At 42.5% G+C, this 72,089-nt stretch overlaps 1 protein-coding gene and 1 long non-coding RNA gene across 6 annotated transcripts; one reads left to right on the top strand and one right to left on the bottom strand.

Moving 5' to 3' along the window:
- Positions 1 to 24,877: 24,877 nt before the first annotated feature.
- On the bottom strand, positions 24,878 to 29,368 carry LOC111966087 (uncharacterized). The gene is made up of 3 exons (XR_002877616.2): positions 28,940 to 29,368; positions 27,413 to 28,760; positions 24,878 to 27,264 (listed from the first exon to the last, which is right to left on the bottom strand). It is a non-coding gene; the product is annotated as an uncharacterized lncRNA (long non-coding RNA).
- A 13,312-nt stretch (positions 29,369 to 42,680) lies between these two features.
- LOC111966573 (pleckstrin homology domain-containing family G member 4B) lies at positions 42,681 to 70,393 on the top strand. Of its 5 annotated transcripts, none has more exons than XM_023991326.2 (24): positions 42,681 to 43,005; positions 53,177 to 53,374; positions 53,586 to 55,086; positions 55,175 to 55,351; positions 55,455 to 55,578; positions 55,675 to 55,768; positions 57,830 to 57,916; positions 58,048 to 58,164; positions 58,523 to 58,621; positions 58,721 to 58,872; positions 58,977 to 59,115; positions 59,209 to 59,331; positions 59,457 to 59,651; positions 60,576 to 61,486; positions 61,679 to 61,928; positions 62,045 to 62,134; positions 62,245 to 62,463; positions 62,646 to 62,816; positions 63,030 to 63,207; positions 63,852 to 64,004; positions 64,088 to 64,351; positions 64,719 to 64,966; positions 65,126 to 65,183; positions 70,147 to 70,393. In XM_023991326.2, exons 1-23 carry the CDS (start codon positions 43,003 to 43,005, stop codon positions 65,165 to 65,167), a joined length of 5,535 nt encoding a protein of 1,844 aa, XP_023847094.1. In that variant the 5' UTR covers positions 42,681 to 43,002; the 3' UTR covers positions 65,168 to 65,183; positions 70,147 to 70,393. The 5 variants fall into 5 exon arrangements, with proteins under 5 accessions (XP_023847094.1, XP_070300623.1, XP_070300622.1 ...); XM_070444522.1 differs by lacking the exon at positions 70,147 to 70,393 and adding an exon at positions 65,282 to 67,152 and having other exon boundaries at positions 63,852 to 63,968; positions 64,115 to 64,351; XM_070444521.1 differs by lacking the exon at positions 70,147 to 70,393 and adding an exon at positions 65,282 to 67,152 and having other exon boundaries at positions 63,852 to 63,968.
- Positions 70,394 to 72,089: the final 1,696 nt, after the last annotated feature.

Below are 72,089 nucleotides of genomic sequence, written 5' to 3'. Positions count from 1 at the left end.
AGCGGGCCTCTGATTAGCAGTCACAGTTAAGGTTGCAAAGCTACCGGTAATTAACCAAAGTTACCCGGAATCTTCAGTAATTTACGTAATTAACAGAAAATATATGGCAATCTATCATAACTTTGGTCATATATAATTGAATAACTTAAAAAAAAATGTATTAATATATAGTATTCATTTATTATATTTGTGTCCATATTGTCCATGAGTTTCTAGTAGATAAACCATATGGTTCAATAGAATATAGCCTAATTAATGAAAAAAGTATCTTAACAACAATGGCATTCTTTTCTATCAACTCTGCAACTTTTTCACAACTGCCACCAGTTTGACACCAAAATATTGACATCAAATACATACTGACATAGTAAAATAAATACAAAAATATAGAAAGGATATTTCATGATGAAACCCTCACATTAAACACCAATGGTATTCACTACGTTGATGGTTTATATTTAGAATATTGTTCTACAGATTTGTCATTCTATTTTAAAATCATTTTATTTAATTATTTCATACACTGTACTTTATATGTGACAAGGCTACACAGAGGGCCAGACACCTGTGATTATCTGAAGTACCCAAAAGGGCCACTAGATGTCTTGTGATAGATTACTTTAAATAATTGAAAGATTCCAAAATTCTGGTAGTTTATTGGTAAATTCTGGTAGTTTATTGGGAAACTTTGAAAGTTTCCAGTAATATACCCTCTTTTTGTAACCGTTGTCACAGCTCTGAGCTGCCCAGAGCTCATTGAAGGTCTGCCTGCAGCAGCAGCAGCAGTTGGGAGGAGAGTAGAGCACAACCAGGCTGCTACACTATGACATCCCTCAATATGCCTGGCGATGATTTGTTGCCGAATCAAGCTGCGGATGAATTATTAATCACTCCTCCAATGACAAAATAGGCTTTTAATTGCTGGAAGTCCTGTTGGACAACAACAACAACAGCAACGGCCCGGACCCCGACTGATGCAAACTCATTCCATCGACCTGCCCCTGCTCTGACTTCCCCTGGCCTCCTCTGCTCTGACTGAGACAAGTGTGCCAGATTGCATGCTGTAGAGACAGGAATCCATCTGACCAAGGGGAAGGCTGTCCTGCAGTCCTTCTATACTTTATCAATTGGTCTGTGTGTTGCAGTGTTAGATCTCATACAGACTACAGTATTTTTCTCTAATGGTATGTTAATGTTTCACCCACAATTGGGATTTGCACTAAAGCTTTTGTGTTATTACATTTGCAAAAATGGAAGAAAAAGGAAACAAACCTCAGATAATTTAGTTAGACTGCAAGGATTTGCCGTATAAAAACAGAACCACTTTTTCAAATACTCCATCAATTAGAGTAGAGGACAGAGAGGGGTATTAAAAAAAGAGATATTGTGCATTGCATTTAGCATGATGTATTAGGTTACGTTAGGTTACATTATGAACGGAAGACCGGTGGTACAATACCATAGGAATTATAGGACGTGTTGTATCATACGTCTTACCAGGTTGTACAATAGCATATGAATTGGATGACGAAACCTATCATACATGTTGGTGGATGTTTAGTATTATATGTCTTTCTCTGGGACCAGGTTTCTTTTTGTGCCATAACAACAAAAGATAATTATGCGGAAATTTAAATTGGCAGTTAGGGGAAATAACAACAAAGGTTAGGATCATTTACGTAAAAGGTCAGGAGAACTAAAACAAAAGTTTAGGTGAATTTACGTAGCAGGAATAGGTGAATTTGGTTACGTTTAGAATACATGTTAGGGGCAGGATTAGCTAAAATGCTGCAGTTGTCCCCAACGGGACTTGAACACGCAACATTTGGATTGCTACCTAGACAGTCGCGTATTACACACACGCACCAACCAGACCAACCTACCTACTTTCGTTTCTGTTTAAAGTAAGTAGACCATTAGTAGATATCAAATTTATTAGAGGTGCTGATAAATCCTGTACGTAAAGTATGGTTCCTATGTCTTTGAGGTCAGGCTGCATTACTGAATCTATTCACGTTGCTTTGTATGAGTTGGATTACCTGACAGTAATTCAAAGGAAGTTATAGCTATAGTCAATGTTATAGTCTTATTCTGAGAATATGGCCAGCACTTTAGATTTGTTGACATGTTGACCAGCTACAACTGTAAAGTTTCAAACATATCAAACAAACTGGCATCAGGGATAACTTCTGGGTAGACAATATAGGACACATACATTCCCTACTGTATATCCACACAAATTCAGGCTGTATTTGGATTTCCCTTAGTAGGTTATGCTCTTGAGTTTGACAAGATGGTATAGCATATACAAGCACCATACATTGAAATCAAAGATCAATACCTTCACCATCTAAGTCTCCATTGGCTAGAATACCAATGAACTCCACATAGAGATGTGCAAATAGCCATACATACTGTACACACGTAACATACCTTACTAATTTATGCTGCGTAAAGTAGCCTAAGTTATGTGAAATGTAGCCAACTAAACTGAACATGAGAGAACCAGTCTATCCATGTAAACTCGACTGCAACATAGTAACATAATCCGCATATCTCGCAACATTCCTCACACAAAAATAGAGGCAATCATTCAATAGCTTACCTTATTTCATCCTTGACTGTTCAGTGGGTGTCGGTCACACAAGACTTGATATCCTATTACATGTCCCAAAAATATATGTCCTTTTTATCGACAATATGACTGATGAGTAGGTAAACTGCGCTGATCTAAAATATCGCACAGGTTTAGATTGGCAGTCCTTCTCAGTCTAATGGAATGAACATTGTTTTCTGTCCTCCGCTGTTGTGTCCCCCTGCGTGTCGAAGGATAAACGAGGCTAAATTGGACCCCACAGCGGTAGACTACCCATCACAGAGTCTCATTCATGACACGTTTGCAGTGGAGAAGTGTTTCTGTGGCAGCCGGTGATGCTGCGGCGTTTGGTCAATGGAGACATGGTATGAGAGGTGGGGGTGTGGGCAGTGGGCAGCACAGGGCACTGAAACAGAGCATTTCAATAATTACTATAGTGATGAGCTCAATTTATAGCAAACTGTCATTTACAACAAGGGCATCTGCATTTGACATATAATATTGTTCGAAACAAAATACTGCATGTGTGCAGTGCATGCCTAATAATAAACATAGCCTTTAAAGGAATTCAGGTGGATGTCATTTTCTGAGCATTCTCTATTCCTAATGGGAATAGAATGTATGATTAAAATAATCTGCATTGTTATGGTTTATTACAGCAAAAGTGTGTGTGTGTGTGTGTGTGTGTGTGTGTGTGTGTAAAGTGTGTGAGAGAGAGAGAGAGAGAGAGAGAGAGCGAGAGAGAGAGAGAGAGAGAGAGAGAGAGAGAGAGAGAGAGAGAGAGAGAGAGAGAGAGAGAGAGAGAGAGAGAGAGAGAAGAAGAGGGGAGGTATGTGGAAGGAGAAAATATTTGAACAAAAAACATCATAATATGATGATACATTTAGATGGGCTTGGGTATTCCAGGTCCTAAAAAGATAACCATGTTTTCTTTTTATTACTACTAGTTCTTTAATACCATCCTCCAGCCACTTAACCATATAAAAAGGTATCATAAATGGTCTTTGCTCTGGTCTAGCCACTGTCATCTGTTGATTGCAATAAGGTGCACTCGGCTGACTAAGCAATTGGATCTAGAATCCATAGAACATATTACTGTGCATGGTGCGCTGGTCAATTCCCAAAGTTATGACATACTTAAGATACAGTATCTCAGCAAGCATGTCATTTCTCCTGGAAGCACCAGCCAATATAGACTTGCAAGATGCAGGGCTTTCCATTGCTGAAATATTGATTGGATTACGTGGTTATCATTAAGAGGCGGATAAAGCCATGTCCACTGCACAATCTATTGTTATGAGATGGCCATTTCATAGAGCAACAGCAGGCTTGCCTTGGGGTGGGAGACGTATATGTGTTGACTGATTCCATGTTTGAAGTTGTGGTCTTTCATCATCTGCGATAGTCTGTGCTCTTCGGTGCTCTATAACGGTATACTTCATGTTTTCACAGAGTAAACACACATATACTGTATGCTGTTGCATGTAAGGCCTAAAGCATGGTTCACAATAACCCTAACCCTAGCTTAATGTTCAATCCCGGTTCAATCCTAACCCTAGCTTCATGTTCACATCCGGTTCAACTCTAACCCTAGCTTCATGTCCACAATCCTGGTTCAACCCTAACCCTAGCCTCAACCTAACCCTAGCTTCATGTTCACATCCCGGTTCAACCTAACCTAGCTTCATGTCACATCCTGGTTCAACTCTAACCCTAGCCTCAACCCTACCCTAGCTTCATGTCACATCCGGTTCAACCTAACCCTAGCTTCATGTTCACATCCCGGTTCAACCCTAACCTACCTCAACCCTAAACCTAGCTTCATGTCCACATCCTGGTTCAACCCTAACCCTAGCTTCATGTTCACATCCCGGTTCAACCCTAACCCTAGCCTCAACCCTAAACCTAGCTTCATGTCCACATCCTGTTCAACCCTAACCCTAGCTTCATGTTCACATCCTGGTTCAACCCTAACCCTAGCCTCAACCCTAACCCTAGCTTCATGTTCACATCCCGTTCAACCCGAACCCTAGCTTCATGTCTACATCCTGGTCAACCCTAACCCTAGCTTCATGTTCACATCCCGGTTTCAACCCTAACCTAGCTTCATGTCCACATCCTGGTTCAACCCTAACCCTAGCTTCATGTCCACATCCTGGTTCAACCCTAACCCTAGCTCATGTTCACATCCCGGTTCACCCTAACCTAGCTTCATGTTCACATCCCGGTTCAACTCTAACCTAGCTTCATGTCCACATCCTGGTTCAACCCAACCTAGCCTCAACTCTAACCCTAGCTTCATGTTCACATCCTAGTTCAACCCTAACCCTAGCCTCAAAACCTACCCAGCTTCATGTTCACATCCCGGTTCAACTCTAACCCTAGCTTCATGTTCACATCCCGGTTAACCCTAACCCTAGCCTCAAACCTAACCTAGCTTCATGTTCACATCCCGGTTCAACTCTAACCCTAGCCTCAAACCTAACCCTAGCTTCATGTTCACATCCCGGTTCAACCCTAACCCTAGCTTAATGTTCACATCCCGGTTCAACTCTAACCCTAGTTCATTTCACATCCCGGTTCAACTCTAACCCTAGCCTCAAACCTAACCCTAGCTTCAGGTTCACATCCCGGTTCAACTCTAACCCTAGCTTCATGTTCACATCCCGGTTCAACTCTAACCCTAGCTCAAACCTAACCCAGCTTCATGTTCACATCCCGGTTCAACCCTAACTAGCTTCATGTTCACATCCCGGTTCAACTCTAACCCTAGCTTCATGTTCACATCCCGGTTCAACTCTAACCCTAGCCTCAACCTAACCCTAGCTTCAGTTCACATCCCGGTTCAACTCTAACCCTAGCTTCATGTTCACATCCCGGTTCAACTCTAACCCTAGCCTCAAACCTAACCCTAGCTTCATGTTCACATCCCGGTTCAACTCTAACCCTAGCCTCAAACTAACCCTAGCTTCATGTTCACATCCCGGTTCAACCTAACCTAGCTAATGTTCAATCTCCGGTTCAACTCTAACCCTAGCTTCATGTTCACATCCCGGTTCAACTCTAACCCTAGCCTCAAACCTAACCCTAGCTTCAGGTTCACATCCCGGTTCAACTCTAACCCTAGCTTCATGTTCACATCCCGTTCAACTCTAACCCTAGCCTCAAACCTAACCTAGCTTCATGTTCACATCCCGGTTCAACCCTAACCCTAGCTTCATGTTACATCCCGGTTCAACTCTAACCCTAGCTCAAATCAAATCAATCAAATTTTATTAGTCACATACACATGGTTAGCAGAGTGTTAATGCGAGTGTAGCGAAATGCTTGTGCTTCTAGTTCCGACAATGCAGTAATAACCAACAGTAATCTACCTAACAATTCCACACTACTACCTTACACAACACACAAGTGTAAAGGGATAAAGAATATGTACATAAAGATATATGAATGAGTGGTGGTACAGAACGGCATGCAGATGCAGTAGATGGTATAGAGTACGGTATATACGTATGAGATGAGTACTGTAGGGTATGTAAACATAAAGTGGCATAGTTTAAAGTGGCTAGTGGTACATGTATTGCATAAGATGGCAAGATGCAGTAGATGAATAGAGTACAGATATATACATATGAGATGGGTAATGTAGGGTATGTAAACATTGTATTAAGTGGCATTGCTAAAGTGGCTAGTGGTACATTTTACATAATTTCCATCATTCCATTTTTAAAGTGGCTGGAGTTGAGTCAGTATGTTGGCAGCGGCCGCTAAATGTTAGTGGTGGCTGTTTAAACGTCTGATGGCTTGAGATAGAAGCTGTTTTTCAGTCTCTCGGTCCTGCTTTGATGCACCTGTACTGACCTCGCCTTCTGGATGATAGGGGTGAACAGGCAGTGGCTTGGGTGGTTGTTGTCCTTGATGATCTTTATGGCCTTCCTGTGACATCGGGTGGTGTAGGTGTCCTGGAGGGCAGGTAGTTTGCCCCTGGTGATGCGTTCTGCAGACCTCACTACCCTCTGGAGAGCCTTACGGTTGTGGGCGGAGCAGTTGCCGTACCAGGCGGTGATACAGCCCGACAGGATGCTCTCGATTGTGCATCTGTAGAAGTTTGTGAGTGCTTTGGTGACAAGCCGAATTTCTTCAGCCTCCTGAGGTTGAAGAGGCGCTGCTGCGCCTTCTTCACAACGCTGTCTGTGTGGGTGGACCAATTCAGTTTGTCCGTGATGTGTACACCGAGAAACTTAAAACTTTCCACCTTCTCCACTACTGACCCGTCGATGTGGATAGGGGGGTGCTCCCTAGCTTCATGTTCACATCCCGGTTCAACTCTAACCCTAGCCTCAACCCTAACCCTAGCTTCATGTTCACATCCTGGTTCAACTCTAACCCTAGCTTCATGTTCACATCCTGGTTCAACCCTAACCCTAGCCTCAACCCTAACCCTAGCTTCATGTTCACATCCTGGTTCAACCCTAACCCTAGCCTCAACCTCAACCCTAACCCTAGCTTCATGTTCACATCCTGGTTCAACCCTAACCCTAGCCTCAACCCTAACCCTAGCCAGACAAACATTTATATTGTGGTTTCCAACTTAATAACAGTCCCTATGGACCATTGTTTTAACCATAATAATTTTACATTTGCCCTTTATTCTAAGTCTATAACTCTACCTTCCAATGGCCCGTATACAAATAACCCTTCACTTGCCTAAATAGTAGGTATGTTTTCTTTCAGGCATCTTGCTTTTTTATGACCCCGGGGAATGCAATGTAAAAAAAAAAATACTGTGTCGGTGAAATAGTAAACTATGGTCCTTTATTTATGAATTGTCTAAGCTTTGAATGCTATATTTTAATTCTGACACACATAATGGGACAATGCTAGCTTGCACCATACGTCTGCTGTGTGAGTAATCCCCAGTTTGAATTTGAACTGACAAAAACTGATGATCTGTCCTCTCCTGAGAAATGGGAGGAACATAAAGGATACATAAATGGGATAAGATCATGACTAGCATCTCAACATCTAGTAAATATGTAGATTGGCCAAGCAGCAGCCAGTGGGTGAGTAATACACTACCTACCTTTTGTAAAAGATTCTAAGGGATGATCAGACAAAGACTTGTCACGTCCCTTATAAACACAATTCATTGGTCTTTTTTGGTATTTCTTTTTTTTACCCCTTTTTCTCCCCAATTGGTAGTTACAGTCTTGTCTCATCACTGCAACTCCCATACGGACTTGGGAGAGGCGAAGGTTGAGAGCCAAGCATCCTCCGAAGCACAACCCAACCAAGCCGCACTGCTTCTTGACACAATGCCCACTTAACCTGGAAGCCAGCTGCACCAATGTGTCAGAGGAAACACTATACACCTGGTGACCGTGTCAGCATGCACTGCACCCGGCCTGCCACAGGAGTTGCTAGTGTGCGATGGGACAAGGACATCCCTGCCAGCCAAACCTTCCCCTAACCCGGACAACACTGGGCCAATTGTGCGCCACCCCGGTCACCTGCGACAGAGCCTGGACTCAAACCCAGAGTCTCTAGTGGCACAGCTAGCACTGCGATACAGTGCCTTAGACCACTACGCCACTCGGGAGGCCCCACGATTTATTGGTCTGAAGAAGAATTGTTGCAGTTAGTTAGGGAGAGAGGTGGAGAGGTAGACAGACACAGGCACAGCTGTAGCAGGAGGACGTGAGGCCCTGACATGCCTATCAAGAGACAAGCAGACCGTGGCTAATTAGTTTAGCGACAACAGCCTGTTTAAGTCAAAATATGTTGATGCTTCAGTAGACTCAGGTGTTTGCAAAGTACATAAGTAATTATTGCGTTTTTCTTGCCAGGCCTTACTAACGCAACATTTTCTCAGTAATTGTGCATACATCCTTGCAGTTCAGCATAATTATGTTCACGGATGGATAAGGAAGGAAGTATAGTAATTCATTTCAATTCCAGCATTTTTCCACTTCCAGCATTTTGCAAATTGATACCTACTATGATTACCTTCTGTAACTTCCATACTGTACGTGCATTACAATGCTTGTCTGTTGAACACATCTGATGGTGGTGATGGAAAAGGGACAATGAAAAGCTTTCAAGTAAACAACCCACATTTCTGATAGACATATCTGCTGCTCATGGCACTCTATTCTGCACAACCAAACATCTCTTTTCCGACTAGGAACAGGCTATTCTCTCTGCCTTCTTACTGTAAGTCATGCACATACACTTTACACACCAAAGAACAGTACAGGATTTGTTGAGCATTAGTATCTGGGGAGAAGTTGTGTTCCTGTCGACTGCCAGACTCTGCCCTGAGAGGATCAAATTAGCCCGTCTCGTCATTGACAAGCTGTTCCCTATGCGCATCTCCTTACACAGTTACCCAGGACCCAGTCCAGGACTGATAAGCTGTATGTCTGTCAGAGGACTCACAAACAACAGGGAAAAGCATATATTATATGGAACAATTTTGCATTATACTTGATGTCAAATCTGAGCTCACTTAGAATATTATACATACGATGACAAAATCTGAACTAAAACATATTACTTTTCAGCTATGTTGATGCATAGCGGAGTTTAACACCAAATTCTTAATTCTGAGAGAGGGGACATATGCATGTTTTGACAGAAAATATGAGAATAGAATACAGATATGGATATGACTCATATTCATCACTCTATCCTGGAAATATGACATCACTGTGTTTGCTCAGTTTTCTTTTTTATAGCTAACCCAGCACTCAATTATAGTTCTATGGTTTACATGAATGATTCAAAATATACATGAGAGCCTTGATTCAGCTAGATGTGAAGCACTCAGATTTACAACAGAAGAGAGGAGCTCGCCATGCCAGTTTTGAGAGCTGAGAGTGTTTTTATTGTGATGAAATATACATGACTCTATTCTCATGGCTGCATGTTATACTATGTCACCTGGAATATCCTCATGCAGACAGAAATGTGCAGGCAAAGTCGGAATTTATTGAATCATGTTAGCCTTCAAATTTGTAAGAATTCTTCAAGGTTGACGTGCAGTACTGAAACTAGTACAATGTACACTTAAACATTAGATCAGTTTGTAACTTGTAAGTCGCTCTGGATAAGAGCGTCTGCTAAATGACTTAAATGTAAATGTAAATGTTTTGTGTGAAAAAATGTGCAGCCAATTCGTTCCATTTTAGCATTATTCATTATCCACAATACTGTACAGTGTATTCGGAAAGTATTCAGACCACTTGACTTTTTCCACATTTTGTTATGTTGCAGCATTATTCTGAAATCGATTTTTTTTTTAAATCTTTACACACAATACCCAATAATGAGAAAAAAATATATAAAAAAAAAAATATATATATATTTTTTAAATATCACATTTACATAAGTATTTAGACCCTTTACTCAGTGCTTTGTTGAAGCACCTTTGGCAGTGATTACAGCCTTGAGTCTTCTTGGGTATGACGCTACAAGCTTGGCACACTTGTATTTGAGGAGTTTCTCCCATTCTTCTCTGCAGATCCTCTCTAGCTCTGTCAGGTTGGATGGGGAGCGTCACTGCACAGCTATTTTCAGGTCTATCCAGAGATGTTCGATCGAGTTCAAGTCTGGGCTCTGGCTGGCCAACTCAAGGACATTCAGAGACTTGTTCCCAAGCCACTCCTGCGTTGTCTTGGCTGTGTGCTGTTGGAAGGTGAACCTTTGCCCCAGTCTGAGGTCCTGAGCGCTCTGGAGCAGGTTATCATATAGGATCCCTCTGTACAGTACTTTGCTCCGTTCATCTTTCCCTCGATCCTGAGTAGTTTCCCAGTCCCTGCTGCAGAAAAACAACCCCACAGCAGGATGCTGCCACCACCATGCTTCACCGTAGGTATGGTGCCAGGTTTCCTCCAGACGTGACGATTGGCATTCAGGTCAAAGAGTTCAATCTTGGTTTCATCAGACCAGAGAATATTGTTTCTCATGGTCTGAGAGTCTTTAGGTTCCCTTTGGCAAACTCCAAGCGGGCTGTCATGTGCCTTTTACTGAGGAGTGGTTTCCGTCTGGCCACTCTACCATAAATGCCTGATTGATGGAGTTCTGCAGAGATGGTTGTCCTTCTGGAAGGTTCTCCCGTCTCCACTGAGGAACTCTGGAGCTCTGTCAGAGTGACTATTGGGTTCTTGGTCACCTCCATGACCATGGCTCTTCTTCCCCGATTGCTCACTTTGGCCGGACGGCCAGCTCTAGGAAGAGTCTTGGTGTTTCCAAACTTCTTACATCAAATCAAATCAAAGTTTATTTACCACATGCGCCAAATTACAGTGAAATGCTTACTTACAGGCTCTAACCAACAGTGCAAAAAAGGTATTAGGTGAACGATATGTAAGTAAAGAAATAAAAACAACAGTAAAAAGACAGTGAAAAATAACAGTAGCGAGGCTATATACAGTAGCGAGGCTATAACAGTACCGAGGCTATATACAGGCACTGTTTAGTTGGGCTGATTGAGGTAGTATGTACATGTAGATATGGTTAAAGTGACTTTGCATATATGATAAACAGAGAGTAGCAGTAGCGTAAAAGAGGGGTTGGCGGGTGGTGGGTGGCGGGTGGCGGGACACAATTCAGATAGCCCGGTTAGCCAATGTGCGGGGGCACTGGTTGGTCGGGCCAACTGAGGTAGTATGTACATGTAGATATGGTTAAAGTGACTTTGCATATATGATAAACAGAGAGTAGCAGCAGCGTAAAAGAGGGGTTGGGGTGGGGCACACAACGCAAATAGTCCGGGTAGCCATTTGATTACCTGTTCAGGAGTCTTATGGCTTAGAGGTAAAACTGTTGAGAAGCCTTTTTGTCCTAGACTTGGCACTACGGTACCGCTTGCCATGCGGTAGTAGAGAGAACAGTCTATGACTGGGGTGGCTGGGGTCTTTGACAATTTTTAGGTCCTTCCTCTGACACCGCCTGGTATAGAGGTCCTGGATGGCAGGCAGCTTAGCCCCAGGTAGACAGACACCCTCTGTAGTGCCTTGCGGTCGGAGGCCAAGCAATTGCCGTACCAGGCAGTGATGCAACACAGTCAGGATGCTCTCGATGTTGCAGCTGTAGAACCTTTTGAGGATCTGAGGACCCATGCCAAATCTTTTTAGTTTCCTGAGGGGGAATAGGCTTTGTCGTGCCCTCTTCATGACTGTCTTGGTGTGTTTTGACCATTCTAGGTTGTTGGTGATGAGGACACCAAGGAACTTGAAGCTCTCAAACTGCTCCACTACAGCCCTGTCAATGAGAATGGGGGTGTGCTCGCTCCTCCTTTTCCTGTAGTCCACAATCATCTCCTTAGTCTTGGTTACGTTGAGGGATAGGTTGTTATTCTGGCACCACCCGGCCAGGTCTCTGACCTCCTCCCTATAGGCTGTCTCGTCGTACATTTAAGAATGATGGAGGCCACTGTGATCTTAGAGACCTTGAATGCAGCAGACATTTTTTGGTAGCCTTCCCCAGATCTTTGCCTCAACACAATCCTGTCTCTGAGCTCTACGGACAATTCCTTCAACCTCATGGCTTGGTTTTTGCTCTGACATGCACTGTCAACTGTGGGACCTTATATAGACAGGTGTGTGCCTTTCCAAATCATGTTCAATCAATTGAATGTACCACAGGTGGACTCCATTCAAGTTGTAGAAACATCAAGGATGATCAATGGAAACAGGATGCACCTGAGCTTAATTTCGAGTCTCATAGCAAAGGGTCTGAATACTTATGTAAATTGTTGTTTTTTAAACATTTACAAAAATTTATAAAACCCCGTTTTCGCTTCGTCATTATGGGATATTTTGTGTAGATTGATGAGGAAAATGTTTTATTTAATCCATTTTAAAATAAGGCTGTAACGTAACAAAATGTGGGAAAAGTAAAGGTGTCTTTCCCGAATGCACTGTATATGCCTGTGACATTTAGTCAACCCTACTACCCCTTCTTCTGAGATCAGTCCTGACAAGAGTCAGTGTTTCTCTAAACACAGTCCTGAGAGTTTGCCCATTGGTGTGTATAACTAGTTTTTCCTGTGGAGGGTTGGTATTAAATTGCAGACTGCTCTTCATGCTAGTGCCCCCAAGATGTCACGCCAATTATTTGTCTCTGTGGGAGCAGCCTATTTGTGGAGGCTTTTCTTAAAATAAGAACAGGAAGTCACAGCCTCTCTGTATCCTCTCCTGTTCCTGAGTGGACCGATAGGCAGACCATGCTTCATCTCTTGCTGTGGGCCCTGTATAGTCAGCCTACCAGAGCAATGGCATGGTTATGACATCACAGCCCACGTGAACCACAACCTATTTCTTCCATTCTCACCCACTGAAGAGTCATACTTCAGTCACTGAGCTTCTCTGCTGCTCAATTTTGGCCATTTTCAGACAGATCTTTTACCACATAACCTACTCAAGGCTCTGTCAAATATCAAGCCTCCCACTCCTCTGCCAGTAGGTAGATTTGATTTGAAACAAATTTGACGTGTCCTCAGTTGACTGTTCCTGTACTGGAGCTTAGCATGTAGTTGCAAGGATTCTGCAGCCTCTCACAGTGTCATCCCTTTACCTGAGACCTGTAGTAGCTGATGGCCTCCATATTATAAAATCTGTAGTTTATAGTACTGTAGTTTATGCGACACTCGCCACAATATACAGGCATGATCCCCTATATTCGTCTATACTCGTCGCAATTGTAAATGAGAACGTGTTCTCAATTTGCCTACCTGGTTAAATAAAGGTTAAATAAATAAAATAAAATAAAAATATTTAACTTTAACTTCTCATGGCTGGGGGCAGTATTGAGTAGCTTGGATGAATAAGGTGCCCAGAGTAAACTGCCTGCTACTCAGGCCCAATTGCTAATATATGCATAGTATTAGAAGATTTGGATAGAACAGACTGAAGTTTCTTAAACTGTTTGAATGATGTCTGTGAGTATAACAGAACTCATATGGCAGGCAAAAACCTGAGAAAAATCCAACCAGGAGGTGGGAAATCTGAGGTTTGTAGGTTTGCCTATCCAATATACAGTGTCTATGGGGTCATATTGCACTTCCTAAGGCTTCCACTAGATGTCATCAGTCTTTAGAACCTTGTTTGATGCTTCTACTGTGAAGGAGGGGGGAATGAGAGCTGAATGAGTCATAGGTCTGCCAGAGTGGCATGAGCTGATCACGCGCGTTCACGTGAGAGTTAGCACTGTTCCATTGCATTTCTACAGACAAAGGAATTCTCCGCTTGAAACATTATTGAAGATTTATGATAAAAACATCCTAAAGATTGATTCTATACTTCGTTTGACATGTTTCTACGAACTGTAATATGACTTTCGTCTGAACTTTCGCCTGGACTTGCCCGCGCGTCGTGAGTTTGGATTGTGTACTAAACGCGCAAACATAAAGGAGGTATTTGGACATAAATTATGGACTTTATCGAACAAATCAAACATTTATTGTGGAACTGGGATTCCTGGGAGTGCATTCTGATGAAGATCATCAAAGGTAAGTGAATATTTATAATGCTATTTCTGACTTTGTTGACTCCACAACATGGCGGATATCTGTATGGCTTGGTTTGTTGTCTGAGCGCTGTACTCAGATTATTGCATGGTGTGCTTTTTCCATACAGTTTTTTTTAAATCTGACACAGCGGTTGCATTAAGGAGAAGTGGACCTAAAAGTCCATGCATAACAGTTGTATCTTTTATCAATGTTTATTATTCGTACTTCTGTAAATTGATGTGGCTCTCTGCAAAATCACCGGATGTTTTGGAACTACTGAACGTAACGCGCCAATGTAAACTGAGATTTTTGGATATAAATATGAACTTTATCGAACAAAACATACATGTATTGTGTAACATGACGTCCTATGAGTGTCATCTGATGAAGATCATCAAAGGTTAGTGATTCATTTTATCTCTATTTCTGCTTTTTGTGACTCCTCTCTTTGGCTGGAAAAATGGCTGTGTTTTTCTGTGACTAGGTACTGACCTAATATAATCGTTTGGTGTGCTTTCGTCGTAAAGGCTTTTTGAAATCGGACACTGTGGTGGGATTAACAACAAGTTTATCTTTAAAATGGTGTGAAATACTTGTATGTTTGAGGAATTTTAATTATGAGATTTCTGTTGTTTGAATTTGGCGCCCTGCACTTTCACTGGCTGTTGTCAAATCGATCCCGTTAACGGGATCTTAGCCGATCTCAGCCATAAGAGGTTTTAAGACAGGAGCATATTAAGAGGGGTAGACAAGGTAAGATACTTGACTAATAGATAGAAATGGGAAGTAGTTGGATGCCATAAGCAGCTGACAAGAGGATGTTAGGTGGGGGAGAGAAATGTTGCCATGGAATCCAACGTAATGATCAGTCAATGGTGATGGAATGAGAGAGTCAGTTAGCATCAGAGGAGGCTGGTGGGAGGAGCTATAGGAGGACAGGCTCATTGTAATGGCTGGAATGGAATAAATGGAACAGAGTCAAACAAACATGTGGTTTCCATATGTTCGATGTGTTTTATATCGTTCCATTTATTCCATTCCAGCCAATCCTCCTATAGCTCCTCCCACCAGCCTCGTCTGAATGGCATGTCAGATAAAGCAATGAAGGAGAAAAAAGGGAACTGGATAAGGCTGCAGGGGGTAGAGTGCAGTTGAGAGGGGAGCATGCACAAGAGACAGAATTCCAGTGAGAAAGGGAGAGGAATTCAAGTGGACAAATTATTATGTAAGAGATTGGTCGACAGGAAGAGACACACATAAAAGAGGGAAAGAGGCCATGGAGGCTGGAGAGCCGTAAGCCCACACCGGTCCTAACCAACTCTATAATCTGGCTTTCACTGATTGCTCTTCAGATCAGAGTGGTACTCTTTTAACCTAATTAAACAGGCCTCATGTTTCATAAGGACGGGCAGTCACGGGTAGTGAGGCATGGTAACTGACAGGCATATACACTCTCAATCTCACAACCATGCAGGTTATTCTCTCTTTGCCTGTCATAAAGAGATATTGAGTATCTACAAACAATTCCCAGAATGCTTCCAAGAAATTATGTACCGTCATTTCTGTGAAATGGAGATTTAGTCTTGCCATGTCTCCAAGGATTAGTGGTTTTTACTATCACTCATGTCTGTGTTATCTTTTTTCCATCTGTCCCTGTGGTCTTCTTTATGTTTGGGCTGACCTGTAGTTACAGTAAGTGCCTAGAGCTGGTCTGTCTCAGTTTGACCCAGCAGCCAATGGTTCTATCTAAAAACAACATCAGTGCTGTAATCCTGGCACCACTGAGCCAGTACCACAGATGGCTCTGTGAAGCCAGCTCCAACATCTACTGGCCTTATTCCTGTTGGACAAAAGAAAGGGGGAGAAAGTATTTTTTGACATTTCTGAATGTGTTATTCAAAGCTTTAGTAGCAAAAGGCAAAAATCTATATTTGATCAAATATTTTTTTTCTATACAGTACCAGTCAAAAGTTTGGACACACCTACTCATTCAAGGGTTTTTCCTTATTTTTCCAAAACTATGAAATAAAACAGGACTGATTTCCACCAGTCCATTGCTTGTGTTTCTTGGCCCAAGCGAGTCTCTTCTTCTTATTGGTGTCCTTTAGTAGTGGTTTCTTTGAAGCAATTCGACAATGACAGCCTAATTCACACAGTCTCCTCTGAACAGTTGATGTTAAGATGTGTCCGTTACTTGAACTCTGTGAAGTATTTATTTGGGCTGCAATCTGAGGTGGAGTTGACTCTAATGAACTTATCCTCTGTAGCAGAGGTAACTCTGGGTCTTCCTTTCCTGTGGCGGTCCTCATGAGAGCCAGTTTCATCACAGTGCTTGATGGTTTTTGCAACTGCACTTGAAGACATTTTCAAAGTTCTTGAAATTTTCTGGATTGACTTCATGTCTTAAAGTAAGGATAGACTGTCGTTTCTCTTTGCTTATTTGAGCTGTTCTTGCCATAATATGGACTTGGTCTTTTACCAAATAGGGCTGTCTTCTGTATACCGTCCCTACCTTCTCACAACACAACAGATTTGCTCAAATGCATTATGGAAAGAAATTCCACAAATGAACTTTTAACAAGGCACACCTGTTAATTGAAATGCATTCCAGGTGACTACCTCATGAAGCTAGTTATGGGAATGCCAAGATTGTGCAAAGCTGTCATCAAGGCAAAGGGTAGCTAATTTGAAGAATCTCAAATATAAAATATATTTTGATTTGTTTAACACTTTTTTGGTTACCACATGATTCCATATGTGTTATTTCATAGTGTTGATGTCTTCACTATTATTCTACCATGTAGAAAATAGTACAAATAAAGAAAAACCCTGGAATGAGTAGGTGTGTCCAAACTTTTGACTGGTACTGTATACATATATATATTATACCTAAAGGCCAATAACAAAGAGACTTCCAAACATCTGTGCCAATAACAGTTTTCGGTTTCACCTCCCCACTCAGACCACTCCTAGGCGGTCCTAGCTAAATTCTTGCTTGGGAAAAAGTTTTTGGCAAAAACTCAATTTTTGCCCATTTTAATGGAAATCTATTACAGTACGGTACTTAATTGTTACCCAGAAATTATTTGACAGTGATATAAAAACAGATGCATTGGGCCTTTAAATGTTATTTTGTCCCAGATACAGAAAAAGCTACTCCGTCCATCCATTAGCTAATTGTAAAATGGTTGCTATGCAACAAGATGTGTATCAGAGTAATGATTGTGTGGTGAGGGAGGTCAGACAGACTGCTCTATCACTGTCTCCATAGACATAGTGTTGTGGTTTGCTTGCTTTTATTTATGTTCTCTCCTTATACACATCAACCTTAATCCTAACTGATGTAAAAAACCTTACACACAATTCATTGCATTAATTGCCACATCAATCATTTGACAAAACATCTAAATATCAACAGCCTAAAACCAAAAACAAAGCAATCCATCATAAAAAAGTAAAACCATCAATCATACAGTGAGTGAAGGAGACAATAGCCTTTTATGCTTACACAGCCTGAATAAGTGGAGTGGAGTTAGTTAATTTGGGGTAAAATATTGATCTCCTCATAGTGGCTACCTTTTAGTTTAAAGTAGATATATTTTTATTTGTTTTACTTTGTTGTCAAAACCTCCCATTGTTTCTAGTCTTTCTTGTTGACAAGGACCAAAACACAATAAATGATGCACACACTGATTGATGCTCCTAACAATGATGGAGTTTAATTTTCTTCACATATTCTCATACTCTATACAAGATAGGTGCAGTGAAATATGTTGTTTTACAGGGTCAGCCAGACTGGTACGGCGCCCTGGAGCAAATTAGGGTTAAGTACCTTGCTCAAGGGCACATGGACAGATTTTCACATTGTCTGTTTGGGTATTTGAACCATCGGTTACTGGCCCAACACTCTAACCGCTTGAACAGAGGCACAGCAGGACTGCAAGGTGATTCTCTAGTCTTCCCCCATTATTCTTCCTCCTGTCTCCCACACTCAGCTCTTCATTCTGCAGATACTGTATCTGACCTCAAACAGTCGACCTGCACCTGCAGGGCCCAACAGGGAGGAGAGGACCACCCAACTGAGATTGATGAGCAATTGCAGCCCCGACCGACCGGCTCCACTGCGGGAGACATCACATCCATGGTGAGTGGGCCTGATCTCCGGGTGATGCTTGTTCCAGTCGAGACAGCGGGGAAGAAGCTGTGCATTTTTGATCTATTCCTATTTCTTCTTCCTTTGTATATGCATAATCAGAAACTCAGCAGGGGCACCAGGGCGTTGGGTGCATAGAGGACTCCATAACCTGAGTCCTCTCCACAATCATCTTCGTGCTGGGGTGGCCGCTCCCGCTCTGCTTAAAGCCCTGCATCATTTACTCTCATGCGGCTCTTTTCACCTATTTGTGCCCACGGGGAGCAGGAAGTCATAGACAATGGCTGAGAAAATGAGTATAATGGTCCCTATTTCAGGGAAGAACACATTACTGCAGAGAACCTCATTATTGATGTGCAGCATTACGTGCAGTCCTCCATTCTGGTTTCAGTAGTTAGCGTTAGCCTCTCCTGCAGAATGCAAAGGGATGATGGGTTGTTTTTTGTAGGATGTGTGTGCAGCTTAACCTAATGCACAACACCACCATCTGCTCCATACATTATATAGCATTGTATAATACTATATAATTATAATTCCTCACATAATACATAATACTATTTTGCTAACATAACTTGCAGTAACATGTAATAGGTTGATACTACACACTGAGCCGTGTTTAAAATTACCTTTTAAATCTATTTCTCTTTCAATGATGTCTTGAAAAAACCTTTACGTAACTGTGTTTGATTGAGTTGTGATGAATTTGATGTGTGTTTTCTGTCAAAACAACATATTTATGTATCCATGCATTTCGATGCCAAACTTTGACTGGACATAAATGACAGTGTAGTCAGAGGCAGACAGATTGTTCTCATTTTCAATCTCAGTTGCATAATTTCACAAATCTATTAGAGTATGCTCTCATTTTATAGTGTTATGATATTACTGTTATGATAGTACTTTAGTGTGAGACACATAGATGGACAATATACTACACTTCCACACCTCTTCCCCGGGGGCAGCAGCAATAGGTTTAGGTGATGTGCTCTGCCAGGAAGCCTTCATAATTCTCAGGTGTGAGCAATCAGATGGTTGTCTCTTTTGGAGAGAGGAGGCCAGAAGGCTCTCAGCTGACCTTTGTTTGTTTCTTTGTGTTAGTTAAAAAAATTGCTGATATGGCTGACTTGCTTAAACAAATGTGGTTTCTAATGACAATTGAGATGTACAAACTATGGCATAAGGGACAACAAGTGCATAAGAGGCAATCCGTAATTTCGATTAAGATATTAATGAGCGAGCTAGGACGATGTAGTCAATATAACTATTTGTTTAGCACTTTTGAAATGTACAGTGACAGAATTCAGAACATAGGCCGTTCTTACAGTGTTCTCCCTGTGAACCAAGTCAGAACCGTAGGATAAATAAAGGGGCACATATGCAGACAATGATAGCTCCTACAAAATGTTATGATTCAATTTTACTAAAACAGGTTATAGGCTACTGTACATGTGCACCACCAAGTCAGAACAGTAGGCGAAATTAAGAGAGACCAAATTATTAGGGTGAGGCACATGGGCTACTAACAGCTTACTACACAACATACACTTAGTATTACTTTCTTAGCTACAGTATACATATCTCCCTGGCATATTACATAATTTATGCAGTAGCATATAAGCCAATTTTGGACTTGTTGTGCTGTACTCACTTGATTAGGAAGGTGGCATGGCGGTCCTTCGTGGGCAAATGTTGTCATCAAAGTCTGGCATTCTCTGAATCTATGGTGCTTTCAAGGTTGAATCATGATGACATCATTGATCTTCAGGTCGTAGCTCTAGAAAGAGGCTTGAGTTGGATGACCATTCAAAATGTATTTCCCAGTCGGAGGTCATTTTTTTCAGGAATTCCTAATTGTCTTGAACTCACTGAAGTCAAATTTGCGCACTTTCGAGTTAACAGTGTGTTTTGAGCACGGCAGAAATCAGGCTTCATTGACAGCATGGCCAATGTTGAATTTTTATGATTTTAAACTTGGAAAAGAGACACTTAATCCCAGATTTGGGACCACACAGCCACTTCACTGAATAGCAGGCTAGTGATTGCTTTGCAATGCTTGCAGTTAGACACGGTCACTGATTCCTTCCAAACCACTCATTGCTGAATTTGCGATTTCCAACTTGTTGTGTAATGTTTATGTCCAATGGACAATTTCTATTCATTATTTCTCTTCATATGAAAAGGATTAAAAAGGATTTGCCAATAGATTGTCGACTTGATTCATGATAATGACTGCTAACTAAGATTTTGAAAGTAGGATGTTGACATGATCAGTCCAATCAAAGCTACTGTAGATATAACGTGATTTGACGTCATTTTATCTGTGGCCACTGACCTTGAGCCTTCTTGGATGGACATTTCTAATGTAACTTCATGGCAGCACCCAAGGGGCTTGACTTTTCGAGGTCTACCCTTAGACTTGGTGGTGACATACTCTCCCCATGAGTGGCAGAACACTGAGCTAATAATGGTGCAACTAGAGAACATTACCAACCCCTACGCTCTATATTTCCCGCTTGCTGCCCCACCACCACAGAAAGCACTGAGTTAAACTGAAAAACCTGCATTTTGGAGCTACCTTACTCAAGAAAGTAAAAAAGAGACCATGTTTGTATGCTGCTTTATTAACTCAATGATATTTAGATTATTTTTTTTTACATTATTTGCAAACTGATATGTGACACGTATTAATGCCACAATAACATGCAAAACAGGTAGGGCCAAAACACAAGACCCACATTGTTTAGCTAAAAATGTGGGTCTCAAAATGGCCCTGAATGACAGGTCGCCACTGGTAACAACACCAGTTAATTGTGTTGTTAATGTTCCGGATTCATTATAACATGCCAATAATTGTCTGAATGCATGAATGGAGGAAGTGGAGTGGTTCATGCACTGGACAGCTGTGTGACATAAAAAAGAACAATCAGTTCAAATTACTACATACATAAATACATAACTACATGCAGGTGCAGTAAGGAAGTTAGTCAAACTGCATTGTCATCTCTTAGAACAGCTCATTACATCTTTTATTGGGTAACCACCAATAGCAGCATAGTTTGCATATTTCATATCACTACGTTTCAATTTAGACCACACACACAACCTTATATTGCCATCTGCTGTTTTTAAATGGGTCTGCAACACATTGCTTGTGAAACAGTCATCTTTGGGAAAATTTGAAGGACATAAATTGCAGTATTAGATTGTATCTAAGTGATGAAGGGTTTGCAACAGTTATCACACCAGATCATACCTGAACATTTAAGATGGAGGTGTATTTTAGGGCAATGCTGAAACAATGTTGGTAATTTAGATAATTTAGTTACTTTGGACTTGATTACTCTAATTTAACTGGCAAATCCAATCATTTAAGATTATGAATAAATTGAAGAATAGCCTATGTTATGAGAAAAATACATCTCTTGTTCTTGTTCCCAAGAGAAATACTTGAATGATATAAACAGGGTTGGAATGTGAAGCATCATCATACTCTACAAGAGGGCAAAACTATGCTACATGGAACTTAAAATAGTACAAAAAGGCATTAGAAACGACATAGATCTGTGAATAATGTTTGTTTAAGCTTTGGACATGCTGATCCATAGAAAGAACTGAATTCTTTGGGATCATTCCATGATCTGAGATGATGTGTACAGTTGAAGTCGGAAGTTTACATACACTCAGGTTGGAGTCATTAAAAGTCTTGTTAACAAACTATAGTTTTGGAAAGTGAGTTAGGAAATCTACTTTTTGCATGACACAAGTAATTTTTCCAACAATTGTTTACAGACAGATTATTTCACTTATAATTCACTGTATCACAATTCCAGTGGGTCAGAAGTTTACATAGACCAAGTTGACTGTGCCTTTAATAAACAGCTTGGAAAATTCCAGAAAATGATGTCATGGCTTTAGAAGCTTCTGATAGGCTAATTTACATAATTTGAGTCAATTGGAGGTGTACCTGTGGATGTATTTCAAGGTCTACTGTACATTCAAACTCAGTGCCTCTTTGCTTAATATCATGTGAAAATCAAAAGAAATCAGAAAAAAATTGTAGATCTCCACAAGTCTGGTTCATTCTTGGGAGCAATTTCCAAATGCCTGAAGGAACCGCGTTCATCTGTACAAACAATAGTACGCAAGTATAAACACAAATGGGACCACGCAGCCGTCATACCGCTCAGGAAGGAGACGCTTTCTGTCTCCTAGAGATGAACGTACTTTGGTGCGAGAAGTGCAAATCAATCCCAGAACAGCAAAGGACCTTGTGAAGATGCTGGAGGAAACAGGTACAAAAGTATCTATATCCACAGTAAAACGAGTCCTATATCGACATAACCTGAAAGGCCGCTCGGCAAGGAAGAAGCCACTGCTCCAAAACTACCATAAAAAAGCCAGACTACTGTTTGCAACTGCACATGGGGACAAAGATCATACTTTTTGGAGAAATGTTCTCTGATCTGATGAAACAAAAATATAACTGTTTGGCCATAATGACCATCCTTATGTTTGGAGGTAAAAGGGGGATGCTTGCAAGCCGAAGAACACCATCCCAACCGTGAAGCATGGGGGTGGCAGCATCATGTTGTGGGGGTGCTTTGCTGCAGGAGGGACTGGTGCACTTCACAAAATAGATGGTATCATGAGAAGTAAAATGATGTGGATATATTGAAGCAACATCTCAAGACATCAGTCAGGAAGTTAAAGCTTGGTCGCAAATGGGTCTTCCAAATGGACAATGACCCCAAGCATACTTCCAAAGTTGTGGGAAAATGGCTTAAGGACAACCACGTCAAGGTATTGGAATGGCCATCACAAAGCCCTGACCTCAATCCCATAGAAAATTTGTGGGCAGAACTGAAAAAGCGTGTGCAAGCAAGGAGGCCTACAAACCTGACTCAGTTACACCAGCTCTGTCAGGAGGAATGGACCAAAATTCACCCAACTTATTGTGGGAAGCTTGTGGAAGGCTGCCCGAAACGTTTGGCCCAAGTTAAACAATTTAAAGGCAATTATACCAAATACTAATTGAGTGTATGTAAACTTCTGACCCACTGTGAATGTGGTGAAAGAAATAAAAGCTGAAATAAATCCTTCTCTCTACTATTATCCTGACATTTCACATTCTAAGAATAAAGTGGTGATCACAACTGACCTAAGGAAGGGAATTTTTACTCTGATTAAATTTCAGGAATTGTGAAAAACTGAGTTTAAATGTATTTGGCTAAGGTGTACGTAAACTTCCGACTTCAACTGTATGTCCTCAATCATATCCTATTTTTGGTATAAGATGATAACCTTTCGAACAACCTATTTGAATTGGATGCGTACAGTAGGCCTTCATGTAGACCTATACTAATTGAATCAATAAAAACAGACATTTACATTTTAGCACATGCTCTTATCCAGAGTGACTTACAGTAGTGAGTGCATACATTTTTATACTGGTCCACCGTGGGAATCAAACCCACAACTTTAACGTTGCAAGCTCCATGCGCTACCAACTGAGCTACACAGGACCAGGAAAAGGAACGGAAAGCTTCAAAAGAAGAGATAATGTGTTGTTAATTAGGACTACGAACCAATCCATGTTTGGCAGTGAATTATTTATTTATGGGAGAGACAGAACAGAATGCCGTTGTTTGGAATGGAGTGACCTAGGTTCATAAAAATAATCTTCTTGAAGAAAGACTGCAACATTCTGAATCACTGAATTCCCACACTCATATCCTGTTCCATGAATAACCCACTCATGCTGCCATGTCCATAGGTTTTTGTTTGTTTGAAAAGCTGTGAATTCAGCAGAAGGACACTAGTCACATTCCACAGCTGTATGTTTCAAGGTTGATTACAACAGACCTCACCAAAAAATATGAAAAATAGTGGAGACACCATGGCACCAGAGGGGTGGGCACCATTATTGATCTGAACAAAAAGACCTGTCAGACAGTCATAACTGAAGGGCCTCGGCGACCTTTCGCACGCATTCCTGCACCACAGACAGTGTGAAACAGGCCTAAATCAGAATGCAGCCTACTTAGCACCGGCAGAGATTTGTCTACCCGTCGACTAGGTTGCAGCAAGGGTTTCTTCCAAATCACTAACCTTTGGGATTGGTTATTAGAATATTAAATGAGTGACAGACACAGATAGGACTGGTAATTGTCTCACTGACAATTTTCTTCCGAATTGATCATTCACTCATTCAACATGTTGGTCAGATGAATAAAAGCATATCAGTGTAGGGTTAAATACTGTACTAATGTGCTATTATAGGCTACAGGCATAAAGTACTCAAGCCTATTGCAGGCTACTGGTCCAGAAAAAGTTCTGTATGTGGTTGTATTTAGTTTGGCAAAGGGTCTGTGATGTTCAGTTGTGGGCAGGAGCTGTATAGCATACTCAGGACAGAGTCTGCTTTCAAACTTGAATGTTTACTGTTTGAGTTTTGCACAGTGGCAAATAAAGGCATGTTTGTATGTCACATAAAGGAGTCACATTGAACACTAGGGGTGTCAAGTTGACCTCTTTSTTGTGCAATTCCCCACTTGAAAAGGACAGTCCCTCCACATGAAGATTTTAACTGGATTTCACTCAATAAACAGCCATGGAATCAGTTGTTTGTCTTTTATTTACCATTCTTTGGTTGGCAGTAAACAGGTGAAAAACCTCAAAAAAGAGATGACAAATACAAGTTATTATTTGAGTTGACAGCCTAATTAAATACACAAAATTATCCACATTCACCTCAGATAAACACATTTCTGCCATTATAAAATACAAGGTTTCCACTTTTAAGCAAATGTTTCCCAAAATAGAAACCCACCATTTTTTATTAAATGAGCAGAATCAGCATATTTATCTAAATTAGCATTTTTGCCAAATACATTCAAACTATTTTTAGTAGTAAAAAATTACATTTATTTTCTAATCATTAGTTTTAAACAGATAAATCTTTCATTTTTTAGCCAAAGATTTTTTAGACTATACATTTGTTACTGAATTAAGAACTTGGTTTACTAAGATTTCTACAAAGTTTAAATTACTTTTAACCATTTCAAACAAGTTCTTTGTCAACAATGAATTTGGCTCTTCTTACTTTTCCTTTATACCCCACAAACAACATTTGAAGTTATAAATACCACTGCAAAAGTCCTATCAAAGTTAAGAGTTAAGAGTCTGTGTTTTCCAGAGTATCATTAGCAGTGCACTGCTTAAGTCAGTATAGTCAAGCATGGCCAATATGGCGCTTACCGGCTGTCTTTCACAGTTTTGTGGAGGGCTTGGACTTGCACAGTCACCTTGATCACAAAGATGAAGTTTCCTTGGTCTTGTGGTGTTATAAATGCTCCTTTCACTGCGGTCTAAAGACAACAGCAGAGCCAGGTGCTGGCACGCCCTGATTGCCTGGAAGATTTGTTCCACCTGGTTCACCACTGATTGAAGGAGGAGGAGTTTCACCACTGAGGAGCTCCCAGGCAGTTTGTCAGCACAAGGGGCCTTATTACATTTTCGCAGGTTCAAAATGTACTCTTGTACAAACTGTCAGTCTACAACTCCCATGCCTCCTTTGTAAAGGGGTGCAGAAATGGCAATGAATTAGTCTATTGGACACAGCATCACATCCATGTCTAAAGACTAGAACATATAGATATTGACGATCATCGCCTTTACATAGGCCTATAAAATGAAGTACACACACTGTTATGTACATGGTCAGGTGGCATTTCACTGTAAGAAATAGGACTGTCAGTGAATATGAAATATCTCATTACAGCCTGCAAGTTCTTTGGTAATTAAATGATTCCCACACACTCTTCGTTATGTAAGGAGATGAGGTCTGGTGTTTATTTTGACACTGGTGCTGCTCTGACAGCTCCAGGCTAAGGAAACCGTGCTGAGCACTAGCACATAACAGTAAATGTGTTTCTTACATTTCTGATGTTAAATGTCAAGTTGGCTCGATCAGTTACTGAAGTCAACTTTGAAGACTTTCCCTGAATTTTTCGTTGGTGTTGGTATTTAGCAGAGGTGTGACCAAGTCATTATTTTACAAGTCACAAGTAAGTCTCAAGTCTTAGCACTGAAGTCCCAAGTCAAGTCCCATGTGAAGACAGGCAAGTCCGAGTCAAGTCTCAAGTCCTAAACGTTGAGTTTCGAGTCCTAAGCAAGTCATAATGTGCTCTTCACCAAATGTAATACCATTTCATATTTAACAAGAGTAATAGTATATTACATTTATGCAAGTCATGAATACTTTAAAAAAATATATATATTTATTACTTTCCAAATAAACTTTATATTTCCATGGAAATACATGGGTAGCCATGAGAATGACACATCAATATGACAACAAAAACAAAATATTGTAGTGCTCTCTCTCTCTCTCCAGATATACTCTAGACACCTAAAACAATCCTGCCAGTTACAATAATGTATTAAAAGGTACATAAAAACAACTGATACTGAACTTCAAGTAGGCCTACAATTTGAACACTGGCCTGAATGTCTGAGAAAAAAATACAGATCCCAAAGATGGGAGATAAAACCTGAACATGGAGACTACATATGTGTGTGTATGTGTGTAATGCATAAACAGTTTCATTTTTTCTCTTATCTCAGGGCCCTATGATGCATTGCATTTGCAAAAGACCAAATTCGCTAAAAGTATGTCAGTCATTTGTGCACGATGAGGCCGCAGAATGATGCCACTATGGCTGAAGACACGCTCCACCGGAGCACTGGAGGCAGGCACTGCCAAGACCCTGATGGCCACTCGGGACAGTGAAGGAAGAGCCATCCTGTTCATTGCCCAGAACAAGAGGGCATTCTGTCCTTCGCATATGTCAAGGTAGTGACTTAGCTGTAGTGCTGGAGTGGTCCCAACAGCTTTCTTACAGTATGCCGCAAACAGCCCTTCTTCTTGTCCAAGACTATGGTCCTCTTGCTCTTCCTCATCAACAAGAGGCACAGCTTGCTCAGTCCCTCAAGCATCTTGCTCTGGCAAAACATGTAAAAGCATAGCAGAAACAAAAAGGCCGGTATTAGAGTATTGGTGATGCAGTGGGTTAAACTGAAAAAGTATTATTGTTGCAGTCAATTGGATTAAATTATGAGAAAAAGTTACATTAAAGTCAATAATATTTACCTTTCACTCTTTGTGCCACCTCCTCCTTGACCAGCACATGGTGCTCCGTCCACATCAGAGAAAAATCCGGATCCAAGGCAGCTGCTTTGAGGTAGACTGGATCTGAAAAGGGGGCAGTGATTCCATCTTGTGTCCTGGCCATTTTCACATTGAAGAAGATTCCAAGAAATCTTTTGTTCTGGGATGCCTGGAGACTTCTGACCAGGCATCAGAAGTCTCAGGAAATGGACTTGAGGCTTCCGCTGCTCCAGGTGGTGATTCAGGGACAGGACCGAGGGAACAACAGAACTGATTGTGACTATCTTCTCCCCCTGTGTCATATCTGTTGCTTCTCCAAATGGCTTCAGGAGGTCCACCAACTCCTTCAACTTATTCTACTCCCGTACTGTGAACAACAACTCCTTGTGCCCAGCCTTTTCTAGAACATGACTGAGCTTTCGATGGTCACATGGGATAACCGCCTTGTCTCAGTGTGGAGTTCCATGTTGTGTTGACAGCAGCAGGGATGCCTCTTTCCTCAAATTCAGCCCCAAACACCTCTTTGAATGTTGTGCTTGTATGCAGCAGTGAGCTGATTTTTGATAACTTTGAAAGAGAAGGAGTCATCCCTGTTGTTTCTTTCAAGCCATCTCCCACCACCAGCTGGAGAATGTGGGCAAAACACTGCAAGCACTGCTTTTGCAATAGCAGCATCCACTGTTTGCTGGTCTTCCAGGGTTAGGTCATTCCAGAGCTCTGGGTCATCAAGGTGATCTTCGTCATGTACTTCATCTTCTTGTTCAATGGGGAAGCACACCGTGAATGTTTTTCTCATGTTGGCAGCATTGTCACTAATGATATGGTCCAATTTATCTTTAATGCTGTACTCACCACATATGGCCTCAAATTGCTCACAGATTCCTTTGAAGCGGTCACAGGCCAAGAGATTGGACTTGAGTTGTATCCTCTCTCCATCTTTCTCCGCACAGTGACACCAAGGAACCCCCACATCTTTCGGTCAGACCAAATGTCCACTGTGACTGAAACATGGTCTGTGTTGCTCAACTGAGTTTAGAGTTTTGAACGTCTCTCTGTAGCGAGGTTCTCTACTTTTGATGTCAATGTTCTACGACACACTGGGCTGTACTTACTGTCAACCACTGACAGAAAGTGACCAAAACTCTTGTTTTCCACAATAGACAGAGGTAAGTTGCAATCGATAACCAGGTCGTACAGTATTGCATTGTTGATAGCTTTCTGCTGTGGATGATTCATGCTGTACTTCCCTACACGGGTCTCCATGAACTGTTAGATTGGAGACTGTTGTGGTTCACTTGTGACAATTTTGTTCGTCTGGTATTGTTCAAATCTGTAAGCATATAAAAAAATAATTGAGCGGGGCAGTAGCACAATCTTGCCTGGTCTCAATGATCACGTTCCCGCACTGYCTGACTGTGTGGAGGCTCATTGATTAAACATTATGTTAGCCTACATGCTATACTAGCAAAGTTATATATATAGCTGTCGGCTATATTAGCCACGATTTACCGTTCTTTGTGCAGCTTCAAATGTCGAATAAAGTTGGAAGTTGTTGCGCCTCCATCTGTCATTTTCTTCCTGCATGTTTTGCAAGTTGCAATCCATTTTTTGTTGACTACAACGTAGTCTGTATGTCCGAAAATAATACTTTTGGGTATCATCTTTCCAATGGCTCAATCTGAATTCACCCGCCGACGTTCCTCTGCACTGCCACGCGCAACTTTTTCTCCGCTGGCACAATTTGATTGGTTGCTGTCCGATTCAAACTTTAATCCGTTAAATGAAGAGTTGATGCGCTGCACACTTTTTTTAATAGCATCATTTTAAATATTTGGTCTTGGGGAGGGTATCAAGTCAGGTCGAGTCATAAGCCTTAAGTCCAAGTCAAGAGTCATTGGTGTTAAAGTCAAAGTTGAGTTGCAAGTCATCATATTTGTGATTCGAGTCTGTGTCACGCCCTAACCTTAGAGAGCCTTTTTATTTCTCTATTTGGTTAGGTCAGGGTGTGATTTGGGTGGGCATTCTAGGTTTTCTATTTCTTTGTTGGCCGGGTATGGTTCCCAATCAGAGGCAGCTGTCTATTGTTGTCTCTGATTGGGGATCATACTTAGGCAGCCTTTTTTCCACCTTTAGTTTGTGGGATCTTGTTTGTGTGTAGTTGTGTTCTGCACTGCATGTAGCTTCACGTTCGGTTGTAGGTTATAGTTTTTTTTGTGTTCATCAAATAAAATGATGTACGCTTACCACGCTGCACCTTGGTCTAATTCTTCCGTCAAAGATCGTGACAGTCTGACTCGAGTCCACACCTCTGGTATTTAGCATTATGCTATTTACCCTGTCAGAACACATTTCCACCATCTACCATTTGTTGGTCACCAGTTTTTACTCATTATTTACTTACATAATTTATCACCTGATCTGTTGCTTCCCGCATTAGAATATCTCCCTGAGTGCATTACCGTTTCTCTTAATCACTTTGGAACCATTTTCACAAGTATGTGGTAAGTTTTCACAGCTCTTAGTACAAAACTCCAAACTGGTCACACTTGTATCGCAGCCAGTCTTTCATTCAAAACCTGTCATTGTGCATTCATTTGAATTGTAAACATCTCTCAACACAACCACTGATTGAAAATATACACTACCGTTCAAAAGTGTGGGGTCACTTAGAAATGTCCTTGTTTTTGAAAGTAAAGCAAATATTTTGTCCATTAAAATAACATCAAATGTATCAGAAATACAGTGTAGATATTGTTAATGTTGTAAATGACTATTGTAGCTGGAAATGGCAGATTTTTTATGGAATATCTACATAGGTGTACAGAGGCCCATTATCAGCAACCATCACTCCTGTGTTCCAATGGCACGTTGTGTTTGCGAATCCAAGTTTATCATTTTAAAAGGCTAATTGATCATTGGAATACCATTTTTCAATTAAGTTAGCACAGCTGAAAACTGTTGTGCTTATTAAATAAGCAATAAAACTGGCATTCTTTAGACTAGTTGAGTATCTGGAGCATCGGCATTTGTGGGTTGGATTACAGTCTTCTGAAACTCGTCAGTCTATTCTTGTTCTGAGAATGAAGGCTATTCCATGTGAGAAATTGCCAAGAAACTGAAAATATCGTACAACGCTGTGTTCTACTCCCTTCACAGAACAGCGCAAGCTGGCACTAACCAGAATAGAAAGAGGAGTGGGAGGCCCCGGTGCACAACTGAGCAAGAGGACAAGGACACTAGAGTGTCTAGTTTGAGAAACAGACGCCTCACAAGTCCTTAACTGGCAGCTTCATTAAATAGTTCCCGCAAAACACCAGTCTCAAAGTCAATAGGCGACTCCGGGATGCTGGTCTTCTAGGTAGAGTTCCTCTGTCCAGTGTCTGTGTTCTTTTTTTTTAACCTTTATTTAACTAGGCAAGTCAGTTAAGAACAAATTCTTATTTACAATGACAGCCTAGGAACAGTGGGTTAACTGCCTTGTTCAGGGGCAGAACGACAGATTTTTACCTTGTCAGCTCGGGGATTCAGTCTAGCAACCATTTGGTTCCTGGCCCAACGCTCTAACCACTAGGCTACCTTTTGCCCATCTTAATCTTCTCTTTTTATTGGCCAGTCTGAGATATGGCTATTAAAAATGTAGATATTCCATTAAAAATCAGCCGTTTCCAGCTTCAACAGTCATTTACAACATTAACAATGTCTACACTGTATTTCCGATCAATTTTATGTTATTTTAATGGACAAAATATTTGCTTTACTTTCAAAAACAAGGACGTTTCTAAGTGACCCCAAACTTTTGAACGGTAGTGTACGTTTATTGTGAAATGTAATGAGAACATTAGTTTAATCACCAAAACACAATAATATATTTTCTAGGGGTGTACATTTTTATCCCTTTTTCTCCCCAATTGGTAGTTACAGTCTTGTCCCATTGCTGCAACTCCCGTATGGACTCGAGAGAGGCGAAGGTCGAGAGACACGCATCCTCCGAAACACAACCCCGCCAAGCAGCACTGCTTCTTGACACACTGGTCGCTTAACCCAGAAGCCAGCCGCACCAATGTGTTGGAGGAAACACCGCACAACTGGCGACCGAGTCAGCGTGCATACGACCGGCCCGCCACAGGAGTCGCTAGAGCGCAGTGGGACAAGGACATCCCCGCCAGCCAAACTCTCCCCTAACCTGACACTGGGACAATTGTGTGCCATCTCATGGGTCTCCCGGACACAAGCCTGCGACACAGCCCAGGATCGAACCCAGATCTGTAGAACCATAGACCGCTGCGCCACTCGGGAGCCAATGATATCTTTTCTATTTAGCTGTTTTAACTACCTGTTTCCAATAGCAAACAATGCAAGATATGTGTTTCAAATCGCCCTGAGAAGTGCTGAAAGTAATATGCTACAGTACTGTAAATTACAGTAGATTTCACAGCTTTCACATTAGGCAATACACTTACTTTACCGAACAAAATTGACAGAAAATCTATAATTTCCGTAATATCTATATACTGTATATCTATAATTGCAACATAGGTGTACTGTCTGTAATCAAATGTCTGAAATTAAATTAAACAAATGAAATGAATGAAAATAACAGTTTCCAACATAATCTTGTTTTTTTTTTACTGTTCCCTAGGTTTTTACCTTGGACCCATGTATGTACATCATCCTTTATGACCACATGTACCTCGGGGATTAATTATGATTGACTATGCGCACAAGTSAATTGAATTGTTTCCACGCCCACCATGCGTCATGTGCGTATTGGTCATGTGAGGTGAAACGTGTATATTTTGGGAAGTGAGCACTTTTCAGATCGAAACGTAGTCAATAAAGCGGTGAATTGGGAGCATAAACCGTGTGAGGCACCTACGTTTTTGTCTATGAATGAAAATAAAACCTAACGTTTAGCAAGCATTCATTTGCATCAAGCCTGTCTTGAGAATTTGACCATAAATTCTCATCACATCACAGTGAATGTCCTCATTGTTCATGCACCGCGGGAAAAACCTTTTGGCATGGCGAATCCAATCTTGACATTGGTCTGCATCGTCGCATGCCTCATCCATGGCTAGAAGGAGGGTGGCACGCTCATGGGGATGGTGATCATACACCTTCCACCTCCATGCTGAAAAAGAATCCTCAGTAGGGTTGAGGAAAGGAAAGTATGGGGTCAGGTACAGGATCACAAATCGAGGATGGGCCAAAAACCATGCCTAAACCACCTCTGCATGGTGGAATCTGACATTGTCCCACACAATGACATAACATTCACCTTGACAGGCCTGCTCAATTTCATTGAGAAACACAATGAGGTGTGCAGCAAGTATGATCCAAGTAATGGCCTACATCTTACCACAACAGCTTCAGAGATAGCTGCGCACATGGAGATGTTTCCCCCACGTTGTCCAGGCATTTGGACGGTCGCCCATTGGCCTATGGGGTTCCACCCATGGTGCCGAGTTTTGGCCAGGTTAAAACCCGCTTCATCAACAAAGATATACTTGCGATGGTTCACCATAGCATCAATCACCATCACCCGTTACAAATATATTATAGTTAGATCTTTTACAGTACAGTAAAAACGCCTCTCCCTTATTTGACCTAGACAGTTTGTGTGTATGTATTGATATGTAGGCTACGTGTGCCTTTTGTTAAAAAAAATGTTTTGTGTAGTTCTGTCCTTGAGCTGTTGTCTATTAATGTTCTGTATTATGTAATGTTTCATGTTTTGTGTGGACCCCAGGAAGAGTAGCTGCTGCTTTTGCAACAGCTAATGGGGATCCTAATAAAATACCAAATACCAAATGTGAATCAAATATTGTGACAGCCGTGTATCTCCCCCCTCAAGCCGATACCACGACGGCCCTCAAGGAACTTCACTGGACTTTATGCAAACTGGAAACCATATATCCTGAGGCTGCATTTATTGTAGCTGGAGATTTTAACAAAGCACTTTTCAGAACAAGGCTACCTAAATTCTATTAGCATATCGAATGTAGCACTCGTCCTGGAAAAAGACRAGACCACTGTTACTCTAACTTCCGCGATGCATACAAAGCCCTCCCCCGCCCTCCTTTCGGCAAATCTGACCTCGACTCCATTTTGCTCCTCCCTTCCTATAGGCAGAAACTCAAACAGGAAGTACCTGTGCTAAGGACTATTCAACGCTGGTCTGACCAATTTTAATCCACGCTTCAAGATTATTTTGATCACACGGACTGGGATATGTTCCAGGTAGCCTCAGAATAATATTGATGTATACGCTGATTCGGTGAGTGAGTTTATAAGGAAGTGTATAGGAGATGTTGACTATTAAAACCTACCCTAACCAGAAACAATGGATAGATGCCGGCATTCGCCCAAAACTGAAAGCGCGAAACACCGTATTTAATCAGGGAAAGGTGACTGGGAATATGGCCGAATACAAACAGTGTAGTTATTCCCTCCGCAAGGCAATCAAACAAGCAAAATGTCAGTATAGAGACAAAGTGGAGTCGCAATTCAACAGCTCAGACATGAGGAGTATGTGGCAGGGTCTACAGACAATCACAGACTACAAAGGGAAAACCAGCCACACCACGGACACCGACGTCTTGCTTCCAGACAAACTAAACAACTTCTTTGCATGCTTTGAGGATAATACAGTGCCACCGACGCAGCCCGCTACCAAGGACTGTGGGCTCTCCTTCTCCGTGTCCGATGTGAGTAAGACATTTAAACTTGTTACCTCTCGCAAGGCTGCCGGCCCAGATGTCATCCCTAGTCACATCCTCAGAGCATGCGCAGATCAGCTAGCTGGTGTGTTTACGGACATATTCAATCTCTCCCTATCCCAGTCTGCTGTCCCCACATGCTTCAAGATGGCCACTATTATTCCTGTACCCAAGAATACAAAGGTAACTGAACTAAATGACTATCGCCCCGTAGCACTCACTTCTGTCATCATGAAGTGCTTTGAGAGACTAGTCAAGGATCATATCACCTCCACCTTACCTGTCACTAGGCCTGGGCAAAGGCCGGCCCGGGGGCCGTATGCGGCCCGCGACCTGATTCAATACGGCCCGTGGAATCATGCTCAGATCACATAAAGAATTTGCGATAGTAAAGTTTTGAAAATAGTATTTGTTATTCAAATTAAAAGCCCAATGAATACTAGCCTTTGTTTAATGATTTAACTCCCACCGCTTGTCGAACATTTATTTTGAAGGCACGTTTAAATAACAACTGCAAGAGGACAAACAGTYACTGACAGGCTGACACACACATCTCAGTTACAAATTATAGCTCGCTAGAAATTGCGCAAAAATGAGTTTTTCAACAACAACAAGAAATAAAGGAAAGTAGACAATGAATGTAGGGTGTTTTTTGGCCTTTTTGCACATCAGATGTACAGCCTTGTCAAAGCTTTCAAGGGAAAATGAATCCTTCTGACCCGCCAAGTAGAAGCCAACAATCTCACCCACCTTCTGACACTACAAGTCTGTTCCCTGTCAGATGACCAGAGGGAGAAGTATACAGTACATCGCTGCTGCGTGCTTTGAACGGTGAGTTTTCTTGACGTTTTGAGGATTTCAAAGTGTTGGAAAATGACATGCTGTTGATTTCCTCTCCTTTCACCTTCAATGTAGATAATGCTCCCACTGACCTGCAATTTGAACTTATCGATCTTCAGTCTGATGCAGTGATTGGAGAACTATTCAAAACATTGTCACTGACAAGGTTCTATGCATCTCTCAATGAACAGAACTTTCCAAAGATTAGGAGTCATGCTCAGAAGATATTTGTACTGTTTGTGTCAACCTATGTATGAACAGACATTTTCAGTGATGAAATATAACAAGTCAAGGCACAGATCATCTCTTACTGACTCTCACCTCTCAGCAATCCTGCACATAGCGACGTCAGAAACTATACCTGACTTCACTGCTCTAGTCAATGCCCAACAGAGACATTCCTCACACTGATTGAGTAATTTAAATGTAATTTTGAGCTCTTTCTCTTTCTTGTGTTTTTGTGAATACCCGTTAACAAGAGTTCTGTCCATGGTGCTGAATGCACACTGTACTTTTCCCTCCGTGTAGTTCATTGCATGTTTAATAATGAAAATACCTACCAAAAGGAGAACATGGATGTAGTTTATTTCTGTGCATGTTAAAAAAAATATGAGTAGCATATCTGGACTTGATTACAGTAGATATATCTGTCAACACAGTCATACACATGATGTATAATCCTGTAATATGATTCTGGCCCGCGATGGCAAGAATATTTTCTAATGTGGTCCTCCATGGAAAATAATTGCCCAGGCCTGCCCTAGACCCACTTCAATTTGATTACCGCCCAAATAGGTCCACATACGATGCAATCACCATCACACTGTACACTGCCCTATCCCATCTGGACAAGAGGAATACCTATTTAAGAATGCTATTCATTGACTATAGCTCAGCATTCAACACCATAGCACCCTCCAAGCTCATCATTAAGCTTGAGGACCTGGGTCTCAACCCTGCCCTGTGCAATTGGGTCCTGGACTTCCTGACGGGCCGCCCCCAGGTGGTGAAGGTAGGAAAAAACATCTCCACTTCGCTGTCCCTCAACACTGGGGCCCCACAAGGGTGTGTGCTCAGCCCCCTCCTGTACTCCCTGTTCACCCATGACTGCCTGGCCATGTACGGCTCCAACTCAATCATCAAGTTTGCAGATGACACAACAGTAGTAGGCTTGATTACCAAGAACGACGAGACAGACTACAGGGAGGAGGCGAGGGGTCTCGGAGTGTAGTGTCAGGAAAATAACCTCTCACTCAACGTCAACAAAACAAAGGAGATGATCGTGGAAACAGCAAAGGGAGCACCCCCCCCATCCACATCGATGGGACAGCAGTAGAGAAGGTGGAAAGTTTTAAGTTCCTCGGCGTACACATCACGGACAAACTGAAATGGTCCACCCACACAGATAGTGTAGTGAAAAAGGCGCAACAGCGCCTCTTCAACCTCAGGAGGCTGAAGAAATTTGGCTTGTCACCTAAAACCCTCACAAACTTTTACAGATGTACAATTGAGAGCATCCTGTCGGGCTGTATCACCGCCTGGTACGGCAACTGCACCGCCCACAACTGCAGGGATCTCCAGAGGGTGGTGCGGTCTGCACAACGCATCACCGGGGGCAAACTACCTGCCCTCCAGGACACCTACAGCACCCAATGTCACAGGAAGGCTTCACAGGAAGGATCATCAAGGACAACAACCACCCAAGCCACTGCCTGTTCACCCCGCTATCATCCAGAAGGCGAGGTCAGTACAGGTGCATCAAAGCTGGGACCGAGAGACTGAAAAACAGCTTCTATCTCAAGGCCATCAGACTGTTAAACAGCCATTACTAGCACAGAGAGGCTGATGCCTACATACAGACTTGGAATCATTGGCCACTTTAATAAATGGAACACTAGTCACTTTAATAATGACACTTTAATAATGTTTACATATCTTGCATTACTCATCTCATATGTATATACTGTATTCTATACTATCTTTTGCATCTTAGCCTATGCCGCTCTGTCATTGCTCATCCATATATTTTTATTTATATATTCTTATTCCATTCCTTTACTTAAATGTGTGTGTATTAGGTATTTGTTGTGGAATTGTTAGATATTACTTGTTAGATATTACTGCACTGTCGGAACTAGAAGCCCAAGCATTTCGCTACACTCGCAATAACATCTGCTAACTATGTGTATGTGACCAATAATATTTGATTTGATTTGACTTCATTAGACACAACAGTTCCCTGCCGTATGCCTCCCTCTCTATGATGTCCACCTCTTTGACAGGGCCCATATCCACCTCTTTGACCACCTTGATGGGGCCCATGCCCACCTCTCTGACGGGCCCCTTGTCCACGAGCTCTTTGATTTCTTCCTCTCCCTTGCTGTCTATCCTGCTTCATATTGAAATAAATTGCAAATGTTCACTCACACCCTTTTATATGGTGACCAATTGTGGCCACCACTATGTGAAATCAATTAGCGATAACGAGTAGTCATTATGTATGGTTATCATATATGATACATGTCATTTAGATGTTTATATTTTACAAACACATATGTGATTAAGCATTAAGCACAGTTTAATTAAGTGATGGTCAAGTGTATTTAAGCAAATGAGAAGATAATCATATGAAAAGTATTATGAGCATTACATTGTAAAAGACAATTTCTTTATGTGAACGGTATTTCTAGATGAAATTGATTAGGTTTGGTGAAAAAATTACTGTGTAATTTTGTGTGTTGTACCTAGTCAATTGAAAATGTGCTTAGAGTTTTGAAAAAACTACCTTTTTAATTATCTGTTTAGAGTTTTGTGCTACATTTTACCACATACAGTACATGTGAAAATAGTACCAAAGCATTAAAAAAACTGTAAAACGGTAAGCCCATTAGAGGAGCTACACTTTTCCTATAACCCATTACAACCAACACCAGAACTTTCCAGGTATGAGAAAATTTGTAATTTGCTTCACGAGCTCAGCTAAATATTATCCATCCTTCTTTTCTATTTCCATTACATATCTTCCATCCCTCCAATGGTCCCCCATATCCCACTGTACTTTTTCTCTGTTCCTTGCCAGCTGTTGCTGTCCGTATCTCTCCACTAGGACTGCCCCTGTGCAACAAGTTATAAATAAAATGCCAAGAAGTGCATCCCAGCAAGACATTCAGCCGTTGTGTTGTTTAAGCAGCTGCACACTGTCAGTCCAATCGTTCTATTAGAGAAGGAGGAGAACAGCTAGGGGTGGGGGAGAGGAGAGAAGGAGGCCACGGTGAGTCAGGGAGGAGACCTGCCCCTGGCAGCTTTCAGAGAGTGCATGCTGGGAGAGCCAGACAGTGAATGTGTGTGGGGATGAGACCACCAACAGGGTTGGCAGTCTATATGATCCATGGGTCATATTAGATTTAGTTTCGGGTACATAAGGAGGGTTGGGGTCACAGTGACGGCTTATTACCAGCAGACTCTCCATGCTGTTAAAATGTGATTGGGTTGTCCATGGGTGAGTCATAATAGAGAGGGCATCATTAGAGATACCCTGGAGGACATGTATGAGTCAAAAACAAGGCTCCATGTCAATTAGCCTGAAAGAAGACAGTGATGACTCATAGTTACCCTGAAGTAAATTGTCTTCTAATTCAACATGGAGTCTTCATTCACCAGTAACCCCTGCTTAGATAAAGGGTTAGGGTTATATTCAGCATTTCAGCTGGATATTTTGAGTGAGTGAAGATTGCCCAATGCCTCCCCCTTCCTCCGTACTTAGCACGTCTAACTTGTCTTGTAACTCACTATCATTACATTCCTAGCCATCAGTTTAGTCATTTATTGTGTCATCTGGAGTTCTGTTGTGGCCTCTGAGGTTTTTTTTCCAGGCGGTTCACTCTGATGCCTCAAGTACCAACTGTCTGGATGCAGCTGGACGTGACAATTTAACAAACATTTCTTATCAAGTGGCTGAACTCCCCTCTATGTTGTTCCAGACCAGACACAGGTCAGTTAAAAAAACAAAAGTACATGAACAGCAATGTGAAAACTTAAAAAGGGATGCAGCTGCTTTTCAAGCCAGACCTTTTGAAASAAACCAAACAGGCGGGTGATTTACAGTGACAGGGTCAGAGTTCAGCCTAAAAGGCTGGGTCAGGGTTTCACACAGCCAGTTAGATGACTGCCAAAATAGACCTCTCCCACTGAGTCTATCTATCTCACTCATCATATATGTCATAGTAAAACAAATGTAAATGTTAAAGTGCTTTGAGTTTCCTAATTAGGCCTCTATTGTAAATAATACGATCAGCCACTGATTGCTTATTCAAGGCATTTCGTCTCGTATGTTAACTGCTTTGTTAAATGATAATGTCGCATTAGCTGCTTTAGCCAAGTGTTTGGTTCATACATGCCGTACGTTCAATGGGTTCTCAAGTCAAAAATAGTGTGGAGGTGCGAGGTCAGTTTGTTTCCGAAGGACCAGCATTAACAACACTATGACCATAAACAGTCCATTCCACAGTGCTACTGTTATAGACACCTGCAGACTACTGGCAGTGTTCTTTGTGTAGACTGTCTGTGACCGTCGACTCCTGTGGGTCACAGTGGAACTGTGGTCACCCGTGGGATATCAGGTCAATGATACAAGGTCAACCAAGACTTGGCTAACTAATGCATAAACCAGGGACAACTCCCCTGGCCATAACATACTGGTCCAAATGCCAGAAATGTGGCAGGACATTCTTCATGTTGCCCATGGGCCTAGCCGGAGATGATGTAGGGAGAGAGTTGAACGAGGACAAAGGACCGTGCAGCAGTGAATGTTTTTATGCCCAGTATGTGTTAGTCAGAGCAATGCACTGCCTTCTAGCATGAGCAAACAAGCAAAGGCCAAGGAAAAGTGAGTAACGTACTTATTACACACGTATTACAGACAACAGGAAAGCCTTGTCATTAGGACACATTGGCTGGTAACCGTCACAATGTAGCCTGCTGAAATGCAACCATAATGGGAGTATAAAATTGATCATATCATCCTCACCATGGATTAAGATGTCTCTCTGATGGCTATGGGGGTCAAAATGTACTTCATCATCCCATGGCCAGTCTCTGGATTGTTTGATGGGATAATGGATAATTACTATATGCTTTGTCTCATGTGACTGCATGTACAGTACTAAGTCAGGTAATACGTTTAATAACTGCTAATTTCATTTATGTGAATGAATGATTTTGCTATTACACTGAATAAGCCGTGGCAAACACTTAAACATTGTCCATAAGGGAGAAGCTGACTCCTTTATTGTGTTGAGATATTAGTGCATTATAAGGCCTGTGGAATGGGAAACGTGTAGATATCTATCATACATATACTGTAAACACACAGACACACACACAGACACACACACACTTCCTGTCCTTTGGATGAACTGAGCGGTGCTGTAAGCTGCAGAGGAATGTGCCGGTTGGGTCCTCTCTCCCACGGTCAGGGTCAGATTCATCGCTCTCCCCTCCCTGGCTGGCTCTCCAACTACTCTCTCTGGCCAGGTTTGCTTATTCAGCCGTACGGACCAGATACATTTTCCACTTCCTTTAGAACAGTTACTCTCAACTGCTGTGAGTTATTAGGTATTTCATCACACACACCTCTCTGTTTATACAGCTCCACCCCTTAGACCACAGAGTTAGAACAAGGAAATGGACTGATGACTTTCTCCACTCCTCCCCAGTGTGGCTTCCTGTCTGGAGTCTCTACGTACATATTGTGTAACGGATTGGCCAGATAACGCTCCTGGTATTCTAAACAAAATCTATCCACACAATGAAAATGTACATTTACCGCAGGGAAAAGTGGTCCAGTCAGTGCACACTAAGCAGAGAGAGAGGGATGGAGGCTCTGTTAGGCTGTAGTCTTAGAGGGTTATCTAGTTTCTTCAAAGTATATTTCTTCAAAGGACTAGTTGCATCATCCAACTTCTGTTGAGCTTCAATTGGCAGACATATAGCCTTACATTCTCCTGCAAATGTCTTGATAAACTTGGGAATACATTTTTTTTGTCGATGATAGCAGCAAAGCAGCCCCAAACCACGATGCTCCCTCCACCATACTTTACAGTTGGGATGAGGTTTTGATGTTGGTGTGCTGTGCCTTTTTTTCTCCACACATAGTGATGTGTATTCCTTCCAAACAACTCAACTGTAGTTGAATCTGTCCACAGAATATTTTTCCAGTAGCACTGTGGAACATCTAATGCATTTTTGCAAACTTCAGACGTGCAGCAATGTTTTTTTTAGACAGCAGTGGCTTCTTCCGTGGTGTCCTACCATGTTTTATGTATCGTAGATTCGTCAATAGAGATGTTAGCATGTTCCAGAGATTTCTGTAAGTCTTTAGCTGACACTCTAGGATTCTTCTTAACCTCATTGAGCATTCTGCACTGTGATCTTGCAGTCATCTTCGCAGGACGGACATTCCTAGGGAGAGTAGCAACAGTGCTGACTTTTCTCCATTTATAGACAATTTGTTTTACCATGAACTGATGAACATCAAGGCTTTTAGAGATACTTTTGACTTTTGTAACCCTTTCTATCTTTATGCAAGTCAACAATTCTTCATCTTAGGTCTTCTGAGATCTCTTTTGTTCGAGGCATGGTTCATATCAGGCAATGCTTCTTGTGAATAGCAAACTCAAATTTTGTGAGTGTTTTTTATAGGGCAAGACAGCTCTAACCAACATCTCCAATCTCGTCTCATTGATTGGACTCCAGGTTAGCTGACCCCTGACTCCAATTAGCTTTTGGAGAAGTCATTCGCCTAGGGGTTCACACACTTTTTCCAACCTACACTGTGAATAATTAAATGATGTATTCAATATAGACAAGAAAGAAAAATACAATAATTTGTGTGTTATTAGTTTAAGCACACTGTTTGTCTATTGTTGCGACTTAGATGAAGATCAGATCAAATTCGATGACCAATTTATGCAATCCAGGTAATTTCAAAAGGTTCACATACTTTTTCTTGCCACTGCAGATGCCATGTATCATTTTAGTCTTTGTCTGGACCTGCAAGTGCTTGTCCACAGTAAGGATATCCAGTCCAGTGGCAGGACATCAATGACAGCAAAGTTCATCAGTGGCTACATTGTTTGTCTGTCTTTCACTCTTAGGGGTGAAATTAGTATAGTTTCTGGTTGTTTCTCTCTCACCTCACAGCTGTGATAAGAACACCTGTTCATATATTGTCCATGAGTTCATGTGCAAGGTAGTGTGAGCTTGAGAAAGCTGGTTAGAATGCCAATATGAATAAATAAAAATAAGAAACCACAGCTAGGCCTCCTGAGTGAAATCACCTGTATCTACAGTATATCCACCCTCTTCACATTCTCTATGCTCATAGTGCCATACCAACAAGCAAATTTAGTTAATATGCAGACACCCAAAAGAAGACAGAAATGTGGAATGGGATGAGAGCCAAGGAATGGAAAAGTGGAAAGGTGCGTGTGTGAGAGAGTGAGAGAAAGAGACAAGGGGATAGGTAGCGATAAAGAGAGAAGGAGAGGGAGAGGGAGAGGTGAGACAGAGGTTAAGAGTAAAAGAAAAGTAAGAAAGAATCTTGAGGCGATTTCCTTCTCCCCTCCCCTCTCACTCCCTCTCTCTCTTCTCTCTCTCTCTCTAGGCTCTCTCTCGCTCTCTCTCTCCCTTACTCCTGCATGCTTTTTCTCATACGCTGCATGGGTCATGCTGCCTCCTCTCAAACTGTGGGCAGACAAACATAGCACCAGGGAGAGCTATTAGCAGCAGCAGAAGATCACCCAGGAGCTCAGATGTTTATTTATTTGAGTCTTCCTGTTGCTTAAAGTCCTGACCTCCTCACGAAGCAATGGGAGTCAATGTGGATAGAATGGCGAATACTGTGATCAGTTTGTCAACTTGTGAGACACGTCTGTCTAATGATTATTCTCCTGACTGGACTCCGTACTCACAGTCGTCCCTGCTTAACTGGATAACCAACACACTGTAGGAAACATGGTAATGTAACTGTTGCTCAATATGGCTTACTTTGACTTTATGCCATTCCATTTCATGTGTTTATTGTCAGTATTTGCTGTTTTGATATGATTTTCATCATTGTCCATCATGTTTTTAAATATTTTACATTTACATACTTCAAATTTCTAAATTGGCCCTATAATGTCTGTCATTACAAACACACGTGTAGGGTTTCATGTCCCTGTACTCCCACTTAACATATCTAGCTACACAGCAACATGTTTTGACTCAAGGTGAGGGTTTCAAATTACTGTGCATTCCCAGTGATTTCACAAAACACTCACTGTATTGGTTGCCCTGCATCTCCCCTTTTAAAAGCAAGGCATGAGTCTAGCACATAGAATTACACGAAGGATCCCTTTGGGGAAAAATTACTAGATTAATGTTTTGCTGTTTCAAGTGCTACTCAAACTCTGGAGAGGGGATGGCTATATGTTTATATTCTTTATAGCTCTGGATGAGAGTACATTGGAGAGGTAGGCTTAGGAACTGAAGTGACCATCATATCAGTATGTTTCCACTGAATCACCACATGAAAACAAGAGTTKTTTCTTCAGCAGTAAAAATGATCTACTGTCTTGCCTGGTTACCTCAGTAAGCTCTCAAACATTGAGATCACTCATGGAACGTCTTACAATTCAGGCCTTAAGTTAATGCTCTATGTGTACTTGTTATATCTGTGATCATGGGAGGGAGGGAAAACTGGCAGTTTGAATAACACTATGTTCAGCTGTGACTTAATTACAGGTAGGACGATGTGCAACTGATCCCCCACTTTTAATATAATGAAGTGAAGTTTTTCAGATCACTGCTACTGCTAGACTACTGGTTTGCCACCAACTTCAAGCCATTCTGCTGCTCAAGGCATCATAATTAGCATTTGCACGCAAGAAAGGCCACATTTGCAAAGCAAACTGAATATAACATCTGCTTTTTTAGTGGCTAAGTGGTGGTTTACAGTAGAGCCACAAGATTAGGCCTGTGTTTATTTTCTCTCATGTCATTTGGCGTGTTCTCATGGAGGGCGTTAGCACGTTCTAACCTGAGGTGGTTAACTAAGATGTTTAGGAAATCTACTGCTATGTAATTAAATGCCTGTCTGTAAATTCTGCTGTGTAATGCAAGATACTTGCCCTCAGCATGTTATGCGCCCCTGGCCAATTTACTTCAGGTAACATGTAGCATGACTTTGTTCCGGTATTATCAAGGAGAAGTTATCTTTAAATTCTACCCTCTATTTAATAATATAGCTAGTTCCATTATTATGGGGACAAGCACAGTTTTCAAGGAGCCAATTTACCTGGAGAGTTGAATTAGTGTGTAAAAGTGCAGCAGTCAGTCTGCCCCCCTCAGGGTAACCATTTATGGAACCCAAAAGACACTAAACCTAGACAGCTCCTGATTAAGTGTCTGTAATGATTCGGCAGTGTGTCTTTAGTGCAGTTGGGCTGAGTTTTGTTTCAAATTATGCAATGAGATCATTCTGTTAACTGGCCCGTAAATTAAAACAATGTTACAGCAATATTGATTTATTTAGATCACAGATATGAATGTCACGGCACGCCAGTACATTTAATTAGTCGAAATCTGGGCACAAAACCCAAACAGCACAGATGATTGAGCTTACAAAGAAAACTTGTTAAGTACTGTGTTAGTTTGCATTATTTGCCTTAAGACTAAAGGACGTAAGACTAAAGCACATCACCAACACAGGGACCGTAATATGAACAGCAGTGTACTTTTCTTACTTATTCACTCCCATATTTTATTGAAAGAGGTTCCTTCTAAATACAAGCGCCATGGCTTTATGTTAAGGTCTTATACTTTGGATACATGGTAGGTGCTTCTCAGCTTCTCAACTGAACAGATGTATAGCATCTTGGTTGGTTATTGACAGGCAGCTCATCCCAACTAAACAATACACACTTTTGTCCTCATCTCCAGTTTGAAGCATTCCTAAAAAGCCAGTATGTGTTGGTTGCTTAGTGGTTGCCACAGCAGGTTATAATTTGATTCAAAAGCAGTCACACAGAACTAACCCACGTGCTAAAATGTTGAATAGAAACGTGAATAATGTACCAGGATGTAGGATATCAGAGATACACAGGGACGGATGCTATAGCAACCCTCTATTGGTCAAGCAGCCAATCCAGTTCACCATTCATTTTGTGTGTTTGTGCCTGTCTGCCCTGGAGAATCACTGAGAAGGATGTGTGGTATTTGGACGGTCATCCTGGGGGTGGCTGACAGGACAGTGTTATCTCCTGATGACCATTAGAGAGCTGTCGCTCAGACATCACAAAGTTAGTTGGTCTGGTCTGGGAGAATCCGCACCTGATTTGTTGAACGTTTAAAAAAACAGTCAACACAGAAAATGTAGCTTTTGCCTATTTGAAGTTATATTGGTGTCAGAAATGGCTCTGATGCTCTGCTAAATTACATCATCCATGGGCTCGCTATTATACATAGTATTTCTCCCAGACATTATGTATACAAGATAATTCATACTGAAATACTTAAAGATAGTTCAAAGTCCGCCACCGGCTTAGAAGGAGTTGTTTGGGTAAATATCAGAATGTACTCTACCCACACTGGGATATCCTAATGCAATAAACTTCAATCTGAGACAAGACATTTATTTTAGTGACCGAGTGTGAGGGATGTGTATTTATTTAGTCCCCAGTGTTTCTTCAGCAAAATGTCAGCACTCAGCAGTAGACCGTTAGGCAGACTTGCTGTTTACACCCACAGGGTGCTCTCTTGTTGCTCAGACATAACAGTAACCGTGAGTCATGACCCTGCTAGCCCTGCTAATGCCCCTTTCCCACATTACAAACCCTTGGATGCGCTCATCTTTTTTCATTTCAAACCAGCAGTGACCTGTCATGCTTTTCTTAGAGCTTGTTATCATGCCTTGATAAAATAGCACTGCAGGGTAGGTTACTTATGTGCGGAGATCAAGAAGCATTCAACTATAGTATGACATAACACAAGGGCTTTATTCAGAACCCCCCACAGGTGCTGGAAAGATGTTTTCAGGTCAGTGACATGTTCCAATGGGTCAGCCCAGGTTATGATTTTCTATTGACCCAACTTCAAGCCCCACCCTGCATCACATCCCACTTGGCACAGATGTCAGTTTAACGATTTACACTTGGTTGAGTTGTGAACTAACGTGAATTCAACGTGAAATCAACCAAAAATGTCTCCCTGTCATTGGATTTAGGTTAAAAGTTGGGTGAAAAAAAATACGAAAATTCCCTTACACTTATGACTTTCTGCAAATCCAWTCAGTTTTCTGCGTTAATTCAACGTCATCACATAGAATATTTGGGTTGAAATGACGTGGAAACAATGTTCAGACTGAAGAACACAACATATCTTTCATAGAAACTCTCTGGACCCCGAAGCAGGTGCTTCTATCACCTTCAGGAGGAACACAGCTTTCCAAGACAATGATCCAAATATTTATAAAATGAAAATCCCACAGTACTGAATCTCCACAACATTCTGAATTTTAAATACTTATGAGCCCACCACCGAATACAGGGGACCCCAGTCCAGCGTGATGTCCTACCTCCTCTACACTTTACTGGGGAACGGTCTGAACTGTGGTGACCCAGTCATGCAAGATGGTTGTTGTCTTTGGAGGTATCAAGTGGGAGTGTTCATGTTATTTGCAGAAATGGTCCTGAGATTTAGGAGAGGGCTAGTCTCTTGTTTCATAAAAGTGTACAAATTGAGTAGCCAGAATGCAGATTTGGTTACTGGGTGCACTGCAGAGATTTGTATTTATTTTGGATCCCCATTAGCTGCTGCCAAGCCAGCAGCTACTCTTCCTGGGGTCCAGCAAAATTAAGGCAGTTATACAATTTTAAAAACATTACAATTGTCACGCCCTGGCCTTAGTATTCTTTGTTTTCTTAAGTATTTTGGTTAGGTCAGGGTGTGACATGGGGAATGTATGTGGTTTTTGTAGTGTCTAGGGTGGTTGTAAGGTTTAGGGGGTTTATTAGAGTAGTTGGGTTTATGTTTAGTATAGTAGTCTAGCTGTGTCTATGGTTGAGTGTAGGTATCTAGGAAAGTCTATGGTTGCCTGAATTGGGTCTCAATTAGAGACAGCTGGTTATTGTTGTCTCTGATTGGGAGCCATATTTAAGGCAACCATAGGCTTTAGCTGTTTGTGGGGAATTGTCTATGTTTGAACGTTTTGTATGCCTGTGCGCTGTGTGCCTGTGCCGGTGTGCCTGTGCCTGTGCCTGATGCCTTGTGGCCTGTTGGCTGTGCCTGTGCCTGTGCCTCGTGCCTGTTCTGCCCGTGCGTGCCCTGCTGCCTCGTGCTCCGTGCCGTGCCCGTGCCCGTGCCCGTGCCCGTGCCCGTGCGCGTGCGCGTGCGCGCTACGTTTATAGCTTCACGGTCGTTTGTTGTTTTTGTATAGTTTGTAATAGTGTTTCGTTTCATGTTCATCTTCGTAGTAAAATAAAAGAAGATGGCTTATTTTCCACATGCTGCGTTTTGGTCCGTCTCTCCTCCACACGATCGTGACAACAATACATTCATAACAGATTTCACAACACACTAAGTGTGTGCCTTCAGGTCCCTACTCCACTACCACATATTTGCAACACAAAATCCAGGTGTGCGTGTGTGTATAGTGTGTATGTTATCATGTGTGTGTATGCATGTGTCTGTGTCAATGTTTGTGTTGCTTCACGGTCCCCGCTGTTCCATAAGGTGTATTTTTGTAAGTTTTTTAATCTGATTCTACTGCTTGCATCAGTTACCTGATGTGGAATAGAGTTCCATGTAATCATGGCTCTATGTAGTACTGTGCGCTTCCCATAGTCTGTTCTGGACTTGGGGACTGTGAAGAGACCTCTGGTGGCATGTCTTGTGGGGTATGCATGGGTGTCCGAGCTGTGTGCTAGTGGTTTAAACAGACAGCTTGGTGCTTTCAACATGTCAATACCTCTTACAAATGCAAGTACTGAATGAAGTCAATTACCTCCTCCACCTTTCCTAAGTCCCTTTTTGTGGCACCTGACCACACAACTGAACAGTAGTCCAGSTGCGACAAAACTAGGGCCTGTAGGACCTGCCTTGTTGATAGTGCTGTGAAGAAGGTAGAGCAGCGCTTTATTACGGACAGACTTCTCCCCATCTTAACTACTGTTGTATCAATATGTTTTGACCATGACAATTTACAATCCAGGGTTACTCCAAGCAGTTTAGTCACCTCAACTTGCTCAATTTCCACATTATTTATTACAAGACTTAGTTGAAGTTTAGGGTTTAGAGAATGATATGTCCCAAATACAATGCTTTTAATTGTTTTAATATTTAAGACTAACTTATTCCTTGTCACCCATTCTGAAACTAACTGCAGCTCTTTGATAATTAATAATTAAGGATCTGACCCTTTTTTTAAATTTTCGCCTAAAATGACATACCCAAATCTAACTGCCTGRAGCTCAGGACCTGAAACAAGGATATGCATATTCTTGATACCATTTGAAAGGAAACACTTTGAAGCTTGTCGAAATGTGAACTTAATGTAGGAGAATATAACACATTAGATCTGGTAAAAGATAATACAAAGAAAAAAATTGTGTGTTTTTGTATTCTTTTTGTACCATCATCTTTGAAATGCAAGAGAAAGGCCATAATGTATTATTCCAGCCCAGGCACAATGTAGATTRTGGCCACTAGATGGCACCAGTGTATGTAAAAAATATTTAGACTGATCCAATTAACCATTTTATATCTGTTCAAAATGTTGTATGAAGACTGCCCAAATGTGCTTAATTGGTTTATTAATACATTTTCAAGTTCATAATTGTGCGCTCTTTTCAAACAATAGCATGGTATTCTTTCATTGTAATAGCTACTGTAAATTGGACAGTGCAGTTAGATTAACAAGAATTTAAGCTTTCTGCCCATATCAGATATGCCTGTGTCCTGGGATTTTTTGTTGTTGTTATTTACATCCTCATGCTCATCACATTAGCTTACATTAGCTCAACCGTCCCGCGGGAAAGACACCGATCCCMTAGAGGTTAAGCGTTGCAGTCATTTCAGTCGCTGTAGTAGCTGACGTGTATAGTGTTTAGTCATCTGCCTACATAGACACACTGGCTTTACTCAAAGCCAGTGGCATGTCGTTAGTAAAGATTGAAGAAATTAAGGGGCCTAGACAGCTGCCCTAGGGAATTAGACAGGTAACTTTTTATCCACAATATAGCAGGGGGTGTAAAGCCATAACACATACTTTTTTCCAGCTGCAGACTCTGATCGATAATGTCAAAACCACACTGAAGTCTAACAAAACAGCCCCCACAATCATTTTATCATCAATTTCTCTCAGCCAATCATCACTAATTTGTGTAAGTGCTGTGCTTGTTGAATGTCCTTCCGTATAAGCGTGCTGAAAGTCTGTGGTTAATTTGTTTACTGTATAACAGCATTGTATCTGGTCAAACACAATTTTTTTACAAAACTTTACTAAGGGTTGGTAACAGGCTGATTGGTCGGCTATTTGAGCCAGTAAAGGGGGCTTTACTATTCTTAGGTAGCGGAATGATTTTTGCTTCCCTCCAGGCCTGAGGGCACACACTTTCTAGGAGGCTTAAAAAAAWAAAATAATGGCAAATAGGAGTGGTAATATCGTCCGCTATTATTCTCAGTAATTTTCCAATCAAGTTATCAGACCCAGGTGGCTTGTCATTGTTGATAGACAACAATCATTTTTTCACCTCATCTACACTCACTTTACAGAATTCWAAATTAAAATGTTTGTCTTTCATAATTTGGTCAGATATACTTGATATGTAGTGTCAGTGTTTGTTGCTGGCATGTCATGCCTAAGTTTGCTAATCTTTCCCAATTAAAAAATCATTAAGTAGTTATATCAATATCAGTCGGTTTTGTGATGAATGAGCCATCTGATTCAATTAATGATAAAGTTGAGTTTGCCTTTTTTCCCAAAATGTAATTGAAGGTGCTCCTAAGCTTTTTAKTATCATTCTTTGTAATTTATCTTTGTTTCATAGTGTAMTTTCTTATTATTATTTTCAGTTCAGTCACATGATTTCTCTGTATGTTTGCCAATCGGTTGTGCAGCCAGACRTATTTGCCCTTCATTTTGCCTTATCCCTCTCAACCAACCAATTTTTCAATTCCTCATCAATCCACGGGGATTTAACAGTTTTTACAGTRGTTTTCTTAATGGGTGKATGTTTATTAGTAACTGGGATAAGCAATTTCATAAWTGTGTCAAGTGCAACATCTGTTTGCTCCTCATTACACACCATGGACCAACAAATATTCTTTACATCAACAACATAGGAATCACTACAAAACGTATTGTATGACCTCTTATACACTATATTAGGCCCAGCCTTTGGAACTTTGGTTTTCCTAGATATGGCTACTATATTGTGATCACTACATCCGATGGATCTGGATACTGCGTTCAAGCACATTTATTCAGCATTAGTAAATATGTGATCAATACATGTTGATGATTTTATTCCTGTGCTGTTTGTAACTACCCTGGTAGGTTGACTGATAACCTGAACCAGATTGCAGGCACTGGTTACAGGGAAGCTTTTTCTTGAGTATGAATGTCATAGGTTACAAGCAAGTGATTAATTTCATGAACCTTGTTTCTTAAGCTACATATGTTAACGTGGGCTATTTTGAGCACTTTTCTTGGATGCTTGTTTGTTTTCATTGCTTTACTGGGAAGCTTATCAGAAGTAGACATGCTCATGTTATTTATGTTAGTGCAGGGTGAGCTGCTCACAGTGGACTTCCTACTAGGWCACACAGCCTCAGTGCTAACAGCATAAATCTGGATCATAGGCACATGATTGCTGCATACAATAGCTGTAGGATCAGCAGAGGCATGCAGGGCAGTTAGAGGGACATACATTACATTACATGTACATTTGCTAAAGCGTTACGATGACTCAGCGACACAATGGTAGGGATTAACTGAGCTGGGCTTGGGTCATTGATAAGTCATTGTCTCAACCCAGCCTTATAATGCTCTGAAAGGATCCAGGAACCCAAATGATTTGGGTGGATCCCATCCTCCTTATAAAACGTGTTCTGTTTCCAAAAGGTATCAAAATTGTCAACAAAAGTTACACCCATTGAGCTGCAATAATCACYTAGCCAGTTGTGAAGAGAAAGAAACSTGCTAAAGTGTTCAATGCCACAATTCATAGAGGGCACAGGGCCAGATATGATGGCTATTTTATTAGTGTCTAGCAGAGAGTCAATCAGCTCTTTGATATCCAGTTTCAACTGTTCAGAGCTGCCCTTCATAATGTCATTAAAACCCACATGGACTATGATAGAATCAATGTCCATGTCCTGGCGTAGTACAGTCTGGAGCAGCTTAGTAATGTCATTTACTCCAGCTCCAGGATAGGACATTGTTTTTGCACCAGGAACAGTCACATTTCTTACCATGGAGCTGCCCAAAATCTGGGCTGGCAAGAAGGACGAGGAAATCTGCCCACTCCCATGCTTCACAGGATTCTGAGAACCCTTTAAGGACGGGCAAGAGGCAGGATAACTTGAGCCCCGTAGCTCCCGGCGCCTGGTGCAGGCCTCCGACAGATGGAGAAGCCTCGCTCGATCCAGAGCAGGGATGGAAGGTTGCCGACGTCGACTTTGAAATCATAGGGGAAGGAGTAGGAGTAAGTACTGCGGCCGCAGACACAGGTACCCTCAGCGACCAAGGTGCAGAAAGATCAGGCTCCAGGGCGGTGAAACTATTTGTTGTTTGTATCCGCTCCAGGCCTCTCGTTGGGAGTGTATACTGCTTTGCGGGAGGCCGCTGCCTTCGGCTTCCACGGCTCGTGACATGCGACCATCGTTGATTGCCATGCTCCTCTTGCTGTGTTCCTTTGACTCTGCTATCGGATGGGGGTAGAGAGGCAGGAGATGCCTCCCCTGGCGAACGAACTCCGGGCAATACCGGCCAGTCTGATAACAACAAACGACAAAGGTTAGGTTTTTCTCCTGTCCAACATAGACTAGTAGATGGAGTAATAACTGAGAGCTTTAAAGGAAGTAGGCTAGTCAGCCAGACAAGGTCCAAAGGGATCATTCTGATCACGACCTGATATGCCCAGACTCTCCCTCCATCTCCACACCAGAGCTGGTATACACTGAGTTCTGTGGAATGATCTGTGGAATCATCACAGTGGTATTTCTCCATTCAAAACAAACTCATCACTATGAGCAAGTAGGCAACTGATTTTCCCATTGAGGAAAATGTGTATTGTTGATAAAATGGCTTCATAACTCTATTGTGTAAATTTATTCTAATTCACAATCTGTTGAAATATAATTGAACAATAAAGAGGGTGGTGTCTAGTAACATTTGCCAGTCATAATATCCCTGCAATTATATTGAAATCAGTCTACGTAGCTTGGCAAGGCATGGTAACCACATTGCACCAGGGACCATAGAACCATGTTTCCTCCTACAGAGACTCTCCATTGAGACAAGAAACATTCACATATACATTTACCTCCCACCGCAGACGCATGGCTTTCACAAAGCTAAATTAAGCAGGGCCTAAAAGTGGTTGATGGGCCACCACGGAGGAGGTCAAAGAGAATGTGAAACCATAAACCAGGCCTCTCCTCTAGCAGAGACCCCCAGTCTGTTTATGGATGCTTGGTATCTGCCGATATGCTGCTTATGCTGCTCAAATATCTCATGTGATACTGTAGCCCCCCTGACATCCACAGCAACTTTGTCCTTGTCAACATCTGTCTCTGGTGAACGGTTATGGATTGTTCTGTATGAAGGAAGAAGGAAAAAGGTCTGAGGTCTGAGGTCTTACTGGAAACATACTAAGGGATGCCAGGAACAAAGGATAGCAGACAATGGTGTTTGTGTGTTTTATGACCTTATGGATGTCAATTAAGCTTTTTTTAAAGGAATGCAGAAATGCTTTTAGATGTTCAAAATTCGATATGTGATACAAATGTACCGCAGCCTATGTATGTGAAAAACAACTCCTGTCTGTATCTAATCTTTATCTCCATATTTTCTTGGGCCCAAAAAAACATTTGAATATTTTACTTATGTTTGTGCTGACCTCAGGCCTGTCTCTTATGTTAATAGAACCCTGAGTCTCTAGACAGGTCCATCCAGAACACCCTCTCAGTCCTCTACCCTCCCTTCGAGGCCACAGCCCCCACCGTCCTGAGCCAGCTCTTCCAGGTCATAGAGGAACGTTACCAAGGAGATGCACTCAAGTGTCTGCTGGACTTCCTCATTACAGCCAAACACATCCTTGAGAGTGTTCAGCAGGCTGCCTGTGTGAGTCAACAGCCTCAGAGCTATACACATCAACACAGATGCTATACAAAAAATACATAACAGTTCACCATACACATTATATAAGGCAAATAGGCTAAAATAAAGACCACCTATACAAAACAAAGTTACCTCAATTACAAAGCTTGCAAAGTAATGCTAAGTGTAAAGACAAATTAAATGGTAAAGAAATGTCTGTCATTTTTCCCGTCAGGCCCAGTACTCTGATGTGGTGTTCCGCTGTGAGGGCTGGCCTCTGTGTCTGCATGAGAAGGTGGTGATCCAGCTTGCCTCCATCAACCCCCTATTGCTGCGCCCAGGGGACTTCTACCTGCAGGTGGCACCCTTCTCTGAACAGTCCGCCCGCATTGTGGTCCGGAGCCTGCTGGGGGAGGAGGAGGGACAGGGTCGGGAGGTAGAGGAGACACCCATCCCTGAGACCTCCTACCCCTGCATCTTCACTGAGGACTGGCTGGGGGAGCTCAACCATGGCCGCCATGGCACCCTTCTCAGCCACTGTATCCTCTCCACAGACCAGGGCATGGTGAAGGTGCCATGGGCACAGGTGGCTCTACCTGAGTTTGTGGATAAACCCAGAACTATGGCCTTGTCATCTCCTAACCCTGCTGCTACTCAACAGGAGAAAGTGGCAAGGCCAGGGCCCTCGTTGGCGCTGCCTCCCCCTGCCTCTGGGTACTCTGTGGAGACTAGGATCTCTCCTGCTAAACATGGCATTGCAGTGTCACTGTGTCTGGTGGACAGTAACTGCTCCAGGCTGGTTAAGGTGGATCAGGATAGGCCTGTGGCTAAGCCCATTGGCTGGGTGTCTCCCAACACATGGGACAGCCGCAGCAACAACACCTCTGAAGTTGAGGGGGAATACATAGACTTGGTGGAGTTCACTAAGCAGAAAGAAGCGTTGCTCAGTGGGGCTCACAGTCACACACACCCCAGAGCACCCATATTTAGGCTTGTCACCCTCAACAGGCCTGGTGTTCCTCCGGCTCCAGCCCTGCCCCCGCCCCCGGCCTTGGCTCCAGCCCCCCACCGGCCCCTCAGGGAACCGTTACACTGTGGCCGAACCGTCCGACTCCCCGAAGACCCCCCCTGCACCCCTTGCATGAGGAGGAGAATGGGCCAGGTGTCCAAAGCAGAGGAGATCAGGTGCCGGTACAGAGAGTCTTACCATTCAGCACTGCAGAACCCTGTTACCATTGAGAGAGACAATAGACTAAATACACTGGCGGTTCTGGAGAAGGCTAGTCCATGTGAGGGGAGGCTGGGACCAGAGGGTAAAGAATTATGTCCTGGTCCCTCCCAGCAGTGCTACTATCCAGACCCAGGTCACCATGACCAGACTCCCCCTGTTAGCACGGTTCCCTGTTGGAAGTCTGGAGAAAGTAAGACTATATCCAGTAGAGTTTTGCAAGGCCTATGTGGCACTAGGGAGTCTACAGAAATGACTACCAAATCCAGTGGAATTTTACAAGGCCTGAATGACACCATAGAGGATGATGGGAGATGTCCCTCCTCTCTGTCGACCACTATTGTGGACATATCAGAGAAGTGTGAAGTTGTGATACAAGGAAGAAAAAGTAGGGACATTGACTTCACTACAAAGATGATTCCCAGCTTACATGTAGTGAAATGTAAAAACACCACAGCTTTTGGACTGGTTTCCCCAAAGATGAACAGGCGGAGACTGCCCAACCAAGGTAAGAGGTCTACAGCATGGCATGTTGCTGTTATTCTGTAGTATATTAAATATATCACATRCCTCTGTATGATCCCTCCTTCCTAAAGATGTCTCCCAGGCTGGCCAACCCTCCATACCCGTTACAAACGGACACCAGACCCCTCCACTTGAAATTACCCAGCAGCCCCTGGGTCACTATGCTGTGCCCAGTTCTAAGGTCCTGTTACCAGCCTCAGCAGAACCCAGCACTCACCATCTCCAGATGGGAGTCGCATGTCTAACTGGTATGGAAAACCCCCTTACATGGTTTGCCTCAGAGACAGAGGTGTATGATATCTGTCCAAGGAAAGTGTATCAGATCCTCATGTTCCCCTCTCCCATACTCAGGTGGCAGAGACAGGACAGGTCGGTTGGTGGTTGAGGTCTACGGAGACAAGGAAGGATGGAGATCTCCTTTAGTGTCTAGTCTGGAACTCAGCAAACTTCTGCTCTACCTCCACTCCGTAATCAGGTATGTATGATACCCCCTGGGCTGGTCCCTCTCTTATGTAGCCTGAACCATTGGATTGTATTCTTAATTCATTGTTTTCATCTTTATAATTTCTAGGCGAGAACTAAGAGAACTTGGAATGACACTAGTTATTGATGCTCGGAAGACTCCACCTCCACCACAGTTCAATAAGGCCTTGTTGGTGGTTCAGGTAAGAAGACTTGGCATCTTCCTTGTCATTTTGGAATCATCACTACACAACATCACCACAAGAGGGTYGCAGCTATCTAAATAAGTATTCCCTTGTAATGTCGAGATCACAACTTATTTATCTCAGTTGTTATGTCGAGATCACAAGATAATGAAAAGTACCACGCATGATCCATTCATTTGTTCAGATGCACAATAACCACTACATCAAGGAGCCTTGAGGCTGCATTGATCGCAATGCACTCCTGGGGCATGTCTCACAGGCTCCGTGCTGGCCCCCAAGACCACAGCCAATCGCATGAAAGGAACAACACAGCTAAATTGGCTAGTCTGGTGAGCTAGCTAGTTAGCTAGGTAGTGTGAACGCTGCGTGTAACACATCCGGTGTCAGGATACATAAAAAGCAAGGTCTGTTAACTTTCTTTAATTATGTTTAATTACCGCAAACAATGAATGGCAAARGCAATTTTCGTATATACGGGTTCGCTGTTTCACCGCGCAGGATGAACAGAGAACTGGCAAGAAGTACGTAAACAGCTGTTCTTATACCGTGATGACYTCGTTTCAACGCGTCTGTTAGCCTATCACAGTAMAGGCTGGGCTTGGTTTAGACTTTGCCCCCCTTTGCTGGCCCCTTGGCGCGTTCCTTTGTRCACATCTGGTTGCTGGGTAGATTAGCTCCGTCTTGGGTCTGTCGATTCTACACTAAAACAGTTCCTAATATGGTATTGTCCAGTATTCTAACCTCCTCGTTGGTCTAGAGAGATGCACCCCTCCCCTCTCTAGACTGTCCACAACTTTTATGGCCTGTGTTGGTCAGTCCTTTCACCTACACACCCACACCCCTCTGTATAGTTTGTGTATGTGTGTAACAAAACAATATTCCTCTTCAACCAATATGCTAACAGGCTATTATGCTTAAACATAAATCCTAACAGTAGTCTTGTTAGCTAGCAAGCTAGCATGTTATCTATCTATGCTGGTTGTTAGCTTGCATAACAGATATGTTTCAAATTATAAGAGACACTTGTTTTGTGGATAATATTTACATTTACTGTGGGTGAGCTCCATTCAAGACAGGCTGATCAGATTCAATTTCAGCCTCTGAGGCTGAAAAGTCAGGATGCTGCGTTGTAGGCTGTTTTATAGTTAAGGCTCCTTGCAGTCAGACTAACTGTCTAAGTGCTTTATAGGCAGATGCATATAATCCAGAGTGGGTTATAGCCTCTGAGGATGCTATTGAATCTGATCAAGCTCTGAGGCTGGAATGTAATCTGATCAGCCAGTCAGGAATGGATACAGCCACTCTGTAAATGTAAATATTATCCATAAAACATTAAGTGTCCCTTACAATTATACACATACTGTATCAGTTATGCAAGCCAACAACCAGCATAGTTAACAAACTAGTCTAGCTAACTGAACTACCTAGCTAACTAGCTAGCTCGTACTCAGTCACTCATTCACTCACAAGTCTAGCCAAGTTAGCTGTGTTGTTGCTTGGGGGTGGCAAACAGGCTTTGCCTGTCAGACATCGTTCAGGGGTTAAAAGCCTCATGAGGGCTTAGCTACCCCACAWGCTCTTGGCACAAGGTAAGGGACATTTAGCTTGCTAACATTCTAACGTATACACTGATAATGAGCGCCAAACACAAATGAAAGTGTGATGTTAGCATGAAATGTACCATCCCTTAGTGTAGCAATCAATATAAACGTATGCGCTGATCCACCATGGGCTCTGCTGCCTCAGCCATACTGTCAATCTGTCATCAATACATCCACAATACGTCCACTCCTATTTTGCTATGTCGTGATCATGAGAAAATCCTTGTAATCTCGACAAAATAACTTTTGTTATGTAGTGATCATGAGATAAATAAATTGTGATCTTGACATAACGGGGAATTKTTTTTTTATTCCTACCCGGACTCTGGACTTTTCCCTCTGTTTATTCGTGTCTTTACTCCCCAGATTGTGCTCAGTTTTACCTGCAGTTATAGGCTACTGTATTTACTCATACCTATTTATTACTGTGACTTCTCCTATTTGGATTATGTTACAGGAGCAGATTCCCCATGCAATACACAGTGTCTTGATSCTAGTGGAGAAGGAGAGCTGCCATCGCACAGAGAAATGTCCTAGACTACAGGTCAGATCTGAATCAAGGGTTTCCTCTAATGATTTCCATCAGGCTTATAATTTCAGAAACAGTTAATGCATTCATTCTGGGTGGCTTGCTCTCTGATGTCACTGACTGTGCCATTCTCTATCTATAAGTAGATTGCTGTGGTGACCTCACTGAAGGGGTTGCACAAGCTGGTGGAGGGGAGCCAGCTGAGCTCAGGCCTAGAGGGCACCCTTCCCTACAACCACATTAACTGGCTGCAGCTCCATCAGGTAGGCCCCTAGAGGACACCCTGTCCTAAAGCCACTAGGACTGGCTGCAGCTTCATCAGGTAGGCCCCTAGAGGACACATGTCCTAAAGCCACTAGGACTGGCTGCAGCTCCATCAGGTAGGCCCCTAGAGGACACCCTGTCCTAAAGCCACTAGGACTGGCTGCAGCTCCTTCAACTAGACCCCTAGAGGACACCCAGCAAAAAATATATATAATAAAACCTGCCTAACACCAAAACTGGCACAACATTTAGTCACGTTTCGACTGGATATTATGCCACGGCCTTTTAACAGATACTACAGAACTCTTGTTTGTTGTTCTGCTTTGACGTCTGATGATCAGAACATTTATCTTTCAGAAACTTCATCCTTTTATGTCAGATCTCCAAGAGGCCTCAGGTTTGCTACTAACGGCCATCAGGAAACTAGAGGAAGGCCGTAAGATTGACACAGTGCAGGTATTGGATTTAACCTTGACGACACTGTATTATTGAAAACATGTTGGAATGGACTACTGGTTCTTATTATCCTCAAACCCTTCTCTCCCTGTGTGGCAGGATGTACAGAGGTGTATTCTAGAACAGAGAACTCTGATGAAGGATGTTCTGGAGGACAGACAGTTGGTCGCTTTGCAAAGGGAGGGAGGAGCCATGCTGGCTAGACTGAGAAGGGAGAGTGACCTCAGATACTCTCACTGTGAGGATTACAGGTATACTACCTGTCACTGTTTATTATGAGCGGGATAATTGTGAGCCTTCTTCAAAGGATGCTTATCAGTGTATTATTCCCTTGACCTATGGCCGCTTTGTGCAGTGATGCAGTGGATTCTGTGACCTGCATGTACAACCATGTAGAGGAGCAGGCCCATGTGCTGGTGCACAGATCCAACATGTCCCTGGAGCACCTTGAATACCTGCTCCAACTCAGAGAAATGGAGGGCCACTTCTCTAAGGTACATTCAGAGGCTCCTCATACAATATACATACTTCATATCCATTAGGTAAACACTTAGGATATTTAGTAACCCCCCCCCCCCCTTCTGTAGATCAGGGAATGGTTTGATGCAGAAGGGGAACGGCGGTTGTTGGAGGCAGAATCCGTGGAGGACTCTAGAGAAAGAGTGGAGCAGACTCTCCGTAGTTTCAGTGCATTCCTCACTAAAGCCAATGTAAGTCAGTCTATCTCCACTCACCCAATGACGCAAAGTGGTGACACTGTTTCATGCAGAAATGTAAGTGCCCATGAAAGTCCATGTTTCAATTGAATCAGATATTTACTGTAACTGTCCATTAGGAGCAGAAGCACAAGGCTATGGCCCTGGTGACGGAGGCAGAGAAGATCCAGGGCCCATCTCCATACCCTGAGACTGAGGTGTTCAGGACCATGGTCTGCACCTTCAAATCTGGCCTGGCTGACTTCCTCTCCCGGGCAGAGAAGTGCTGTAGTGAGCTGGAGACGATGGTCACTGTGTGCAACTTCTGTGAGCAGGTTGGTGTCTATACTGAATACTGGATTGGTTGTTGTTCCACGTTGTTTAGTAAACATTTTACCTACAACATGTTATAAAACCCATACTGATGGTGACATGTAGGGATATAGGGGGAAATGATGAAGCCTGAATTTCTGTCAACTCCGTTGTCTCTTTCAAGGTTTTTGAATAGGCTGAGGCTGCGGATCTGACTTTTCTGGACCTTTCTTCCCGACAGCTACAGGTCCCGTAGCTTCTACCCTCAGCTTCTACCCATGTGTGGGATTCTCTACTTCCTCTGCTCTACTCGTAGAGAACCTCCCTTGTTCTCACTGTTAATTGTGAATGATGATTCTTTAAGTTTTACGGCCATGCAGCATCTACATATCAACCATTTGATCTCAATCAGTTTCATGGGGATATGCATTTAGATCTTCTTGAGTTACAGGCTACAGTTTCGATGTAGTCTACACTGTTGTTTTGCATTATGTACAGTGAGCGAGGCATACCCTACCTGTGTTTAGTTTCAATCGAAGCACATATTTGGCCTGCTGTTGAGTTTTGGCCACATGAAAGAAAAATGTGACCATTTGATCTCACAGATACCATTTTTATGTCTCTGCTTGCAGTTTGAAGGAAGTTGCTAACTAGCTCTTGTACAATTGCTAATTGCTGGACACAGGGACAAAAACATGTTATCTACAAGTTCATCTCACTCTGGGAAGTAGATAAATGGGCTCATTGCCAAAATCACAAAGGTTCCCTTTAAACAAGCACCATTCACCAGAGTAGCCTGTTCTCTACGAGTAGAGCAGAGACTATGCGTAAAGTAGAGAATCACACATACGCAGACATTTCGGTACGTTTAGCTGTCGGGAAGAAAGTTCCAGAAAAGTCGGATCCACAGCCACTCCATTTGGATAAATATTTTGCCTTTCTTCCAGGCTACTGAGCTGGCCAAAGACTGCAGACAATACCTGGACCAGGTTGTCAGACGCCCAGAGACGGATGATGTCTCTACACTCCAGATGTACCAGGAGAGCTTTGTCCAGTTCTCCTCAGAGCTCTTCCAGGAGGTGAAGGCCCAGGCGTGTGCTTTGAGGGGCTCCAGGGGCATGCGGGTGTGGAACGTAGCGTGGCTAAAGTGTCAGGAGGTCAGGCAGCAGCTAGAGGAGAGACTGCAGGATGTGGAGAGGGCCTTGCGGAACACAGGCCCCTGGCATGAACAACTTAGAGCTGGTGAGGATGAGGCCTTGGTTCATACAGTGACTCATCATGATGGGGCTCTGGTACTGCCCAGACCTGGTCCACCACACTGGTACAATCCCCCATCAGGCTCTATGATGGGAAGGTATCACGGGGCCTTGGAGAGCAGGAACAACTCTGTGACCTGCTGTAATATAAACTTCAAGCCTGAGAATAACAGACCTTGTAAACGGTCAAAGACCACCACCATGCCGGCCTCTCCCCATATCAGATCCATTAGGAGAGCGGAGAGAGAGRCCAGAGGGAGAGAGGCCTGCCACTCGCACACTGTGGGCTGTGAGTGGTTCCCGTGGCAACGCGGGGGCCTGGGCCGGTCCATGAGCGAGGACTCGTGTGCGACCGCCACGTCCAGTCAGTCTGAGTCTTGCGTCCAGACACCTTCCTGCTCCCATGGGAAACCCTCCTGTCGGATCCTGCAGGCCGCTCAGAAGTTCCAGATCTCACGGCATGGCAGCTTCTGCTCAGAGGAATCCTGTAGTGTCCAAGAGGGGGCAGAGAGGACCTCTTCAAGGAATACTAGCCCATCAGTGAGGAGGTGTGAGGGAACAACATCATTGGCAAGTTCAGAGGAGAAGGCTGGCAATATTATGTGAGTTCTTAATGGAGCAAGACCTTCACCTTAGATTGACTCAATGTGTTTTTACTTTTGCTTCATCTACTCTTTCTGTCTCTAAGCTTGCACTATCTTGACAAAGGTACATTTCAATTATTCATTTTCTGTTATTTCCAGAGGACTGAAAATGTGTGTTTGGCTGTGTTGTTGATGTAACTTTATCTGTAGGAAGCTGCAGCGGATCATGGCAGAGCTACTGTTAACAGAGAGGGAGTATGTGCGCTCCCTGGGTTACATCCTGACTCATTACCTCCCCCTGCTGGAGAGGCCTGACGTGCCACAAGACCTGCGGGGCAAACGTGGAGTCATCTTTGGGAACCTGGAGAAGCTGTATGACTTCCACGGCCATTTCTTCCTCAGAGAGCTGGATGCCTGTCAGACAGAGCCTTTACAAGTGGCTCGCTGCTTCCTGAGACACGTGAGTTACATGTTAAGCTTGAGTCCTATAACTCTGTTGTTTAGCTGAATTTGCTACTGAAGTTGAATACATTTAATATTCCTGTTGTGACTGTAAACTCTTCCCCCTATATGTAGAGAGACAGTTTAGGCCTCTATGCTCTCTACAGCAAGAACAAGCCTCAATCAGATGCCTTAATCCTTCACCATCGCCCTGACATCTTCAAGGTGAGGTACTCCCATCAATGCTCAATGTCAAAGATCAATGCTCACTTCCTATCAATGCTTTCGCCATCCCTACTGTGACCAATCCTCTGTCTCCTCTCCTCCCACCTCAGAGGAAGCAGCAGGAGCTGGGGGATCACATGGACCTGTCCTCCTACCTCCTGAGGCCCATCCAGAGGATCAGTAAGTACAGCCTGCTTCTGCAGGACATGCTGGGGATGTGTGGGCCTCAGAGAGACAGGGAAGAGCTCCAGGCTGCAGCCGACGTGGTCCGCTTCCAGATGCGTCATGGCAACGACCTCCTCACCATGGACGCAATCCAGGACTGTGACGTAAGTTTACCATTCAAATCATCACAATCTCCAAAATGTATCACTTATGAACAGCTGTCCAAATGGGGGGTAAATGTGGGCGTATACATGGGAAATGATCACCCATTATTGTATGAACAGTATCAAGGATTTTCAGGAATAAACATGGATGTATTTTTCTCCACTCCTCCCTCCGCCACCAGGTGAATCTAAAGGAGCAGGGCCAGCTGATTCGCCAGGATGAGTTCATCGTGTTCTTCAGAAAGAAGAAATGCTCCCGCCGTATTTTCCTCTTCCAGGATCTCATCCTCTTCAGCAAGACCAAGAAGACCAATGTGGGCAATGATGTGTACATCTACAAACAGTCTTTCAAGGTGTGTAATACAATATTATTTAAAAAAAACCAACATAAGACCCAATTTAAAGAATGCATTTTGAGCATTGTAATTATTATTCAATAAAAATAATGCTATCTTAACAGCCTTTATATTTGCTATACGAAGACCAAATCATCCAGTCCTTATGTTGACATTGGTATCAGCAAGCATTCTTTATTTAGTCTTTCTTTCACTTCTGTTTCTATCTAGACATCTGATATTGGGATGACCCATAACTCTGGAGAGAGTGGTTTCTGTTTTGAGATCTGGTTCCGGAGGAGGAAGTTCCAGGACACGTACACTCTGAAGGCTGACAGGGCGGAGGTGAAAAGCGCCTGGACCAGAGACCTGGAGCAGATCCTCTGGGAACAAGCTGCCTACAGCAGAGGTGAATCCTCATTTTTGGGGGGGAACTCAGTCTGGCTTTCAACTTAATCTTGAAAGTTGTAATAGTAGAATCACAAGTTGCTATTTCTAAATTGGGTATTGCATCATCAGTTCCTCTTGGCATGTTAGTCATTACATACCTTAGAGAGATATTTAGAATTTGTTATAAATGTCCAGATCAACTAGCCCATGTCAGCTAATGTTCTTTAGCTAAGTTTTTTAGCCCATAGATTTTCTTGTAATGTTTGAGTCACTCAAATACCACACGAATAAACATTAGACATGGCAAAATGTATAGAAGTGCAAGAAAATTTGCTTTAAAACTGCACAATTTTCTCTGCACACCATGACTAAATGTGTAGAATTGCAGGAAATAAGCTTTAAAACTACACATTTTTCTCTCCGCCAACAAGAGGGGTGTGAACAGTGTGTCATGAACAGTGCTTGTGTCCATAGAAAAAGATGTGATGCCACGTTGGGGATTTTCCCCAATGCTGGAATGGGAGCCTGAGTGAAAAAGTTTGGAAACCCCTGTGGGGGTGCAATTGTGAACAAATGCCATATCAGACACTAAATACATCCAATTGATGTTTTGGTTGAGTATGTTTGAGCATTAAGACAGGTGTTGTGTTTGGTGTGTTGTAGAGCTGAGGATACAGGAGAGAGTGTTCATGGGCACGGGGAGGAAACCTTTCATGGACATACAGCCTAACGAGGCAGCCATCTGTGACAGGGCCGTCAATTGGGACAGGGCAGGCGTCGGTGACAGGGCCGCCAAATGTGTCCTGCTAGGAAGAGGTAACAAGTCCACAGCCAAGTCCCATACCCATGAACTGACAACACATGTACTCACTGACTGAATTGTCTCTTTGCTTTGTCAGCTCCTGTGCCGTCTTTTCCACAAACAGATCTTGAATGTCTCCGGCCCAACTCCATTGGTTCAGGCAGTAGTGTCTCTACCTCCTGCAGCCACTCATCTTCCTCCTCTGGACGAGGTTCTTTACCTCCTGTAGGTTACCCTGGTAACCAGATACAAGGTGGGAAAACCAATCACATTGTCTATTCCTCCCCGGAGACTGTGACGGTGACTGAAGATGACCTCAATAACCATCATAATCACCAGAAACAAAATCTTCATCTTCTCAGTGAGTTTTCTTGTTCTTACATTAGGGCCCTGTGTTTGGGCTAATCGTGCCAAAATACCTGAATTTTAACCCTTGTTTTAAGTCTTTTCTAGAAATGAGAATTAGACCAAAAACTGTAAGCAATTGTCTGAGGATGGTGCTGGACCATCTGACATAAAAAGAAAAGGGGACAGTTTGATGAAAAATCTTTAAATAAAAGGTTGAAATCCAGGTAATGTGACATGATTAACCAAAACACAGGGCCCTATGCATGGTGCATGACTGCAGACTAACACAAACAGACATACAGAACATGACACTTGATATGTGCAAGCATGTGACTAAACGTGGGGGATGCCATATCTACTTACCTTTCTGTTGATTCCAGTGGACAGCATGGAGTCGTCAGGTGAGAGTGGCAGTGTGTTCAGCAGCTCGGAGTGCAGCTGCCTCTCTGCCATTGGTGGAGAGGTGGAGGACTCGTCATCTGTCACGTCCCAAAGCTCCCAGTCCTGTGTCACCCAGAGAACAGCAGCACCCAATCTCAGGAAGAACAGCTCCCCTGCTACGATCAGGAAGAAGCCCTCCATTGCTCCCAAACCACCAGRGCTGGCTGCTCCTCAGAGCCTGCAAAAGGTGTGGTGAAATTATGTGATCATGCCAGTAATTGGACCTAATAGTAAACCTTCATAATAATTACACTGTACATTTTCACGTGGATAATTTTAGTTACATTTTGTATATAAAATCTCTATAAAGATCAAAGAAAACTTACAGCCAATAATTTCTTCACAGGGCAAAGAAATGGTTGCTATAGGAAAATCAACAGAAGTTTAACCAGTGGATTTAACGGGTGAGTTGAGACCAAATACAGTACTTTTTATTACCATACAAGGTGCATACATGTGCAATGTATTTGTTTAACATATTATGGGATGGATTTCCTTCTAGATGGTTCATCCTGTGGATCTCTGAGCAATGATGATGGAGAGCAATCAGGCTGACAGTCAATTGAAAACTATGATAACAGACTGAATGGACCACTAGTTAACAAGCACTGAAGAGAAAGTGACTTTTTGTCTTTGAAGAACTAATGTATCTGGAATATTCTAGCTGAAATATCATGAAAAGGAACACATGATGGACTGTGGTCAGTTTTTAAAGTGCTTATGGTGTCCATTTATCTAATAATACTACTTAAGCAACCACTTCTTTATCAGCTACTGCTTTAACTGAATGGCTATTGTTTTGCTGTCATTGGTTCATAAAACATACTTTTTTGTCTTTGTAATACTAGTAGTATTTCAGCTGTTAACTTTTACAAGGGATTTCTTTGGAATTTACACATCATTCTCACCATGTCATGTTGACTCTCTTGATGACCCCATATTCCCATGAAATGTCAAATATGGGTTCATATTTTTCTTCTTCAAATTACACACATTTAACACTGTTTATAATGTACCGGTACACATGTCAAACTCAAACAACTGACTATAGAAACACTTGTTCCCATTAGTATTCTCTGCAGGCTCAGGACAACTTGTCAGGTGGCACTCACATGATTTCCTGCCCAGATTTATAGATAAATTAGGGATCAACTATTGATATCCAGGTGGGATAGCAGAGGAGCAGCAAGTTACTTAATATTTTTTTCCCATTTGGGTAGAAAGCTTTGTACTATATTGCTGTGAAAATCTCTGGAAAGGGAGAAAAACACTAAATTAGAATAATTTAAGGGGTCCATCTGGCATTCTCAACTCATCAGAAACCAGTGTCTTCTGACTTCTCCAGTTCAGTTGTTCTAATAGTCAACATATTATTTTACAATATTCATTACAAACCATGTACATTATTGAGATCTTTCTTTTCTGTGAAAACTGAAAGCAATTTTGCTTAGGGCTAGGTTCTATAAGAACTGCGGTAAACAACATCTGCATAGCGGTTGTTTTGGCGATGTTGTTTTGGGGAGGGGGCCTTCATGATGAATTCAGATTTTTGTGGCCCCCACCCCCATCAAAGTTGCCCATCCCTGTTCTAGGCTGTTGTCTACACTTCAAACAGGCTATATGCATTAGCCTGTCATTATTTCTATCATCGATAGAGCCTACACTTTCTATCGCCGTTTTGAACACACGAGCAGCCGCTCTCCAATTTGTCAACTCACACTGCAGTTACGGCCAACGCGGGTTTAACTCTTGATCTGATTGAATCACAGTCTATCTTTTTAACATGTCAATATGGTGAGACTTTCTTTGAAACCACTGTCATCAATGTTAGTTTTGTTCATTGTCCACACTTTTTGGGTTATATTTTGGTTTTTCTATAATACCCAATGTATATAATTCTCACTGAAAAGCTATTTATTATAGGATCAGTGCCATTTTTGTAGAGAATTTAGTACTTTTTCCTGTATTTCCCCAGCAGCTGGTTTGAACATCAGCTCACATTGATGTTGTGCAATCAGAAGAAATGGGAACAACCTCCTTCAGTGGAATGTGAATCCTGACACCTCAGAGGTCACAGGCCATGACTAAACATTGTGACCTGACTGACCAAGCGTAGCCCTTTTGGTCAGCACATAGCCATCGGTTAAGCATCAGATAACATTGTTGTGTAGGCCACAACGCTCCTCTACCATAGCTCCCCTCCGCTGTCCTGAACAGTTTGTGTCACAAATGGGTTACATACAATATCAGTAAACAAATTACTAATTGAGATATTATTTATTTACATTTGGCCAGTCATTTAATTATAACCTCTGTGTTTATTCATGTATGTAACATAAAACAATAAAAGGTTAATGTTTAAAATTTAAAAAAGTGAGTTATTATTTGTTGAAGTTTTTTAAAGTTGTTGTAAAGTATATGCAGGCCTGCAAGCAGGTGTGAAGTTTACATGTGAGTCTTTAAGATTTGAGATTCTTCAAAGTAGCCACCCTTTTCCTTGACAACAGCTTTGCACACTCTTGGCATTCTCTCAACCAGCTCCACCGGGAATGCTTTTCCAACAGTCTTGAAGGAGTTGCCACATATTCTGAGCACTTGTTGGCTGCTTTTCCTTCACTCTGCAGTCCAACTCATTCCAAACCATCTCAATTGGGTTGAGGTCGGGTGATTGTGGAGGCCAGGTCATCTGATGCAGCACTCTATCACTTTCCTTCTTGGTCAAATAGCCCTTACACAGCCTGGAGGTGTGTTGGGTCATTGTCCTGTTGAAAAACAAATGATAGTCCCACTAAGCGCAAACCAGATGGGATGGTGTATTGCTGCAGAATGCTGTGGTAGACATGCTGGTTGAGTGTGCCTTAAATTCTAAATAAATCAAAGACAGTGTCACCAGCAAATCACCCCCACACCATCACACCTCCTCCTCAATGCTTCACGGTGGGAACCACACATGCAGAGATCATCCATTCACCTACTCTGCGTCTCACAAAGACACGGCGGTTGGAACAAAAAATCTCAAATTTAGACTCATCAGACCAAAGGACAGATTTCCACCGGTCTAATGTTCATTGCTCATGTTTCTTGGCCCAAGCAAGTTTTTTCTTCTTATTGGTGTCCCTTAGTAGTGTTTTCTTTGCAGCAATTCGTCCATGAAGGCCTGATTCACACAGTCTCCTCTGAACAGTTGCTGTTGAAATGTGTCTGTTACTTGAACTCTGTGAAGCATTTATTTGGGCTGCTTTTTCTGAGGCTGGTAACGCTAATGAACATATCCTCTGCAGCAGAGGTAACTCTGGGTCTTCCTTTCCTGTGGCGGTCCTCATGAGAGCCAGTTTCATCATAGAGCTTGATGGTTTTTGCAACTGCACTTGTAGAAATGTTCACGTCTTAAAGTAATGATGGACTGTCGTTTCTCTTTGCTTATTTGAGCTTTTCTTGCCATAATGTGAAATTCCACAAATTAACTTTTAACAAGGCACACCTGTTAATTGAAATGCATTCCAGGTGACTACCTCATGAAGCTGGTTGAGAGAATGTCAAGAGTGTGAAAAGCTGTCATTAAGGGAAAGGGTGGCTACTTTGAAGAATCTCAAATATATTTTGATTTGTTTAACACTTTTTTGGTTACTACATGATTCCATATGTGTTATTTAAAAGGTTTGACGTCTTCACTATTATTCTACAATGTAGAAAATAGTGAAAACAAAGAAAAACCCTTGAATGAGTAGGTGTGTCCAAACTTTTGACTGGTATTGTATAGTAAGTGGTATAGCTATAGGCTGAATTTAAAAACGTACGTTTCACTATGGCATCTTTATGTGATGAAAACCATTTGAATCATGTTGAGGAAGGAATTAACGTGACTAAAAAAAGCTTCAAGGAGGACGTGGCTTGGCAGACAACATGGTCATATTATAAATACTACGAATATCCCTGAAGTAACATTGAAGCGAGGACATCATCAAGCACACTCTCTAGACCAGTAACACCAGACATTATTTAAACTATTGGATCGAGGTAGAAGAGCAACGCTTCTTTAGTGTACAGATTTACTGCCACGCACGGATCTGTTTCACCTGTCCTTGTGCTTGTCTCCACCCCCTCCAGGTGTCGCTCATCATCCCCGGTGCATTTATCCCTGTGTTTTCTGTTTCTCTGTGTCAGTTTGTCTTGTTTGCCAAGTCAACCAGTATTTATCTCCTAGTTCCTGTTTTTCCCAGTGTCGGTTTTTCCTAGGCCTCCTGGTTTTGACCCTTGCCTGTCCTGACCATTCTTCCTGCCCTGACCTTGAGACTGTCTAATGCCCTGTACTGTTTGGACTCTGACCTGGTTTACGGACTCTCGACCTGTTCCCGACCTGCCTTTTGCCTACCCCTTGTGTTATAATAAATATCGGAGTTCAACCATCTGCCTCCTGTGTCTGCATATGGGTCTCGCCTTGTGCCCTTATACTTACAGTAGATAAAAATGTACTATGGTTCTACAAAAAAAATGTCTGGTGTCTACTGATGGAAACACTCCAAGGTTGACAGCTTGGTTGATAGGTTGTTAAACAATTGATGACTTATTTTGCAATGAAATACCATCAGCAGAAAATAAGCTTGACATTTTGGAAGTTGTTGCAGATGAAAATTGATGTCACTTGTTTAATCCACTTCAAATCAGTGTAGATGAAGGGGAGGAGACAGGTTAAAGAAGGATTTTAAGCCTTGAGCCAATTGAAACATGGATTGTGTATGTGTGCCGTTCAGAGGGTGAATGTGCAAGACAAAAGATTGAAGTGCCTTTGAACGAGGTATGGTAGTAGGTGCCAGGCGCACCGGTTTGAGTGTGTCAAGAACTGCAACGCTGCTGGGTTTTTCATGCTCAACAGTTCCCAGTGTGTATCAAGAATGGGGGGGGGGGTGCAACTCTATATTAGGAAGGTGTCCCTAATGTACATTACTACTTAAGAAAATGGTCTTCATACGATTGAAATGTTTTTTTATCTGGCTTCTTTCACAGCCTTGGATATAGAACAATGCATTTTCGAGAGTAAAATCAGCATGACTACTCACCACACCGAACAGAATGGGTTTGACCGACTGATAGTGAGAAGAGGCCTGCCATTCACCATCACTTTGCACCTAAAATCTGGGAGTCAGTTCCAAGCAGGCGTCAGCACCTTCAGGTTCATAGCAGAGACATGTACAGTACTGTGGACACAATATAAAGACCTCATTGGTCGGGGAATCCTTGCTTGAACATTCAGTATTTAGACAGCAAGATTAGATATGAGTTTACAGGTATGTACTTTTAGGTGTCTCCTTTCTGCATACGGTCCACTGATATGTCCTGAACAAATCTGTCCTGTGTATCTTTCTACAGGGCTGTTGCCGAGAGAGGAGTCAGGCACCAAGGCTACCTTCCGCCTGACTGACTCTGCATCAAAGACAGGCTGGAGTGCATTCGCTACTACTCCCTCTGGGAATGTCATCTCAGTGTCTGTGTCCTCTCCTCCTGATGTCCCCATTGGACTGTACTTCTTGACTTTGGACCAGGGCCAGAAAGTCAAACTGTGGGAGTTTGTACTGCTGTTCAATCCATGGTGTGCCAGTAAATGTAAATCACATTATTTTTAATCCCTGGTGTGCCTYTAAATCACATTATTTTTCATCCCTGGTGTGCCTGTAAATCACATTATTTTTAATCCCTGGTGTGCCTGTAAATCACAATATTTTGTTACAGTGCTATACAGAAACCCAGCCTAAAACCCCAAACAGCAAGCAATGCAGATGTAGAAGCACGGTGTCTAGGAAAAACTCCCTAGAAAGGCAGGAACCTAGGAAGAAACCTAGAGAGGAACCAGGCTCTGAGGGGTGGCCAGTCCTCTTCTGGCTGTGCRGGGTGGAGATTATAACAGTACATGGCCAGGATGTTCAAATGTTCATAGATGACCAACAGGGTCAAATAATAATAATCACAGTGGCTGTAATGTAGAGGGTGCAACAGGTCAGCAACTCAGGAGTAAATGTCAGCAGGTGCGGTAGAGAGAGAGAGTCGAAAACAGCAGGTCCGGGACAAGGTAGCACGTCCGGTGAACAGGTCAGGGTTCCATAGCCGCAGGCAGAACAGTTGAAACTGGAGCAGCAGCACGACCAGGTGGACTGGGGACAGCAAGGAGTCATCATGCCAGGTAGTCCTGAGGCATGGTCTTAGGGCTCAGGTCCTCAGAGAGAGAGAAAGAAAGAAAGAGAGAAAGAGAGAATTAGAGAGAGCATACTTAAATTCACACAGGACACCGGATAAGACAGGAGAAGTACTCCAGATATAGCAGACTGACCCTAGCCCCCCGACACATAAACTACTGCAGCATAAATACTGGAGGCTGAGACAGGAGGGGTCAGGAGACACTGTGGTCCCGTCCGACAATACCCCTGGACAGGGCCAACCAGACAGGATATAACCCCACCCACTTTGCCAAAGCACAGCCCCCACACCACTAGAGGGATCTCATCAAACCACCAACTTACTACCCTGAGACAAGGCCGAGTATAGCCCACGAAGATCTCCCCCACGGCACGAACCCGAGGTGGGGCGCCAACCCGGACAGGAAGATCACGTCAGTGACTCAACCCACTCAAGTGACGTACACCTCCTAGGGACGGCATGGAAGAGCACCACTAAGCCAGTGACTCAGCCCCCATAATAGGGTTAGAGGCAGAGAATCCCAGTGGAGAGAGGGGAACCGGCCAGGCAGAGCAAGGGTGGTTCGTCGCTCCAGTTCCTTTCCGTTCACCTTCACACCCCTGGGCCAGACTACATTCAATCATAGGACCTTCTGAAGAGATGAGTCTTCAGTAAAGACTTAAAGGTCGAGACCGAGTCTGCGTCTCTCACATGGATAGGCAGACCATTCCATAAAAATTGAGCTCTATAGGAGAAAGCCCTGCCTCCAGCTGTTTGCTTAGAAATTCTCGATCGAATCAAATTTATTGGTCACATACACAAGGTTAGCAGATGTTAATGTGAGTGTAGCGAAATGCTTGTGCTTCTAGTTCCGACAGTGCAGTAATATCTAACAAGTAATCAAACAATTCCCCAACAACTACCTAATACACACAAATCTAAAGGGGTGAATGAGAATATGTACATATAAGTACTGTATATGGATGAGCGATGGCCGAGCGGCATAGGCAAGGTGCAGTAGATGGAATAAAATACAGTATATACTGTACATGTGATATGAGTAATGTAAGATATGTAAACACTATTTAAAGTGGCATTGTATAAAGTGACTGGTGATCCATTTATTAGTGTCCAGTGATTGG

The sequence above is a fragment of the Salvelinus sp. IW2-2015 genome, linkage group LG7 (assembly GCF_002910315.2).
Source record: "Salvelinus sp. IW2-2015 linkage group LG7, ASM291031v2, whole genome shotgun sequence".
Taxonomy (NCBI): Eukaryota; Metazoa; Chordata; class Actinopteri; order Salmoniformes; family Salmonidae; genus Salvelinus; species Salvelinus sp. IW2-2015.
Note: the sequence above shows the minus strand (reverse complement) of the source record. Positions and strands in the feature narration are given on the sequence as shown.